This window comes from Phyllostomus discolor, chromosome 15 (assembly GCF_004126475.2).
Source record: "Phyllostomus discolor isolate MPI-MPIP mPhyDis1 chromosome 15, mPhyDis1.pri.v3, whole genome shotgun sequence".
Taxonomy (NCBI): domain Eukaryota; kingdom Metazoa; phylum Chordata; class Mammalia; order Chiroptera; family Phyllostomidae; genus Phyllostomus; species Phyllostomus discolor.
Genome location: NC_040917.2, coordinates 17,138,443 through 17,209,524, shown reverse-complemented (window position 1 = coordinate 17,209,524; position 71,082 = coordinate 17,138,443). Strand labels below are relative to the sequence as shown.

The following is a 71,082-nucleotide window of genomic DNA, read 5'->3' as shown; positions in this document are numbered from 1 at the left end:
TGTGGGTGGAAGTGGAGAGGGGAGTGGAAGTAAGCAACCGTTAGAGGAAAAATGTGATGACCCTTCGTACAGATGGCGAGGAAGACTTTATTCAAGAGGCCCACTGTGCTGGGCTGTGCAGCAGGGCGGGGAGACTGGGCTCAACTCCAGACACAACGAGGGCACCTGGGGGTTGCCAGCCAAGGAGCAGGGTGGAGGGCAGGGGATCATAGAAAATTACTGTGGAAACATCAAGGCCAGGGGCATCCTTGCTAGACAGACTGGACAGGATTCTTGCTGAACACAGAGCAGGATGGTAAGATTTCCAGGGTAGGGATGAGGGACTTGATCAGACACCAAGGATGGGGACTTAGGCTAAACGGACTCAGCAGAACTTTTGATCCAGCGGAGGCAGGAGCGGGCAGGTGAGCAGAGATGTGAATGAAGTAGGGGACGAGGCACAGGAAGACAAGGCGGGGGAGACGTGTCCAGTGGTGATTCAACAGGTACAGGGAGCCGGAAATGGGGAGGGGACAGGGGGAGGGGACAGGTTAAGTGTTCTTCCACCTTGACAGCTTGTTTCATAGCATTTGATCGTTTAGATCTCAACAACCCTGGCTCCCAGGAACCAGGAATTATCTCACAGGTGTTCCAGTGACTTCGGGGTTTCACAACCCACGTGTCTTTCAGGGAACTAAGATTCCCGGATTCAAAATTCAGCCACAGTCCAACTAGGCACTTGGGCTTTATACTCAGGTGAAAGGTCTTTCTGAACTATTTTAGTTTCAATAGAAAAAAAATGTGCTATTTGGGCATTTAGAAAGTCTGTGTGTGTGTGTGTGTGTGTGTGTGAGAGAGAGAGAGAGAGAGACAGAGAGACAGAGAGAGAGAGAGACAGAGAGAGAGAGACAGCAAGAGAGAAAGAGACAGAGAGAGAGAGAGAGAGAAAAGGGAGGGAGGAAGAGAAAGAGGAATGATGTAACTCCAGACCACAGAGGTTCTGCGTGTTACACATGAAGTCATTTGTTTATAGTTGTTCAGAAGAGATGTTTACCCAAGGACCCGATAGCAATGTTGAGACACCAGTCGGACACCCAGGTTACGTGTTTGTTTAGACAAGAACCAGCGGCCCGGCCGAGAAGGCACGGGAGAGCGAAGTCTACCGGCTTCTACTTGTCCAGATCCACCAGCCGACCCCAGACACCCCGCCCCTTCCCATGGCCGGCATTCCTGGGGCGTCTGGAAGGAGGAATGCAGGCAGTCCCCGGGCAGCACCAAGTCGAGGATGCAAGAGGCCAAGGGAGCAGAGGCTGGGGCCTCGAAGACCCAAGAGACGGCCTGGATTTTTATTTGAGGTTCACAGTGCTCTGGTTTTGAACATCATATACTTTCTCATATTTACTTGGGTCTATTTCTAGTCTGTTCTCTGGCTGTCTAGTCTTCTGCCTGTGCCTATTGTCTACATTATGGTGGCTACTTTACAACACATGTCACTACTAAGTAGAATGACTGCCTCTGCTCTGGAGTATTGGTGTTCATGTTAAGAATATGCAAAAACTCAGCCCTGGCTGGTATAGCTCAGTGAATTGAGCATGGGCTGCAAACTAAAGCATTGCAGGTTCAATTCCCAGTCAGGGCACATGCCTGGGTTGCAGGCCACGGCCCCCAGCAACCGCACATTGATGTTTCTCTCTGTTTCTCTCTTTCTCCCTCTCTTCCCTCTCTAAAAATAAATAAATAAAATCTTTAAAAAAAAAGAATATGCAAAAACTCAAAACCCCAGGACAACAACCATCCGAGGCCTAGCAAGCTGCGCGTATTCAGATATATTCTGTTAAAGCTGGATATTGACCTTATGGATATAATAACATAATATAACACAACATGAGCAGGTGTGTTTTGCTAAATTGACGAGCCATCACAAGTACACCTGGGTAGATTCAAGGATGTCGCGTTAGTTGGACGTTAAATAACAAGTGCTCATTCAACAGGATCATTTCAGTGAATGATGAAAGAAAAGGGCATTCAATTTAGTGCCACATCTATTCCAGGTTTTAAAAAAAATACCCTAGGAAACTGCCATGATCAAAGGTCCACATCTCCAACCAACAGCCAACGCACACCAGCCAGGGCGATGCGGCAAGAAGGAACTAACCGAATCACAGATATTGCAAAGAGAAAGAGAATACTCTCTGCAGACGATCTTACTCTATGCCCAGGAAATACAACAAAATAAACACAGAAGATACAAAACTGCTTTTTTAAAAAAGATACTATTGTTTTGGGTTTTCTGATTAATTTCTTTATATAGGTTTGTCCGTCTCTTCCTTTGGTCTACTTTAGATTTAACTTTTTACCTGTTTCAGACTTCTTAAATGAATCACTTTGCTTGCTCCTTTATTATTTTACAGTGTGAGTGTTTGAGCTCTGAATTTCCTATGAGAAAAGCTCTAGATGTTATGTGTGTTTGCCACAGCTAGTCAATTCTAACACATACTTTTTCCCTCACTTCGTAACGTCTCTGAGCAATTCATGTTCCATGGCATTTTACCATCCTGGTGGCCAGCAAGCAACTGTGACGTGGTTCTCACTGCCCGAACTTGACCACACGTGTTTGTATTTGTACCACTGCGCTTGAGAGCTGAGCATTGTTGGTAAATGCCATGTGAAATGTCTTCCAAATTTCCCCTATAATTTGGCAGTGAAAGAAAGTCCTTCTGCCTGGCTGGCGTAGCTCAGTAGATTGAGCTCGGACTGTGAACCAAAGCATTGCAGGTTCGATTCCCAGTCAGGGCACATGCCTGGGTTGCAGGCCACGGCCCCCAGCAACCGCACATTGATGTTTCTCTCTCTCTCTCTCTCTTTCCCCCTCCCTTCCCTCTCTAAAAAATAAATAAATAAAATCTTTTAAAAAAAGAAAGTTATTCTGGATGCAGAAATACATGGAAACAGACCAACAGGACACACGTGCATATTAGTAATATACATTTTGATGTGAGACAAACTACAGTTCTGTATTTTTTTTTACAAAGCAGCTACTAAATATTTTACTAGCCCTAAGGAAAAAAAAATACATCTCCAAATAGATGAAACTGTGCTGTGGTACATTTTGTTCCTGAGAGGCATGAGGAAGGATTGCCCATCAGACACTAAGCAAATCCACTGAAGCGAGGAACAGTTGCCAAGTCCCTTGGAACAGACAGAAGAAATTGCACAGCGACGAGAGCTGCTGCTGCGTCTCACACGTGAACCGTGCAGGCCCGTTGCCAAGGCCTCACCTACCGACTCGACCGAGACTTCCTGCTGATTCTGAGCCGAAACCGCTTCAGTTCCAGTTACGCAGATTCCATTGAGAAGAAGAATGAAAACTGTGGCCAAGTAAGAGATGCTGAGGAAGAAGCAGCCTTCTCCGTCGTGACTCTGAAGTGTTCTGAGAAGGCTAAAGGCAGTACGGACAGTGAGCTCCTGAGCACAGGCGACAGAAGCAGCCACCACTGCTTCAGGATGTTCTGCATCACTCTGATCCGCCGAAGGTTGCTGTGATACCTGTAGGTATAAACTGTAGAACCTCACCTGAGAAGGGGGTGGTCCTCAAAGACACTGTTGGGCAATGTGCATGGAAAACTGGGTGAGCCCCGTGGGTTGAGTGGATGGAGCACTGGCTAAATGCCATCTGGGAAAGACAGGCAGGTGCGTCCTCAGGGGTCAGTGGGGGTTCCCCAGGAGGACGAAACAGGGGAAGTCGTTACAGACCAGAGGAAGTGCACAACAAAGATGAGGAAGGACCTGAGCTCACGTGGAGAAAGCTTCGGTTTGGGAAGGAGCTTCGACGCAGCCGGGGACAGGTCTTCTTGGCTGAGTCTTTGCACGTCACGTAGAGATCCTGGTGGTGGGTGCCTGCTTCAGTCACACTCTTTGAGGTTCTGTCTACTTCCAGTTTATTTCTCTCGTTCTCCCCTGTGCCTGCCACACAGCCTATTGGGCATCGATCAAATGTTCTGGAGTTGAAAATACGATCTTTGCAGCTTCATTGTTGTCCTGCAGCATGCTGAGCACCAGCAAGGCCTCGGTGCATCTGCTAAGTGGTGGCCTTATTGGCCAAAACTGTCCCTGAGCTTGGTTGGCATGACTCGCTGCCAGACACCATCGGTACTAGGTTTCTTTCTTCTTCCTATGACTTGCTTCCCCCACCACAGAGACGTGCTCCCTCGGGTCCCTCTGTAGTGCTGTGCCTTCCCCCACATTCCGTGTCACCTTGGCCGCTGCTTGTCCCTGTCCCTTGCCATTTCATCCAAATCTACACAGCCACAAATAATCACAGTAGTATGGCCAAATGTGGTATAACGTTTCCTCAAAGCAACGGCTCTTGGGGAAGCAGCTCAACTCAGTTTAGGGGGAGAAATGATCCTATGTTTCATCTGTGTGAAATGAAACGGTATTGTCATTTGGTGGGATCCTATTTTAGGTCTCCTCACTCACTATTGGCAAAAGCCAAGGCAGTCACACCTTCTCCCCATCACCATCAAATAAATGAAAAGGAATAAACACAACGCAGCTCAGTCTTTGGCTCGGGGATTCAGGGGAAGCTTTCACATTAATAGGAAGGAAAACATCTGAGACGTGCATGACCACTATCCAAGAGTGGATGATTTACTTTTTTGAGTTGGGAGTTTTCGGTCTATCCAAGATGAGATTAAAGGTCCGTGGCTAGATGTGAGAGAGACGGGATGGAGAGAGCCAGACAGACAGATGGACAGGTGGGCATACAGACAGGCAGTAGCCACTTCATAAAACATATTCCTCTCAGTGGATTGAGCGCAGGCTGCGAACCAAAGTGTCGCAGGTTCGATTCCCAGTCAGGGCACATGCCTGGGTTGCAGGCCACGGCCCCCAGCAACCGCACATTGATGTTTCTCTCTCTCTCTCTCTTTCTCCCTCCCTTCCCTCTCTAAAAATAAATAAATAAAATCTTTAAAAAACATATTCTTGCTTTCATTTCAAACAGAAATCTTACTTATTTAACAGCAAGTGTAGGCCAAAAAATAATTTTCCATCTTTCTGGATTTATATCACTATCGAGATTGCCGGCGGTGCCTTTGTTTTAAGAGAATGCTCTGTTTCACAGAGTGAGAATTGATTACCGGCTTGCACCAGGTAAGGAGAGACACTGAATATTGTAACCCCAATTTACCATGTCACTAATTTGGCAACAGGGGTTGTTCTTAATGGGGTGAAAGGAAGACACAATTTTTCTTCTGGGTCTTTAGAGCCAACTTTTTTTTTTTTTTTGCTTCCTAAAAGAGAAACAATGTCACAAATTTCATTACTATTATATAGATTGTGAGAGCTGGCAGGGACATTAAAAGGTATCTCGTCCAATCCCCTCATTTTCCAGATGAGAAAAAAAAATAAATAACTGCCTCATTGCAGACTTTACAACAAGCTGGCGACAACGCCGGTGGGGAACCCGAGTTCTGACATTATGTAACCGCTCCACTCAGGACAGCTTCCGGACCAAGAGGTGGCCATCAGAGGCACCTGAGTCGCCCTTGCCACCGCAGCCTGGGCTGCCGTCAAGTTCAAGAATGCTTAGGGTTTCTGCAGGTTCATTGACTTAGGAAGTACAAATAAAAAATACCGAAGCAAGTGTTGTTTGGAGGGATTCATAATTAAATCTGAGAAATGGAAATTCTTATCACTACACAATAGCCATTGACACCATCGTTCTGAGAGAGGGGCAAATGCCTGCAGGCATCAGCGGGCTCCCCAGAAAGGGGAACTGGAACATGAGCATCATTACTATAATACAGATTGTGAGAGCTGGCAGGGACATTAAAAGGTATCTCGTCCAATCCCCTCATTTTCCAGATGAGAAAAAAAATAAATAACTGCCTCGTTCCAGACTTTGCAATAAACTGGCGACAACACCCGCGGGGAGCCCAAGCTGCCCATGGCTGGGCAGTGAAATCTGTGGCATTGTTTCAAAGTCCCCTAGCTGGAGAAGGAGCAGCTCTGGAGTTGAGGCATCGCCTTCCTGGGCTGCGTTCTGCAGCCGGAAGCCTGTGTAATTCTGCAGAGCGTCCGGGATTCAGTGAGAGCACAGGCCCGATCAATAAATAATACGGGGAGCGGAGGGACTGAGGTTTCTCGGCAGCTTTAGCAAGAGCTAGTGAAAGCGATTTCAGTCCCCTTTGAATTGCAGTCTTTTTGCTCCGAGCTCTGCCAGAGGTCTTTATTTTATTTGTTCTTGCATTTTGGATGGCCTCTCCGTTGGCTGTGGTCTGGATTTGATGATCTCATTTCACTTGGTCCTTTGCTGCCTGAGTCCGTGGTGGGAGTGGGCTGGAAATGGACGCCGAACTCGCTGCCTGAAAGTGAGGGAGGAGGACTCTCTCAACGGCCTCCACCCTGGTCTGCCCCCCTGGCCGAGGGGCCTGCATTTCCATTTCCCTCCACTGGGTGTAAAGGCATGAATCTTGTAATCCTATGAAAAAGCAACAATCATTAACTTTGCTGGGCATTATTCTTGAACAAAACAATATTTTTTATAGCTCGGGAGTTGGTGATTTTCTAGTTATTTATGGATTTTTTTCTCTTTATAGGGGAATTATTGTATCACCAAGGAGTGGCAGATTAGCATAAGTAAGAACCTCAGAGGGAGACACCTAGATGTGAAACCCAACTTGGCTAATGACCAGCTGTGAGACCCTGGGCAAGACACTGGTGTTGGGAACTGCCCTGCCTGGTTTCAGGAGCTGTAACCCCCCCCCCCGCCCGCCCATGGCTAAGGCTGAGTGAGCGGAGCGACCTTTGGACCAAAAGCCACTGAGGAGACAAAGCTTATCTCCCTTGCAGGGTTGCTGCCTCTGCTCCTTTTACTTCACCCTGCCTGGCCCCTAATGCTTGACCGGTTAGCCAATGACAGGTAAGATTCCCCAAGGGGGGAACGATCTAAGACAGGCATGATCACGTGGAGGCCCCAGGGAAGGACTTGGGGGCTATAGCAAAAGGGGGTGATGGCAGGACCCTCGCCCCTGGCTTTGACATAGCCTGAGTCCTCATTCTGTCTGCGAGAAGTCTCCTAATCTCCTGGCTGCCTCACTTCCCCTGCCTGACTTAGGCCTGAAACAATGCCGTAAGCCTGAAACAATGCTGGTGGTGGGTGCAGCCCTGTGCTGGAAAGGGCGGGTTTCCTAGGGCAATCAGGCCTAAGAAAGAATACGTAAAATCCTGTGAAACCTGCTTTGTTTAGAATGCTCTCAATTAAATGATAAGGGTCCAAGCAGGAAGTGAGTTTGTTCCCCAAAGTTTTATGGCCCTTTAGCTATCTGACCCTGACTCAAAATAGGCCTTCAGAGTTCTTTGTATGTTATCTGTTGTTTGATCCTTACTGCCTGATAATGGTTAATGAGCTTTACGTATGCACCCTGCATTCCTATGCAAATTGAGTCCAATAAAAGTCTGTACAGGCAAGGATAGGGGTGCTGTCCTCCGGAGAGGGTGGCCGAGGTGCTCCAAGGCTCGCTCTCCCCTTGAGAGAGAAGTCACGCCGTCCCTTTTCCTCCACAGGACTCGGTAGTCCGTGTGAATTTATTTCACCTCATCCACAACGCCACAGACACTGCAGGCCGGTGTCTGCGTCACACCAGCATTCTCATTCTCGGAGCCTGGACTTCCCAGACATGGAATCCTATACTTGCTTCATAGAGATGATGGGACATTCCACAAGATGACATGAAAAACACACTTGACACGTGGTTGTCGCTCAATAAATGTGAACAATATTATTATCTTGCTCTGTAGGAGTTTCCTCTGTGTGGGGGAGTCAGGGAAGAGACACTATATCACAATCTTCAATGACTATTTCTCTATTTTCTTTGACTTTCAAGTTTTGGTGCTAGTGAGTTCAAGTAACTATTGAATTTAATGCTGAAACTCTACAACCTGCACGTTCTCCAACAACCCCAACAAATGGTGAAGACACCAAGCCCAGGTCAAGCGAACACAGGCTTTGTGGGCTACGTAAACCCAAGGCCTAGAAACTTCAGGTACTTTAATACGGGCGCAAACCTGTCCGACTACTTGCCCCAAAGGAGTAACCAGCAGGACTAACTTATCAACTAGCTGAATGAGAGTTCTCTCATTAGGATGCTAATGATACTGTAACTGGAAAAAGAAAATAATAAAATGGAAATAAATTCTTCCCGAATAGTGGGCCTAATTTTGGTTCACAGAGACAAGGATTCACCAGAGCTATATCATCCCTACCTGCCTTAATGCAACCTGTCAGGTACCTGCACACCTGCTAAAGGGTCGATGAGACTGTCCCAGCCTGTGTTTCCGGACGGGCTCTTGTTTCCCGGTAACCCAAGGGAGCTCAGCAGGGACTCTGCCACACTCAGACAGTGATCAGAGAGCAGTGGCTGTCCATTCCAATCTTCCGGGGGAGCTTTTTAAAAATAGTGCTTCCTGGGCCTATTACATCAAAATGTCTAAAGAGGAGGCCTGAGCACTGATATTTCTAAGAAGCTCCCTCGATCATTCGGATGTACGGTCCGGAATGGAAATCAGTCTTTCAAAGGGAGAGAAAAAAAAAAGACCTGTCATTTGGCACCTTTTAAAAGACATAATATTCCCAGTGACATGGAACCATTTTTAAAAGAGCCGGAAACATGAGCTCTGTCTTGAGAAGGGGAAGAAGCACTTTAAAAATTAACCTAAAGAAATAAGGGTCTGCCCTGGCTGGCATAGCTCAGTGGATTGAGTGTGGGCTGCAAACCAAAGTGTTGCAGGTTCGATTCCCAGCCAGGGTACATGCCTGGGTTGCAGGCCACGGCCCCCAGCAACCGCACATTGATGTTTCTCTCTGTCTCTTTCTCCCTCCCTTCCCTCTCTAAAAATAAATAAATAAAATCTTTAAAAAAAAAGAAAAAAAGAAGTAAGGGTCTAAATCCGGGATTTCCTCTCCTAGTGTGACGGCACAGCCAGGCCGATGACCATGAAGAGCTCACACACCAGCCGACAAACACAGCCTCTGAGTGGCCGGCCAAGGGGGACGCATCCCTTGACCTGCCAGTGTTTCCCGCCCTGCGTCTTCACCTCCTGGAAGAGCGAGAGCCTGCTTCTCACTGCGAATTCCTTACATGGTTCCGCCTTCCAACCATCTTATTCCTTCTGGACTCTCCTATTTGCCCTGGTAAACAACCCATGTCCCTTCTTCCCTCAAAACTTGGTCTAAGCGCCTCCTCCAGGGAGCCCTCCCTGATGAACAAAATGCACACTTACACGTTGCCTGGAGCCTCACTGCTCCGTGTGTGCTCTGTGGAACAGCAACATCTATCAGCGTTATCCACCCAGGAGCCTGTGAAAGATGCAGATTCTCAGAGTTGGCATTGTGACAAGACTCCTCAGTGACCCAGGATCGCAGGACGTATCTTGGGTGAGGGCTGCCTTTTGTGAGACGTCCACTGCAGAGGTGACTTGTAAGTGCTCTTGGGTTCAAGTGGCAGTGAGCTGACATGTGGCTCCTGATTCTTGAGCTCTACTCCCTCCCCGCACCCAGGTGCTGGGGATGCTGAGAAGAAAAAGAAATACATTGCCTTCCCACATGCCCCCGTAAAGAAAGCAAGTCTTCTCCATATACGAGTCAAGGGAAAGGATGGGCAGTAACTTTTTAAAAACTGAGATCCCATTCACGCATCATAAGATTCGCCCTTTTCACATGCCCCAGTCCATGGTGTTCCGTGTGGTCTGTAAATCGTGCAACCAAAGCCGCTATTTAATTTCAAAACACTTTCACATTTTGAAAACGTGACACAAAACGAAAGCTCTTGCTAATGAGACCCAGACCCCGGCATCCAGGGTCTGATGTGTCTTTTGTCTCCGTGAACTCACCTGCTCTGAATATTTCATAGGAATGGAATCATACACGGCGGCTTGCAGGTCTGGCCTTCTTCCCTTAGTGAAACATTCTCCAGGTTCAGCTGGGCCTGTGCTGGTCCTGAGAAGGCCTCTCTGCTTGACCAGAGTCTGTTTGGGCTCCCCTGGCCTTTCCCACTAGGTCAGCTTCCCGACTTCTGTGTTTGTCCCTGCCCGGGCCAGTGCTGAGTGGTCGCTCGGCTCAGGCTCCTCCCCCTAGCTCGTCAGTTTCACTTCTCGGACAAATCGCACTTCCCTATTTCTCGCGGTCCAGTGTCTGAACACGTGGTATTCATCCACGCTCTTCCAAACTCCTTCACCCCCACCTTACTCTCCTGGGTTTTTGGGGGGTTTTTAAGTCTTTATTGGGATGTTAATACCAGGCACCATTAAAATATTTACATAAATATACTTTGTCACCCAATAGCAGAGGTGTTCAGAGAACGTGAACAAAATGAGAACTAAAATGTCCACAGATGTAGGCAAAGTTGGCAATAGTAATACTGGTTAGGGATATTGGAGAGCTACCCCAGGAAAGAAAACAATGTAAAGTTTGATTAGGCTGTATGCAAATGATGCTAATTATAGTTATTCACATAAACTGTTCTGCATGATTTTGAGGCAACGTTGGAATCCCGGTTGGACGGACTTGTGTGGGTTGGTGGGACTCTCAGTAACCTGACCCAGTGCTGCTCAGCCTTTGGGCGTGTTGCCCGGGGCACTCGGATGAGAAGACCCAGAAGCAGGGAGCACGCTCATTAGGTGAAGATGAACTCACTCTCATAGCCGGAAGAGAAACCATAAGGATTAACCTCTTTAGTCTCTGGTCTCCTTCACTTTTATCACTTTAAGATCTCATATCATGGTTAAAAAAGCAAGAGAAAACTCAAAACATAGGTCCTACAGCAAGACTATCCACAGAAGTATCCTTTGCTTTGAAATGAGGGTCCTTCCCCTGAGTTTCTGCCTGTCAGGCCCGTTGGCTTCTCTTTAACCGTCCGACCAGTTCCGCAGTTCCCGAGGCGTGTTTCCAACCATCCACTGGCCTTCAAGTGATGTTTTAGAAGACAGAAAGTCTCAAATAAAAGGAAAAAAGACCCAGAGGAAAATTGTGTTTCAAGAATTCATGTACCATTGCAAAGTGTTGGAAGCAAGAAATGTGTGTTGAATTACTTGCTCTCGGATAAAGAGCCTATTGAATTGCCCACTACATGCCCCATCTTGAGAGATTATACATGTAAACTTGCATACTGGGTGTATGTACCTAGACGTTGAGGCAGCACACTAAGGAAGGTTACTATGACATAGTGAAAAAGGACACCATGCAGAGTCACAGCTGGTAACATCACTGGAAATGCAACTGATGTTAGTGTTAGCCATCCAGTCACTAAGGAAACCATGACTTAGTTCCGCAGGGAGTTAAAAAGCTATGATACATCATTCCCTCCTGACTTCCTTATTGGCTCCTCTCCGTTCTCCTCCACGAGGAATTGTGAACCTCGAACTTCATGCATGGTAAGTGTCTTTGGTGGGCAGGACCTGGCAAAATTACAAGCATGTGCAGCCACACATGGACAGATGCCAGATGACATGACAGCAACTTTAGAGAGGAGAGCTGAGGGGCGTGGCAAAGGGGTCAGCTGAGAGCAGAGAGCCCGGCCCGCTCAGAAGCAACCAGCCTGCAGCCAGGACGAAGTGATGCAGAGGAGGTGGTAAGCACGGGCCGGTGCAAGAGAGGGAGAAGGTTATGCAGTCTGAGGAGAGAGCTGCCTCGGAGGTCATTACAAACATGCTGTGCTTTAACTTGACAGATACTGCTTAGGGATGTCCATCATTGTGAAAAGAAAAAAAAAACAGAAACACTCCTAATATTTAAAATATACCATATTTCAGTAAACATAACATATATTCCCAAGGTGGCATATGGTGTAATTATGAAAAATGATCAGTAAAACTAATAACTTAAGCTATACCTTTGATATCCCATTAAGCAACAACAGTAATTACGTAATTGTATGTCTAGCATAAGGACAAGAAATGTTGAGAAAACGTGTGTTAGGAAGGAAACTAAGATACTTCTACTAGAAATAAAAGGTTATTTTCTTAATTTTTCTATTTTCAAAATCATGTTAGTGAGCATATGTTATATGCATAATGAAAACTGTGGGTGAGCACCAGCTTCTCAAGAGAATGGGTCACTCGTACATTCTTCCCTCAGAAGCACATACCTGTCTAGGTCCCGTTGTCTGCACGTGTGGAGTTGGGTACCTGCCCATAACGCCCTCTCTGGAGCGCTGTCGGAGAGCACCGGGATGAGTCACAGATGACAGGCTCTCTCTCGTTCCCTCTAAAGGCTGAGAACTCGCTTCTGGCCACTCGTAACACGTGTTTGATTACCCTTGACCCTTCTGTTCTCTCGTGATGCACAGTAACTTTGGACACATACATTCTCATGGAATCAAGTTCAATCATTAGTAATTACAAGTACAGTGTACTTAATTCCCCTTCGACCTCCATGCTCTAAAATGAGGACTGAAGTATTAAGAATGGTTACAAGCCAAGTCCAAGACACTTAAACAGAGACAACCAGTGGCACAGCCTGACAGGGGAGCGAACAAACGTTACTAGGACATGGGACAATGGTGAATATACTTCTCAGAGGTCTGACGTTCAAGTTCCTTGGGATTACAAACAGTTTTGAGCCACTTTCCAAGTGATAACCTTCAAAGGTGTGAGTAACGCAGACCACTGGGGCCGAGGTTAAGCAATACGAGAGAAACAATAGTAATGCAAGGGTTCCACGGTAGCTCCGAGAAGCCCCGAACAACAAGCCAGCCCCGAGGAAAGAAATGGGGATCAGGAAGTAGTGAGACACCCAGGAGGTTATCTCCACTCGTCTGGCTCCGTTCTCCCAGAACATCTACTTTCATTATTTTTGTCGCCGGAGTCACAGGCACCACCGTCTCCTAAACTGACAGAGGACGTGTCTTTCTACCTACCCAGAGAGAAACCCGTTTCTCATCTCTTGCCTCATTCTGAATTCCTGGCGATGTGACTCAACACAGCCCGTCTTGCTGAAGTCCCCATTCCCGATCCAGGGACCAGGGACCTGAGGCATCATTACAAGCGCCAGGCAGCTCCTGGGCTCCCTGCACTCTCATGGGGGGGGGTTGGGAAAAGAGGCAGCCCCCCAGAAAACGGTGTGTGTGTAGCGAGGTGCCGCGATGGCCGAACCAACCCAATAAGAGACCACAGGGCTCTCAAAGAGGAGCTCACTATTTGTACCTGACACAGAGCTCTCCCCAGGGTGATGTACAAGCTAAACCTTGTTAACGCAGCGTTGGATCAGGGAGTCCTTGTCTGCTTTGCCCTCACTGGCTGCCACGATCTGAACTGCAGCTGCCAGGGGGTCCTCGTGGATCAGTTATGTCTCGCGTTGACACCCCTCAAATGTTCTCACTGTGCAGAGCTTTACGCCGGTCATGGAAGTGTAGGATAGAAATAACTACAAACACTATAAAAGGAGAATAGTGGGTAGGACAAAAAACTCATCTGGAGAATCTATAGAGACCACCCAGTAACAGCCTTCAGGCCCCACTCAAGCCATCCCCAAAAGATAATGAGCACCAGACAAGTTAAGTAAAAGCTTGACACTTAGTATGCAAATGCAGGTTCCAGTAAACGTCCCAGGCGCCCACCCTCATTTAGATTGCCAACATGACGTCTTCCTATATGTAACTTCTAGAGCCACCTCTGTGTACAAGTGACTCTAGGATAATTGCATTCACCCAATAACACTATAAATATCACTTTGATATTATTTTCCAATCGTATCTTGCTAAGGACCATGGGAAGATGTTCAGCAAGTTCCAGGAAGAAATCCTTTCCTGCTCTCACGCAGATGTTGCAGCTTCTAGGTTTTCCCTAACCCTTTCCTGGTACCGTTTCCTCCGTGCCTCCATGCAGAAGATCTTCATGCCTGTGTCCAATCCTCATGCTCAGGCTGCAAACTCCAAGTTGCCTTTGAGCAAACACACACAGAGAACTCCACCAAAGGCGCACTCAGGAAGGCTGGGGCTGGTTTCAATGGACTTGGCGAACCACGGGTGGCCAGGTCTTTCTCAGAAAGCCGTAGCTCTCTGTGTCTCCTTTCATTGCAAGTGTACTATTATTTTCATTATTTCTACTTGGTTGCCTCGATCTTTTGAAACTCGAGTGTCCGTAGAGATATTTTATCATGCCCCCTCTAATGCAGGGGCGTCCGACCTGCAGGCCACAGGCTGCACGCAGCTCAGGACGGCTGTGAATGTGATGCAACACAAAATCGTAAATTTACTTAAAACATGATGAGATTTTTTTTTTTTGTCGTTACACGTTGCAAGGTATTTAATGTGTGGCCCAAGACAACTCTTCTTCTTCCGGTGTGGCCCAGAGATGCCAAAAGGTTGGGCAGCCCTGCTCTACTGGGAAGAGAAACTCTCAGATTGTTAAAATCTCCCCACCCCTACCCTTGTGCAGGAACATGAATATTTTGAATTGTCCTGTGTCTTTCTATGGCACATGCCCTTTGCACTAGAGCAACCTGGTGGTTTATCCTGTCATCATTTCACGCCCATTCATGGGTGGCCTGTACCCACATTTTCTGTGGCACTTTTTTTTCTCTCTTTAAGCCGGAAGAACCCATTGGCAATCAAGTCACAGGTGACTGCCGATTAATTACAGTACTCGGGACAGTTATTGGCCGGAAGGAGGGATAGCGGATCCTTTGTCCCTTCCCTTCCTCAATCCCTCATGTTTCAGTCTGTCTGCATCTAGCCAACAGATTCCATCCTCGCTCCACAAACACCGAAGAGTTCAACCTGAAGGGAGAATGAAACAGGGCAACGTTCCTTGGGAAAGCGAGACGGCTTTTGACATCTCTCTCCCGAATGGCCCAAGCAAGGTCTTCTGGCAAAGGGTGTTTTGTCTTCAAAAACATTGGCACCGCGGGATCCTCGTCTGGGGTCCCAACAGTTGTCTGGAGCAGTCTCCCTGGCATCCTGTTGGGAACTGCTGGGAGATGCTGGTGACTTACTGATGGCCCCACTCTGCAGCCTGCTCCCAGACCACCGCTGGGAGTTCAAGGTTGGAACAATGGGGCCCGCCCACTGTCACATGTGTAGAAAAAGCTGGGTGGACTTGCAAGGAATAGATACTTGTTTCTGTTATCCTATGTTATCAGGAGAGTTGCTAGCAAGATGAGTGTGGGCACTCACCAGTGATAAGATCATCGACAATAACCCTTGAACTTTCTTGGTAAGAGGAGTTTAGCGTTATCACTTAGGGCTGATGCAAGCTTAGGGTGGGGAGGGAGGTTTGATAGGAGACCGAGGACAGAAGTGCCAGTGACAATGGCCTTCTCCTTCTCTCTCAGACAAACAACAGTTAAGAAATGTGAGACAAACCCAAGATCTAATGTGATGTCATGAATGACCCAACCAGCTATCTCTCCGGGGACAGAGGCAATTTGGTATATTCCTTGGCGATGGCTTTAGCAACTGCACCTTTTGCCTGGAACTGTAGGAGTACATGTGGGGATGGTGTGGGCTCTACTTGCTCCAGGGTGTCCCCTGTACAGAATCCACAGGTAGCTCAATCTTCCAAACTTGTCCTTTCCTCTGTAATGTGAAGAATACCTTATGGGTGTTCTGTGAAAACCAAATAAAAGTGTACACATACAGCTATATATCTGATATATTAATATGTGATACAATATTAATATACAGTATTATTTGTATATAAACATCTAAGAGTCCCTGGAACCTCACAGTTGCTCAACAAATCTTACTTATCACCCTCCTCTCTTCTACGTAACTCTTTCTGCTTTGCTGCTTCTGCATTGCGGAGGTAGTCGGTTATAAAAGGCAGCTGATTGGGTTTAACGGTCTGGAATTTGGGGGCAACCTGACTCCCAAATGACTAGCACATATGAGGGGCTTCCTGAATGGATGGGGAGGGAAAGGAGGAAGAAGGAGGGAGGGAGAGAGGAGAAGGAAGGAAATCTGGTCCAGGTAGTGCTTTAGGAACCCCATGCTCTCGAAGGATTATCTCCTTCTCCCCAAGGGAAAGGACAAACGAACTTTGCATTGTGAGATTAGGGTTGTTTTTTTCTTCTTATGGGCACTTTGCTGACTAGTGGTTCTTTAAGTGCATGGTCTTACCTAATCCATGCAACATGCCTGCAGTCACAGAGACCAAAATACCAATGCGTCTGATTCCAGAGTCTTCTCTTTTCACGGTATGGTCCTGCCTCCTAATTAAGAGGTTGTACTTTTCTAACAAGGAAACAAGTCTCTTCCAGAGCTAGCAGAGAAAAGATTCGCTTTTGTTGGTTTGTTTTGCTTTTGTGTCAGATCTACCATTTGCTAACCCTGTGACCCTGGGGTGCTCACAAACAGTTACTTGCTGAGCCTCAATTTCCTCTTGAGATAATGCCTGCCATTATCTCAACCCTGCTACCCTCCCAAGATTGATGGGAGGGTCTAACAGAATAGATTGTAAAGGAAAATAACCTTTGTAAATGGGAAAGCTTTAAACACATGAAAACCTGTCAGTGGCACATTTATACTAAGGTGTACATGACTGATATCAGATCCTGCACTGGGTAGAGGCAGAAAGGGCAGAGCAAGGAGAGTTAGACACAGTAAAATATTCACACGGAGAGGTAAAAAAGCAGAAGAACATGCTGGAAACATCTGAAGGACACATTTCAGCTACTCCATAGCTTTTTGGAACTAATCTTGCCCAGACCCGATGGGGTCTTCTTTACTCTTCCACATCCCGTTTCCATGTCAACCTAAGATTCCTGAGTCCTCGCCCCCAAACACACATACCCACCCCTGGGGAGGAGACCCTTCCCATGCCCCATAAATCCAAACCCAGCAGCCCCAACGCTGGCTGTGGGCTGGCTGAGTTCACGGCTATTGTGGGGCAGCCAAGTACGCCCGCCGATAGGGGAGGATTAATGAGACTGTCGGCTCATCCATGGCAATTAGAAACAACACCGGAACTATTCCGGGGCTATTTCTATGTGGGGAACTTGAACTGCTCACAGCCCTTCCCGCTCAAAGACCTGGGGGTAACGAGGGCCATGTTAAACATAGGAGAAGCGGCCGGGCGCAGCTGCCTGGGTGCCGGGCTGAGCATGCGCAGTTGAAGAGCAGTAAAAGGGGGACTTAGCTTGCACCTGGAGGATTTGGGTGTTGCTTCACTAAAGCTAAAATAAATGTCCCGGCCTTTTAGCCCCACATGAGCTGGCGGATCCAGCGCCGGGGTGAAAAACCGCACTGGCCCCAGGGAAGCTCCCTGACATTTATGAGCCTGGGTCTGAAGCCACAGGCTTGTCACCAGCCCATTGGAAAGGACAGCTCAGCTTAGGACAGGGGCAGTGCCATGAGCCTAAACTTTACATTTGACAAGAACAACGTAAAAAAAAAAAATTAAGTTTCTTTCCATGATATTGCTGAGTGGCTGAGGGGAAAAAAACGGGCATTTTCTCCATTTCACAGATTTTTTCGCCATCTGTACTTTCTAGGCATTGGCTGGGGAGTAACGGCGGACTACAGGGCAGAGCCCGCAGCAGGGCCCAGAAAGAGCTGTCCTGAGCAACCGTGGCCAACCGTCTCCCAGGTGATCAGCTCTCTGCAAAATGCAGCTTCCAAGGCCTCCAGCCCCAAGTGTGGAGCTCCGGGCAGCAGCTCTGCCCCCTGCCGGTGTGGCGGGAATGCAGACTCTGGGGCCTCCGATGTTCTGGACTAGAACCAGCCTTTGCACAAGGTCCCTGGGACCTCTGCACGAACATTCAAGTCTGAAAAACACCCTCCGGGAGGCTGCGGGCCTTGCCTCTGGGAGCGGAGCGAATAACAGTAAGCTTGCCCTGGCCGGGCGGCTCAGCTGAGTGGAGCACTGACCAGATGGGCCACGGCCGTGGGTTCCATCCCCAGTCCGGGCCTATGCAAGAGTCGACCAGTGAGTACATGAATGAATGGAACAACAAATAGATCTCTCCATCTCTCTCTCTCTTTCTCTTCCTCTCCCCCTTCCTCTCTCTCTAAAATCAATTAAAATATATCCTTGGGTGGGATTATAAAAGAAAGAAGAACCAACAGGCAAAGCGTGGGGTGATGCATGGGCTGGGATGATGTGACCTCCAAGGCGAAATTCCATTACTGCTACCGCAGAGGGGACAGAAGCATGGCGGAACCAAGGACGCCTCTTACATATTCACGTCCCTCCAGCCCAGTGGGTTAGAACGACAGAGTTTATTCTCCTACAGTGCGGAGGCTAGAAATCCCAGACCAAAGTGTTAGCCTTCCATGTGGGGGCTCAGAGGGAGACCCTGCTCCGTGCCTCTCTCCTGGCTTCTGCAGGCATCCAGCAGCCTTTGCTGTCCTTGGCCTGGGGCCGTGCCCCTCTGCTCTCTGCCCCCCACCCCTCAGCACATGGCCTTCATTTCTCTGTGTGTCCAGGTTTTCCTCCTCCTTTGAGAAAACCACCGATTGCATGAGGGCCTGTCCTACTCCAATGTGAGCTGTTTAAAACCTTATGGTATCTGCAAAAAATCCCGTCTCCAAACAAGATCACATTTACAAGGGCTGGGGTATACAATTTCAAAAACATCTTCTTTGGCAAACACAACGCAGTCTCTAATATCCTCATATTTCACGTACTTCAATTACAGGATATGGAAGGGAGAGCGGACCGCAACCCAAAGGGGAATGAAACCACCCAAGAGTGGATAATGTAGCAGCACCCGGGACTCTTGGAGAGAGTGTTAGTGCGTTTCAACCAGAGAAGTGATAGTTGCATCTTATTAGGTGCAAACATCATTTTCTAATGTCCATTTGGAAGTTATGTCCGGCTCCAAGGAGTGTAGCTAGATGCCAAATTGGCAAGGCTGCACTGTGGTGTCTGGTGTAGCACTGACTTAGCTAAATCAGAGAGTGCGTTTTGCAGAATTCCCCTTCCTGTCTCACCCTGGATCAAGGTTAGCCTGAGGAGAAACATGCGTGGAGGGGGAAGGTATACAGGAAGCAGCAGCCATTATACTCCGGACTGAGCACCAGGCGCTGCTGCAGCTAGTGCACCTGTGCACCGACCTGGCGGCTGACCTTGACCTAGGGCTACAGCAGTGAATGCAGCTCTTAGGGCTCCCTCTAGAACTCCTCCCTCGACTTTGCCAGTCCTGCACCAGGTCCATGTTCAGCTCCTCGGCAAAGGGCATGAGATCGTTCTCCAAAGTCACCCACATCGTGGAGGTCAGTACAAGGCAAGAGTGGATTCTAGCTTTTCCTCCTAATTCCATTCCTTCTCGCTCTCCTCTGCTTCATGCCCAGCTGTTCTCCCTGTTGGCCTTGCTGACCCCCAGAGACCAGCCCATCATCAGACACGGAGCCGACACACTTCCACAGACTTGTCCTCCAGATGCCTAGAACGAACCCCTCATTCTGCATCTCCGTGTTTCTCCTTCCTGTCAAACCCTGATACACGTGTTGTGCACCCGACAAAGGTGGTCACAGCGGAGGGAATCGGGGGCGTGGAAAGCACTGGCATTCATAAGCTATCACCTCCAGAAAGGCAGGAAGTCTTCTACAGACATTTAATTTTAAACAGCTTTTCTAAATACTGTATTATTGCCCATCCTTAATAGTTATCTTTGGCCCTCTCTTCCACACACATCCCCGAGTAGCAATGGTTTCCAATGAGAGCTTGAAAGCAAACACCGGCCCATCTTTCCTGAGATTAGATGTTCATGTTTAGGGAGTAACACCTGCATGTGGTGTGTTGTGGCTTACTTGTGAGAGTGTTCGCAGACAAGGTGGTCATCATATCGCTCGACACCTATTCAGTGTGGCCTGCCAGAGGCCTTAGCTTCCAGAAGATGGAGTTAGAGCAATAGCATTCTGTCACAGTCAACTTCTGAAGTGTGATTCAGGTCCTCGCTCAGATATAATTCTTTGTGTTTTACTACCAAATCCCATTTCCTCCTATTTCCCATGCTTTGTGTCCCTTTCAGAAGTTCGCCTTTCCTCGTTTTTCTGTCAGCAGAAACATGTGATTGCTGGGCCATGTGCGTGGCATTCCTTATGCATGCCCCCTCCCCTGCTCTGCCTCCCGCCCTTCCTGTCCTCACCCGAAAGCAGCGCAAGCTCTTTGGTGAAATGTGAACTCTGTATCCTCATTAACCTGCCTCCCTGCTATAAAGGTGTTAACTGTTGACATAAAGTTACATACAGAAGCCAGAGCTGCTGTTCTGTTCAACTTACGGTAACAGTGCCTTCTGGATCTGTTTCTATTCTAATTAGATATATTATAAATTTATTCTATGAAGTCATTAAATTCATTCCACATGAAACAAGCCTTGCTGGGTAGACTCTGAGAAGGAGGCACTCATTGGCTGGAGACTTTGCTTTCTCAGGAAGAAGACACTCAATTATTTCCCAGCTCAACCCTAAAGCTCCCAGGCACCCAGCAGGACCCAGAAGCCTGGGGAGTTTGATTTCTAGGGTGCTGTCTTGGTTAATGCGTATTATTTTCATGAAATGGTTAACATTCCTCACGGAAGAAATGGAGGCTAAGTGACTCACAACAGATTAGCAAAGAAGACCTGAGTCTCTCTCAGAATTCTTGGTATGCTGTCTGGCAGGATTCCTGTCTACTCCGGCACGGCCTCTCTCAAAATCGTGCAGCTCAGAAAACATAAATCCTACTCATGTATTTAAAGAAGAGAAATTGTATTCATTCTCCTCCTTGTGTGTTTGAAAAGAAAAAAATAAGGGAATACATCTCACATTCTATCAGAAATCTAATATTTAGACTCAGAATCCACAAACAGAAATGTGTAGTAAATTTTAAAAGAAATGTCTAGATATTTTTTTTTAAGATTTTTAATGTGTTGATGTTCTTTTTTATTTATTTATTTATTTATTTTTAGAGAGGGAAGGGAGGGAGGGAGGGTGGGAGAGAGAGAGAAAGAGAGAGAAACATCAATGTGCGGTTGCTGGGGGTTATGGCCTGCAACCCAGGAATGTACGCTGGCTGGGAATCGAACCTGGGACACTGAAATGTCTAGATATTTTAAATCACTAACTACAGATCCACCCAACTCCTTAAATATGCTCCACCACCAGCTATTAGTCTGAAGAATACCAAAGCACCGTAGGAGAGATTGACTTTTCACCAACACTGCGGTAAATGCAAATAATTCAGAACAGCCCTGAGTTCGTGCCTGTTCACTTCTGGCTCCACTTTTCCAGTAAGAGAAAAAGTCAAGTCGCTTCTGGTAGAAAAGCTATTTTAAAAAAAGTAAACATCAAAAGTATTTCATGATAACATTTGTAAGCAAACGGCCACAAAACCATGCCGAATGTATTGATACAGAACTGGGCACGCCAGAACCCTTCAACTGTGTTACCTTCCGCAAGTCTCAGTTTGCGGTGAGGCCAAGGTCCTCTAGACGGCTATTATCATGAGATGCAGAAAACGTTTGGACGGTATCCCTCTTCCATGCCCACCCCCACTCATCCAGGGATTGGAAGCCCACAGAATGCAAGCTACGGTACGTATTGACCCAGTGAGATCGGGAAGCTGTGCCCACTGAAGCTGACTTCTGTTTGCCGGCCAAAGAGTAGGACGTGGGTATTTGCTGTAGTGCACACTCCACCATTAATGTCACTAGAAATGTCAAGTGAGCAAGTGGCAAGAGAGGGATGGGGGCGACCTTAAGGAATCCCAAATGGCAGATTGTCACAGATATTTATCGAAGAGCCTCTGGGGAGAGCATGAGATTCTACCCACTCCATCAGTCACTGACCTGATTGATGATGAGCAAAGCTCGGAGGCTGGTGTAGAAACCCCTCATTCCTTAACGTGACTTACTTGACACTTCCCTACCTTGGAGGAATTGTACGTGCAGAGGTGACGGCGGGGCTGTGGGAAAAGGGGTGAGCCCTGGGAAGACACACACCGGAGCTATCCTGCTTCCTGATTCATTCTCTCTGCATCACACTGAGGACAGAGAACATTTCTGCCCCCACATCTCTCTTTCCCCTAGAAAAACGTGTGTTCCTCCCGAGTGATATCACGTGGACCAGTTACCAGAAGTCGGACATGCCTGACCCCAAGTTGAGGAAAAGAGGCGGAAACAAGAAACGTCCCAAGATGAGTTTCATTTATATAATGAAAATAAATTTTTACACAATCAACAGAAACACACCCAGTTTTCTTTTTTTTTTGCGAAAAATATTTTTAAATAAATTTTTGTCTTTTTTTTTTTACATTCTGATATACATATGTAACAAGGGTTATGGCACTGTAACCAGAATCAAATCCAAAAAAAAAAAAATTAAACAAAGGAAAAAGGTGGGGAGGAAAGTAATCAATTTTCATTCCTTTGTCTCTCCACGCTGGCACCTCTGCGCTATTGGCCTACCACGTGGCTGCCAGCCCTAACGCGTCCACTCAAAACACCCTCGTACTGCACGGGGAGGACGTAGGCTACAACGGTCAGTCCCTTGCTATTTCCAAAAATATCTCTTAAACCCGGAAAGGGAAAAATATAATAATTCAGAGTATGAAACACACAAAATCAACAGTATACTTTGTCTCTTTTGAGAATGTGAAGGGTTCTCAGACCACACAAGCTGGCCCGGTTCTGCGCGCCATGCGTGAGCAGCACAGGGCTCGTTTGGTTGGGTTTCTGTTTTCTGCACGAGTGGCCCACGGAATCCCGGGTCTTCGTGATTCAATGTCTTTTCTACTGACTTTTGGTTTCTTCACATTGGTTTAGAGTGTAGTATATTCGGTCTATGAACCTGCACAGACTATATAATCATAAACGCTACAAATGGCTTCAAAGGAAAAGGGGGAGAAATGAGTTTTATTATATGTTTATTGTTGGCTTAAAAAAAAAAAGGACTTCATTAGCCTCCCTCCTTTATCAGTTCTTGGGAGGGAAATCTCAATGGGCATCAAAAATTAAATTCTTCTCACACTTGTTAAAAATAAAGTTTTTAAACCAGTTTGTCTCCATTCACAAACTGTATCCCCACCTAAAAAAAAAGAAAGGAAGAAGAAAGAAAAAGCCAAGACAGACTCCGTTCTCCTTCCTCTTCATCTTGTCTCCCGATGGGGACCAGGAGCCCCTCCCGTCCAGGCATCCAGGCCGCCGCTGTCACACGACCGTCTCCACGCCCATCAGCTTTGGTGTGAGGATGCGCGGCGTGACCCCGTTGTTCAGGTCTTCCTCAAACTCCAGCAACTGCCCCATGAAGTTGAGGTTCGGGGAAATAATTGGTCGTTTGCCTTTGACAAATTTATAAGCGTCAGTCATGGTCATCCGAGTGTGCTTCATCAAGTACGCGATGACGATGGTGGCAGAGCGGGACACGCCGGCCTGGCAGTGGATGAGGAGCCCCTTCCCGCACTGGTGAGCTTCCTCTGCGGAAAGGGAGAGAGGCGAGAGGTGAGGGGAAGGAGGCAGCGACGGGAAGAGTGAGTTACCTTTCATCTGGCCTCGGCCCTGCCATGGTTTGCAGAGAAAGAATACATTAAAACGGTCTTCAACCCAAGCATAATTTGATGGTTCACTGTGTATGTTTATGTCACAACCTCCAGAACTGGCTAAAAGCAGTCTTGGCATAAATCAGATGCTGCATTTCTGCATTTAAAGAGAAGAGTAGGCGAGGGAATTATTCATAGTAACCGTTTACTTCACGGGGGATAGCAGCTGACCGAAGCACAAGCCACAATGACAATTAATTGCCGTATTAAACAAGCTACTCAGTAGACCCCTCTGATTAAGGATCTTCATTCCAATTGCCAAACTGTGACTTGTCAGAACTGGAGGTACTAACAACATCTCTCCTACCTGTGATAGAGGAAAAAAAAACCCAGTTCTTTCCTTTTGCTATCGAACCGCTCTGCACAGGAACTGGTACTGAATAAATGAGAAGTTTAGTCTTGCTAAACTGAGACCGAGGTTAAAGGAACAAAGTCCACTAGAAAGTTACTGTGTTCAGCCACTTACAGGAAAACCCTGCTGTAAGGTTCGCTAAGGACTGTGGTCCTCGGGCACAGGGGCCACCTATGTCTGAACCATTAACCCCTCACCCATGGGAGCCTGTGGCACATGGCAACAACTTAGAAGCTGGAGGCATTTCAGCAATGGATCAGAACCCAGAGCAACGGGAAAGGGCCAGACTTCGTACGTTTCAGATACACTCAAAGCTAACAGTTCAGGAGAACAGCCTGCGGGCACTGCCTGAATGGATTCTTAATGGCGCGTCTAGACTAAAAGGCATCTCCAAGGAAGTGTCCCTGAAGGGGTTGGTACCAGTTAGGTGCAGAGCTGGGAAGAACAGCAGGGTAAGTAGAGTCATGATTTAACTTAAACCATCAGAAAATGAAACGCTGTGCAAATTTCCATCTTAAAAACCTGTAGATCGGGCTTACTTCTCAGAGAAAAAGTACTCGGAGAAAGTAGGTCCCTCTTTCTGTGTCTTGTTCTTGGCACACACTAGGTACCAAGCGCCACACGGAGGCCGGCAGGCATGGCGGTGAGGAGAGGAGCTCCTGGGCGTTAGGGTTGATCCCTGGGCCCCCTACACACTGAGCAGGGGATCCTGTGGCAGCCACGTGACTCCCCCGAGCCTCAAACCTTCTGTCTGCATAATGGGAATAACACCAACTCACCAGTCTCGGGGAACGTGGGAATAGTATCACCCAACTCAGAGAGAAAGAAACGGCATAATTAAACCCCGAACCTGGACTCCATGCAGTTAGTCTACTTAGACCCTCAGTGAACGGGATTATGTTCATAACATGTGCCATGTTTGTCCAAAAAGCAAGACTAGAGGATTTCGGTCTACCCAAGGATGGAACAATGAAAATAAAATCTGGCCGGTGCAGGCCACCAGCCGGAATTGCCTTTCAAGTTCAAGGCCGTTTGGTACTGGTTGTTCTCCATCTGAAAAAGCAGCTAAGCCTGAATACCCCAAGGAATGGGGGATGGCTTTGCAGGCGGTCCTCTTAGAGGAAGCACATCTCATGCTGCTCGCCGAAGAGAAACAATTTCCTAACTTCCCCCAACTGGAATTAGGTCAGAAGAATTGCATCCATAACATCGTGTACCAACCAGGGAGTTCCTCATCTATGTGATGGCAACAAACATTTCTTCCTTGGGGCTCAAGGCTTGCTTCAGAAGCTGTTAACAAAGAATGCAAGCGACCTTCATGTCCACGTCTGTTGCCAGTCAGGAATGAACGGGGCATCATCAACCTGGCCCCCTAGCTTATTGCGGAAGGGCCCTGGCCTTGGAGCCAAGGGCCCTGAGTTCTGGTCCCGTCTCTGACACTAAAACTCCTATGACCTTGGGGAAGTCACTTGCCTTGTCTGAGTTTGGGGACCACTCACAACTTCCTTCTGGACTCAGTGCTCCATGGTCCTGTGCTGAAGGCACAATTAGCAAGCACAGCAGCGGGACAAGGTGGCCAGAGCTGTCAGATCAGCAGCAAAGCCGCCAGACCCAGTGGCTGCTAAACCCAAGGCGTTTTTCTAACAGGGGCACCAAACGTGAGTACATTCTGCCCGGGACACAGGCCAGTAACAGGTGCTGCCACAGTTAGGAAAAGTACTGGGTCATTTCTTTGTGCTAACAAAGGTAGGGTCACTTGAAAAAAACTGTCAAGGATCTGCTAGATGCCGGGTGTTCCCCAGGTGATCCTCTGAGCCTTACCACAGTTTTATTGCTACAGAAGCAATAAAAGTTAAAGTTAGGATTAAGGTTCCTTCTGGAGATGAAAGCCTGCTGTTGCTAGAATGATCCTCCTTGGGGACCACTCAGGCCATACCACCTGACCTTGCCTACTTCGGTGACTCTGGAGGAAACTGTCTCAGGAAGTGCAGTAGCATCTCGCTGGTGCTCACATGCAGGCCGTTGCCTGCCCCATGTTTAAGAACCGAGACAGAGCAGGTAGCGGGGAAAACAACTCATTTCCCTCCCCACCTCCGGTCCTCCATCTCCTCCGCCCTGATGTGTCGGACAATAAAGTTCGCTACAGCATTTTGCTTCTTGAGTGACACTGATTCTTCAGAAGCAACCCTTCAGCAGTGCTCCGTTTGCCTCAACCTCATGTACAGAGGCTATCCCAGCTGCAAGTTCACTGAACTCAAGGGAAGGGGCTGTGGTGAGCTTGGAGGAAGGTAAAATGTACTCAGTACATTTTATTTCCTGCATGGGGCTGAGGTAGACCAGAAAGCCGCAGTACCAGCTCTGGTCTCTAAGTTCTTACTTTCTATCAGTTGTTTCACAGAAATTATGTTCTGGAACACACCCCTGCCAACCCCCACCACTTTTTCATTGAGGACTTCTAGTTGAACGGATCCCAACCAAATGGAATTACTGTTCTTTTATACTCATCCTCATGGATCCACTACACTCGATGGGCTATGACTTAGGAGAAGACTTTAGGGGCACCAGGCAGCAGAGCTGCGGGAAAACCCCCCAGGTGAGCTTTTTCACTCGAAACCCAGACATTCAATCTTGAACTTGACCTCAAAGCAAAAGCCAGAGGGGAAACGAAGGTGGACGCCCGAATGCTCCACCGGAGATAGTTACCAATGAACTCGAAAGCCTCTTCGAAGTACTGCCGCAGGTTCTGCTTGTTGCTGTCGGTGGCCGGCAGCCGCTTGTAGTTGAACAGGCCTTTCTCGTAGTGGTAGAGGGGCAGGTGCGTGGTGACGTTGATGACGTAGCCGATGTTCAGCCGCTGCATGGCGTCCAGGTCCTGCGCGTCCTGCTCGTTGCCCAGGAACAGGAAGGGCAGGATGGGCGTCAGCTCGGCGTTCTCGATGTCGGGGGTGGTGGGCACCACGGACTGAGGTAGCACGCCGGGGGCCGCGGACGCGCCGCCGCCGCCCGCCTCCCGGCACTCCTGGAGCTGGAGGGAGTTGTCACAGAGGTTCTCATGGTTCTGCTTGAAACTGCTGAGCCCGCCTGCAACACAAACACAGCGAGCGTGACGACCCCCGGCTCGGCCCGCCGTGCGTGGGAAGGAGTGCGCACCGCTGCTGCTGCTGCTGCTGCTGCTGGCACAGCCAATAAAATGAAACGGAAGTCCGTTTGGAGGCTCGGGAGGGGCTCCAGGGGATTTCACTGCACCTGAACTTGGGAGATGTGCTCCGTGTGCATGCTGGGCCCCTGGAAAGAGCCCATGTGGCCTCGGACGCCTTCCGCAGCCTGACTTCCGAATCCGACCTGCCTCGAAGGGCCACGGCTCAGCGGCCTGTGCACAGCCGGGCCCCCTGGAGCGGGAGCGGGAGTGGAGCGAGGTGAGGTGACCGGGCGGGGAACGTGGGCCAGCACCTGGGCCCTGCAGGCAGGAGGCTTGCACCCTTCCTGCGCTCACCTCACCCCGGACAAAGCGTTGCTGCCAACGCAGCAGAGTGATCACGAGCAGAGACCTTGGAAGAGCCCGTGCATCGTGGCTGGAACCCTAGCTCCACCCCTTCCTGGCTCTGTCCCGGGCAGACGTTAATTTCTCTGTGTCTCAGGTCCCCTGCCTGTAAAAGGGGGGTCCTGGCATCTACCCCTTAGTGTGACTGGGGTCTGGGATGCATGAAGGCATGTAAGGTACTCAGCACATTGCCTGGTACACAGTGTCGCTCAGCAGGAGTTTGCTGGTTTTATACTGGTAATATGTATATGGTTGCCCATGGTTCAAGCAGCAGAGAAATGGTTGGAAAAGACAAAAAACACAAAAGGAGCTGCGAGGGGAGCTTTCCTTATGATCTCTTATTTGATATTCTCCATGTAGATCACTGACAGTTTTCCACCCCGATTTCCAGCAGGGCTCCGTGTGACGGCAGCCCAGACCCCCGCCCTCGCCTTTCCCGGCTTGGGTGGCCACACGCCCATCAGGAAACCGCCAACGATCCGTGAACACACACCGCTGAGCTAACTGAAGGCTTATCCTGCCTCCTAAATGTTACGGGTCCAGTGGAAAAGGCTGAAAACTGTACCATTTTTAAAATGCCGACCTCCCCTGCAACAGGGGTAGCATTACTTATGAGAATCTGTCTTAAGGAAATCAGCTGGTTACCTAAGACATTCACTACAGCATTATCTGTTTTATAGCAAAGGCCAAGTTTAAAAAAAAATTGAGGGGGAAAGTTAATATAGTCATTCAATGGAACATTATGTAGCCATTCGAGGCTGTGAAAAAATATGAAAGCAAAGAGAATGTTTCTGTTCAATACTCAATGAAAAGAGCCAATTCAAAAATATCCACCATGCACGCGATCAAAAGTTGAGGGACTACACAAAAGAGAACAATTTGTGTAAGTTGGGAAATTTATGGATCATGGTTTGCTGAAATTTTTCCTTTAATATTTGTTAGATGCACCACACACCTGGCTAAGCCTGAAAGATTATCACGAGGGTCGAATTATTCAATATACAAGCAAGGGCTATGCAATCAGACATTATTGCCACCCAATTAGCTCTAATTCAAGCCAAACAGAAATAGATACACTGTGGCCGTCCCTTTGAAAAGAGGAGGAAGCTGAAAAGCTGAAAGCTCCCAGAACACAACATTCACGCCCCTAGAGAGATGCCTTCCATCGCCGCTTCTCCACCGTTTCAGGAGGTGAGTCAGGAAACGAACGCGTGAACAGGATGTGGCTGTGTTGAAACAAGGACAGGAAGTCTATCTGTCCCCGAGCTTCTGAACTTAACACGTGTCCTTCAAGTATCATCTGGAGCAAACACGGCAGGAAGCTCCGGACTGCAACCCGGACCACGCGTCTGGGCTGTTTACGGCCAGCGCACGCAGAGCAGGTCATGGAAACCAGGGAAGTCATATTTTTAGGTCCGGCTATGACCCCGAGATTATGCCAAAGGGTGATATTAGGATCATATCACTCATCTGTAAGTGTCAAAACCTACCGTTTCTTTCTTTCTTTTTTTTTCACCCTCACCCGTAGATATGTTTATTGATTTCAGAGAGAGAGGAAGGGAGAGAGAAACATCAGTGTGAGAGAGAGACATTGATTGGCGGCCTCCCGTACAACCTGACCTGGGGTGGAACCGGCAACCTAGATATGGACCCTGACTGGGAATCGAACCTGTGACCTTTTGTTGCACGGGATGATACTTGAAACAAATGAGCCACCCAGTCAGCGCTTCCTTCTTCTTTTTGAAAAGAAAAACAAAAACTATAAATTCACTTTAATTGATTTCTAGAATTCACCTTTGCCCTTAAATATTATTCGTTTATTCTGCTATGAAATCATGGCAAAAGAAAAAAAAAAGTTTGGGCTCAAGAGGTCATTTTTAAAGTCTCAGAAGAAAGGGAAAACCTGAAAAACTTCACTAGGGAAAACATTGAAATGAATTGAAGTTACCCACTGTCCCCGACACAAGCTCCACAAAAGAGACGAAAGGGTTATTTTAAAATCTGCCCAGCACGGCCTCTAGAAAGTCCGAGTAAACAGTCCCGCACGGATTCTGTGATGGGAACCCTAATTCACTTTTTCTTTTCCCAGAGAAAAAGGCAGTTGTTACACTTCTCCATATAAGATGAGAGGAAAGAACAACAAAACGAACTCAAAAGAACTTTCTAAGCGGGTAGGGAGAGGGGAAAAAAAAAAAAGAACTTTTCTCTGTTCTTATTTAGGGTCCACAAGCTGTAATTTGTCTTAAAAACAGCTCGTTTTTTTTTTTTTAATGCACGCCAGTAAAACCCCCCACGCAGCAACAAGCGGCATCCAGCTTTTTAAAATTCTGCCTCTACACCTCCTTACCATTGCAATGACATCAGCTGGAGGCTCCCCACCTGCCCAGTTGCCATAGCAGTTACACAAAGACATACAATGACATCAGTTGGCATGATATCAGCTCTTTGAGTGCAAACAATACAAGAAGAAGTACTTTGTTTAAGGCCTTTGGTGCAACTGTGTTCTGGGGGGGCAGTGATGTAATGTGCTAACAGGTGGCATGGCCCTTCCATTTGCCTAATGGGGAGAAAACTGCAGGGGGCGGGGGCGGGGGCGAATTTGAGACAGACACACATGGAAAGATCTGAACCCCGGGGGGTGTTCAAGTGCGAAACTCGGGGTATATTGTACGTTTAAGCCATGTGGGAACTCGGCTCGGAGGATGTTTAGAGATGGAGTGGGCCGAGAAGGAAACAGCGTACTTCAAACACATTAGCTGGACAAGAAAATTCTCAGTGAAGGGTGTGAAGAAGCAGCCTCCTGTTGGAGCGCCAGTCTGATGATTAGCTCCGGCAAGGGCCCTCAGGAATGGCTACGCACATTACTACAGGCACGGTGGTGGTTTTTAGAGTCGTGTCCGTAGGGAGAAGTGCTTTCCCCTCTTGCGGGGTGGAGCTGGAAGCTGGGAATGGGGGAGGGGAAGGAGGGGGGCTCATAAGATTTCCTCTTCCATAGTCTCTCCCCCATCTGACCCCATCTTACTCCACTAGAGGCCGAACTGACCGCCCCCTGGCTGAGGAGCTGTGATGATTCTGATTCCGTGGAAAGCTAGGGTGATTCCGTGGTTGTTACTAGCCCTGAAAATGTAACAATACGACAACCAGCAACTGAAGCAGCGGCAGTGTGGCGTGCTGTTTGGGGGCAGGGGTTAGAGGCGGACAGACAGTCCCAGGCTGCTGCTGTGACTCTGCCTCAAACGAGCTGACGGACCTGGTGCAAATTGCTTTCCCTCCTTAAGCCTCACTTTACTGATCTGTACAGTGGACATAATATCACCTACCCCCAGAGCACAGGAAACCTATGGAAATACCTTGATATGTAACCAGATGCTTGATAAATAAGGTCTTATTACCCTGATGTCACCCCGGTGGTCCCACCTCCAGCTTACCCAGCCACACGGCAGTCCTCAGGGTGGTGACTCTGAGCTGGGCCCTGACCCTGCACAAGGGTCTCACCTTTTGGTTCCTGAGTTTCCCCATACATAAAACAGGGGTTAAACTGGTTAATAAAAATACGGTCCTTCAGAACACTATCTAACACATAGTAAAGCACATGTTTTAATACTTGGGGAAATTGCCCTTTTAAAAATCTTTAAAGATTCTGCTCCATATAAAGACTCCAATGGTAAGTAAGCAAATGTTTCTGAGTTCTTCCTCTTAAAATGCTCATAAAGAAAGCAACAGCTTCCTGTCCTTCCTGAATGAATATATCGAACTTCATGGTTTTTTTTTTAATCAAAACTTCCCCAAACCAGGCCGTGTGTGTTTGGATTCCCGTTTTTTTCCAGTGGGGTACTGAGTGTTTAATTCAGCTTTTTAACCTTCCTTTTTATTTTTCAGTTACCCTTTACACTCAATGTTCTCGAGTCTTAGTTTCAGGTTACGGCATCGTGGTTGGATAATCATATAAAATTGATTGAATAAAACGGCTCCCCTCCCCTGTCTTCCGAGTCCCCCCCCAACCCCACCCCAACCCCCACCCCCACCTTGCAGGAGTAATCTCCTGAGGCACAACTGCTTATACTTATCAATGCAAGCATTCCCCAGGCCCAGCGACAATAATAGAGGCAACGCATTTTCAACCCTTATCCCCAAACTAGGTTCTCTGCCAGAATGAGTCCAGTCAGCCCGTGGACGCTGAACAGCACCCTTCAAGAGAATAATACGGAGACCAGGAGCTCGCCCCGGGGGTCAGCGAGATGTCAGCCCCGCGGAAGCCTGGGATCCACCTTCGGGTGGGAAGGCTCCCTGGGTGGGTGCTTTTCGGCTCGTGTTGCCGTTTGGGCTACCGCGGTCCTGGAAACAGAGGCGCCTGTGCGGCGTGATTCAGGGGCAGTGCTCCGCGTGGCAAATCAAAGAAACCTCAGCCAAACGCAGAATTCATAAGGGAGACATTTCCATATTCTAGCGACGGACGGCGCTTTTGCGCACGAGCATTTGGGTTTCACGCTACGCTGGGGAGGGAGCGCTTTCCAGAATTTTAACGAAAACTCTCAGGGAAGGTCGGCAGATGGAATTAACCCCCGAGACACGTGAAGGGGGAGTAAGAGGCAACTCCTCTGGAAGCTTGCTGCCGGCGTATGGATCGCCGCTTTCTGTCGCCTCGATTTTCCTGACGGGGTGACTAGTCTTTTAAAGGAAAACGGGACATGGATGGAAGCGGTTAGGAACACACAGGCCGCAGCCAGGTTGCTTGAGCTGAAAATCCAGGCCCCTGTCACTAACCAGCTGTGTTTCCTGGGGCAAGTTCTTTACCACCTCCACACCTCAGTCTCCACATCTGCAGTATGGAGATGGCAGAAGTCTCGAACTCTATGAGGCCCTTAATATGGACAGAAAGCTCCATGAGGCAGATGTAACCACTATACATGGGGATGATACCGGTGTAAAACGGAGCCCTGATGGACCCCCCGGCCCCCGCCCCCCGTGGGTCCTCCATGGAAACGGGAGCACATCAAAGCAGCCTGCCCAGAGGCTGTTTGCACAAGGGCCCTTGTGGAGCAAACAAAGTTTCAGATAAACAGATAAACTAAAGCTGATACCCGGCGTCCAGAGCTGAAACTCTCGGGGAGAGAGAGAGAGTCAGAGTCACTTCATACTTTTGGGGGGCAGAAAACCGCCCACTTTAACAAGAGAAATACTTGGGATGCCAGCTAGAGCCACCAAGATCCCTTCTGCTTTCTGTTTTCCACCAAACCGTCTCTCTAGTCCATGAAACGGCGGGGCCTTTTACAGTTGCAGTGATTTCAAGTTCATTACCAGGTGGGATCATCTAAACTGTTTCATGATCCCGTCCCCACGAGACTGTATTTCTTTCCTAAGGAGGATGGAGAGGGCCCGCACTGAAGAAAGAGAGTAATCCCAGTGACGGTACCGTGTCCCTAGGTGTCAGGTGAGAAACGAAAGGACAAAGAGACCTGTATTGCTCCCAGGGCAGAGAGAAACTTGGAGCGCTGTGTGGTGGGCAGTTTTGATGGTGGGGACCGTGAGTCGGAAAGGAGTAGCCCTCCGACCATCTCACCTCACTGCTCTCGAGCAAAATGACCAATATTTGAAAAGACGTAAGCAAGGAGGGAAGGTAATGCTTCAAACTGGAACGAAACAAACCCTCGTTTATCTGGAATCCAGCCGAGCACACGTGGATTATCTGGGCAAAGACCGTTAGGTCTGCAGGAAGGTTTGTCTGTACGTCAGTCCCTCACCTCGTGGGCTTCCGACTGTCGGGTCTCTGCGGTAGAAGATGTGAGTTATTTACGGATCTATTTGAAAAAGCAACTTTGGAAGGCAGTCCATGAAACAGGAGGCAGCGGGGGAAGAGTGTCGCCTTGAACTTGGGAGGACGGATGGCTCTGCCCCATGCCAACGGTGTGACTTTGCGAAAGCTGCTGGGTCTTTCGGAACTCGCTTGCCTTAACCACAAAGTGGGGACGCAGTAAGTAGTCACTGGACATCATAAATGGGTTCTGAGAGTTAAGGACAGCGCTGACGGTGTTACACAGGCTGACCGATGGCAATAAGAGTTCAGCTCCTCGGGCACCTCCTCAAAGATAGAGTGAAATGAGTTGACCTAAATGACAACCCTCATTTGAGGACCTGCCATCCTAACTAGCAGGTGCGCTGTGATGATGTGCTGTGATGACCCAGTGAGACTGGGCATACGGTACCCTCCCTGGCACCTGGAAGACAGCAAACAAACCTGGTGGCTATTTGGACACCAGTGGGCCATGGAGTGGCCCGGATAGCAAGAGCTCCCGGCGGTCAGAGGCAAGAGGAGTACCCGAGGCCTCCTGGTCAAAGCGGGTTTTGTGACAGCCTGTAGGACGGCACAGTCGGTTCAGGGAACCGGGGAAAAGGAGACCGTCTGCCAGAGCCCGTCCCCAGCAAGGGACAGGACGCCACAGCGGCGGCCACAGGGCACCTGCCTGCAGCGCTGCTCTGGTGAAGACCGCATTCAGTGTTGGGGGTCCCAGGGCAGACGCGACAGCACGGGGGGGATCGACACGAAGAACGGGCTTGGGTCTGCGCTTGGTGCTTCTCCCTGGAAACCTTATTGTGTTTATTGTTTGTGTCCTAAGGTTTCGATAGAATTGCAGAGAAAAGGACATCGAGGCTTGTTAAACAGCCGTCAATGCATCCCTAGCAAATGTTCTGGAAATGTCTAGAACCTTTAGAAACACGTGGACATTGCATCAGCGCTGTACCTCAGGTTATCCCACCTGGCTTTGCTTCCCTCAGGTCATCTGTCCTCCCCGACACCCCAACAATGTGGTAGATTACAAGGATCTAGCATTCAAGAAATAAGCTCACACGTGACTGTAATATACACCCAACGCCAAACACAGTCATTTTGCTCCTTCCCAATTTTCGTCTAAAATGCAATATGGTTTCAGCCACATTTTTGGTTCTGTATACTTCTATAACTATTTTCAATTATTAACTTGCTTTGAAGAAGCACTCTTATTTCTTGTATTTTCAAATAGATTGCTTCCTTCTTTGATACGTAAAATCTTTGTAATGTACTCTATACAAGTAATTAAAAAGAAAATCCTGTCTAGCCCTGGCTGGCGTAGCTCAGTGGATTGAGCGCAGACTGCTAACCAAAGCATCACAGGTTCGATTCCCAGTCAGGGCACATGCCTGGGTTGCAGGCCACAGCCCCCAGCAACCGCACATTAATGTTTTTTTCTCTCTCTCTTCCTCCCTCCCTTCCCTCTCTAAAAATAAATAAATAAAACCTTTAAAAAAATCCTGTCTAAATATTTCTCTCAAAAAAAGGTGAACGGAGTCAGAAAGATCTAATGATGTAGAAACCGTGATAGACTATGAGGAAGCTTTAATTGTATACCTTCCAGGAAAAGCTGACCCTGCTTGTTTTTATCCGGTTTAAAACACTCTCCCTGTGCCCACCTCACCCCACCCACCCTCCCAGCTCAGAAGGCGCCTTGGATGCACACAGGGGCCCCACTGCCGAGCTGGTGCAGACGAGGGCTGGGGACCCAAGGTCAGCCGCACAAAGAAGGCAGCTCCGAGCCCTGACCCCGGGAAGGGAGTTGCACCTCAGCACCCTCTTCCTGTGCTCCCCTCCTTAAGGCCTTAATGAGTACCCAGTGTTTGGGATACCACAAGTTCAATTTGTGTGTATTTGACTAACACGGGCAGATTGTTGGAGAGGCTGCTCCGCAAGTATGTAAATACAGCCTGTTCCTTTAAATCTGTTACCTCATTTATTTACATTAGAACAGAAAGCACTGCCAGAAGCAACAGCTGATGACAGTCGTGTAATTTTCCACAAGGACAACAATCAGAAAGCGTTGTGTTATTTTAACGAACAGATGACTTTTCTGTGAGCGGGACTTGGAGGGTGAGATCCGTGAGTTCCCACAGCCAGGAACTCCCCCCGGCTGCACAGAAGTCGCTATGGCTTGAAGGAAGAGCCCCCTTTGTCCCCTCTTCACTGGGGTCGGCTGGTGTCCCTCCTGTTCAGTTCCTCCCTCCCTCTCCGGTCTCCTGAACTCTTCAGAAGCAGAAGGCAGAGAGTGAGAGCAAGCTCCTGGGCGGGGGAGGTGGCAGGGATGCTATCAGGAATAGAGCTGATGCTTGAACTTCCAGTGAATCCACAGACCCTCTTTTAAACCCATTTTTAAAGGGTGGAGGGGGGTTGAGGGAGAGTGGTCGAGCCCCCTCTGCCTCCCCCAACCGCAGGGATGGGCCCGTTAGTGCTGAGAACCCCCTCTGCACATGCACCTGCCCCGTGGTTCAAGCTCAGAAGGGTTTCACTAAGAACCACCCCCCCACCGAAGGCAGGGGCTGGCAGAACTGACTTCGCCCCACCGCTCCCTGGGTCTGCACTGGTCAGGGCACTTTCCGGTAGGTACGTCCAGTTGTCCTCTTCACCCCCAGCTCCTGCTGGAAGGTCTATCCGCAGGTGCCTTTGTCACCGGGAGTCCCTCTGCCTCCGAGCTGAGCTGCACTCTCACTAACAGACAGGCCCATGGCAGAAAGTGGAAAGGTTGCATATCTCCGACGGGGCTCGGGGGGTCATCGGGTGAACAGCTGCCCATGAAGAGGCAAGCCCATCAGAATACCGGCTGGGTGTGCGGTGGGAAGAGGGCTGCCGGCACAGCCAAGTTCGAGCCCCGTCCCTGGAAAACATGCAAGCTCATGTCTCCTCCTGCTTTCCCTAAGCCTCCCTGCGGAAGCTTCGCCGGCGTCAGCACCAGCCGGTTCCCGGGGACGGCACCCCTCCATAAACACTCAGCTCAAGCCTCCGGATTCTCCTAACAGACACACCAGTTGTAGTGACATTTTGAAAGTGAAAACTTTTAGAATCTCATTTATCTAAGAGCAAGGCCTCCAACGTTTTGGGGTTTGGCAGCTGCCCTTTCCCCTCCCCTCCTCACCCTGTCCCCACTGGTCAGGGTCCAACGGGAGGAGACGGATGATAAACATGTAAGCCTACAAATAAAAAGGTAATAATTAATTTTAAGAGCCGTGAGGTCCCCTCCCATTCCTGGGTGTGTGGGAGGGAACTAATTAGATTGGACTGACGGCTGTGGAAGGGGCTGAGGGGAGGGAGGCCGGGAGAACAGGCAGGGCCCAGAGAACCACCCTGTGGTGCAGGCAGGACACTTGGAAGGCCTGGGGTGATTCAAAGTGCGCTCCTGTGACCCTCGAGGCCCAGTGAGCGCGCAGGGAGATATGACCTCCTCGGGAGCCTACAGAAGGCCTCGTAGGCACATTTTGCAGTCAGGGTTTTACTCTAAATTCAGTGGGAGCTCCCGAAGGTTCAGAAGTCCATAAAAGGTGATTGATACATGTTTGAAAGAAAAAGGGAGAGGCAGGGAGAGAAAAGGGTATTCGTTTATCAGCTGGTGCAGCGCGCCTGCACTCCAGCACCTGGGCAGATTCCTATGCTGTCTTTCTCTGAAGGCAGCTTTCATAGCTGTGATGGACTCATTCATGCACCCTCCCGTTCGTATGTGAAGTCCCAACCCCCAGTGTGATGGCATTTGGAGACGGGGCCTTTGAGACATAATTAGGTTAAGATGAAGTCATGAGGGTGGGGCCCTCAGGATGAGATCAGTGCCCTTAGAAGAAGAGACCCCCAAAAGTTTCCTGTCTCTCTCCCCACTCCCGCACTGAAGGGCACAAAGAGAGGGCGGCCATCCGCGAGCCGGGAAGCGAGGCCTCATCAGACCTAACCATGGAGGCAGCCTGATCCTGGCCTTCCAACCCCCAGACCTAACAGGGTACCACTTTTAGTTCTGATTGCCAGTAGAGCTTACTTGTTAGAAATATCCATTGTAATTCTTGACTTTCAAAGGACTGCACCGAAACCTGTGGACTGGCTGAGAATCTGGCCCCTGGGAGCCAACCCAAGTTGGTGTCACATCCTAAAGTCAAGCTGGGAAGGGTCCAAGGTCGGGATGGGACTGCAGCCTAAAGGAGCCGCATGCCCATGAGAGACAAGACAAGAGAGCCTTCCAGAACCTTCGTGCTACTAGCCACCTCCAAACAGAGAAGCCCACTCCTTTTCCAAAGACCCTTACCTCCCCCGTAGGTATTCCTTCCTTGTGAATCAGTGCCGGCCCCTGCCCTCCCTGCGGCATCTATCCGGGCCGAAGTATCTTTTAGCTGGAGGCTTTCTGTGTATTTGGGAGGCAACTCTATACCTTTCCTGTCCACTAAAAAGCTCCATACTGGTTAACCCATCAAGACGGATTAAGGGAAGCGGGGAGAAAAGCCATGAGCTCATACTGGAAGGCTGCAGGGGAAGAATGTTAACAGGAGAGCGCAATAAAACACAAAACTATATGTTTCCCAAGAGCTCAACCACTCTCCATCATTGTTTAATTCTCCGAAGAGAGGGAAAACATTCTTTGCTTTTCGGTGCAGAAGTTTAAATAATGAAGCATTACTAAACAAACAAACAGAGGAGAGCCCAGAAAAAGCTATTCATTACACAGACCCACTGTACAAAAGGAAGACTGTTGCGTCACCACCCACCTCCCCGGAGGACCGACATTTATCTTAGACCCCAAATTAAACACATCACAGCTTCATAGCAAAACTATGTTGCCCAGTGGGATTTAAGTAGAGTCCAATTAAATAAATCTCTGGAACTATCAAGAGCAAGCCTCGAGGGAGAGCATAGTTCCGCTGTGAAGCCTTCCCAGTGGAAATTACATTCACAGAAGGTCATCCAGAAACATCCATGGCAAGAGGAAAGGGGGACAGGCAGGAGGCAAGGGGCGGTTACACCGGCCACGCTCAGGGGTTCCATCGCTCGGTTGTGTGTGAGAGTGCATGGCCGACAGTGCACCGTGCATCTCAGCTTGCTCTGGGTGAAACCCCCAAGTCCGAAATGACGGCTTTCACAGTGATGTGCCTTAGTCTGACCCGGAGGTCAAAGGGTGGTGGCGTAGGGAATTCAGAAAGTGGTAGGGGAAGGGATCGAGTGTCATCCCGAAAACTGGAGCTGTTTTTACTGAACCAATGTTTTCAGTTCACAAAAACGCCAAGGGACAACTTCCTCAAGCTGCTGAGCTGAGTTCTATATTTGGCAAGAAGACTAAGATTACCGACCGACTGCCAGAAAGAGCAGGCATGAGCTCTCCTTGGACAAGGACTTGCCCCGCTTGCCATGCCCCACGGTCACGCCGCCCCACACGGGCTGATCTTGGAAAGGTCAGCCCGAAGGCAGGCGAGGAGGCCTCCGTGCACCGGGAGAACCCGGAGGTTGCATCGTCTCAGAGGCTAGCATGTCCGCACATAGTACATCGCCTCCTGAGATTAAGGAGGAAACAATCAAAAGGCCGGGGCATCTCTGAGGAGATGGGCTACGATTCTATACTGCCAACGTGAACTTGAGATTTCGTGGAGGGCCAGACAAGTAACGGTCAGTTCAATCTGGGACACGTGCAGTGGAGAGATGACCCGGGATGTCCCCCACATCTGACACCATCGGCTTTCCCAACCACATCCCCTTGCAGTCCTGCCTAACACTGCTCTAGGTGACAGAGGTCCTGACCACAAGGACTTGGAGCACAGCCCTCTTTCCACATGGAAGTGACACTGGGTCCCAGCTCTGGGACCTCCATTGCCACTTCTCTGAAATCAGGAGTTTGGGCAATCTGTATGTTTCTCCCAATTCTAGCATCCTACGATGTCAACGCGGCTTTGATAACCTGATGTTGATAAATAATGGCAAGGATGAGCCCAGCATTGTAGGGTGTGTGAGGCCTGGGCGATCGGCTTCTCACCACAGGGCCTTTGCACTTGCTGTTCCCTGGAGCTCCCTGGAGCTCTCTTCCCCTTATTCATCACACGGGTGATTCTGACCGCAGGTCAAGTATGATTCCCTCATAAAGGTCTCCCCTAACGGCTGGTTCACAGCTGCCCTCCCATAGCTCTGTTTGATTATATCATGAAGCTTTGAAGTTTTATAACCTTCAAAGCACTCTCTGAAATTACTTGTTTATTTCTTCACTTGTTTATTGTTTTTATTATTAAATGGTGGACCCCAAGAATGCCGAGCTGTTTGCCTTAGAGGAAACGGATCATCACAGCTCACAAAAGAGGGGGTCAGGCTGCCCCCACATGACAGCTGGATGATCTCTGCCAGTTGCTTAGCCTTTTTGTACCCCCGTTTCCTCATTTGCAAAATGGAGCGAATAATGGTTCCAAGAGGCAACAACAGAGTTATTGTGCAAACTTAATGAGCTAATACTGGTAGTTATTAATAGAAATGGAAAGTATTCACGGGTTAGCACCTGGAGCAATACAGTAAGCCCTCACTTAACATTCTTCATAGGTCCTGCGACTTTAAGCAAGATGACACATCACAAAACCAATTTCACCATAAGCTGATTGATATAAACAAGAGTTCTGTTCCCATGGTATCTCATCGACGTTATAACAAAATGATGTCAAACGAAACGACATTGTTCAAGGACCTGCTGTGAGTGATTTGTGTAGTAGCTGCTCATTAAATATTTCTACGTTAAATGAGATGAGAAAGTCCGGTTGGTTGTAAAGCGCCTACTATGTGCTGTTTAGCATAATGCCAGGGACTTGGGGGATTAAAACAATAAAATGTATGTATTCCCTGAAGATAGGTACTGCCTTCCAGGGTGGCCCCAATATGCTCTTGTGAAGTCCACTTTCTAGGAGGCGGTGACATGAGAGACCTTTGCTGGACAACGGCCAGGACTGAGCGTGAACAGAAGGGTCATGGTTAACACGGCCACAGGCAAGAGACAGTGTCTATTTTAAGGAGGGAAGGAGCAGCCGAACCAAAAAAGAAAAAGAAAACACATGCGATCATGGTTTAAAAATCCAAACAAAAGCTCCCCAAGAAAAGACAACAATTGATTTGAACCCAGTGCTGATGAAATGCAACAGGACACGCGCTTCAAAAGTATGATTCTAGCCCTGGCTGGAGTAGCTCAGTGGATTGAGCACGGGCTGCAAACCAAAGTGTCACAGGTTCGATTCCCAGTAAGGGTACATGCCTGGGTTGCAGGCCATGACCCCCAGCAACCGCACATTGATGTTTCTCTCTCTCTCTCTTTCTCCCTCCCTTCCCTAAAAGTGAATAAATAAAAAATCTTTAAAAAAAAAGTATGACTCTAGTCTGTGCGAACTATTGAAAAACAGAACACCATGAACACTCCGCAATCATATGATCGCCCTCCAGCAGTTTCCTACAAGGAACTCAATCCCAACATCAATAATTAAGAATCTGGTAGCAAAGAGGTGTCAGTACACTTGGATGTCACTGCCACTCTCATGGCACTGCCTGGGGAGGGGACCCCAAGTGTTACAGGCTGGAAGGGGACTGGGCAGGGTGGTGTCAGAGGCTCCCTGTCTCCGGGCTGAGGCTAGTAGTCAAAAGCAGTTGCAGGAAGACTGGGTCATTTTACAAGTCTAGAGTCTAACTGGCCATCATCGTCTGAGACATGGGGTTCAAGAGGCAAGCAAGGGGAGCCACGGTGCTTAATCTTCCTCATCACCACACCCGGCGTCTTTCCAGACGGAAGGAAGTCGGCTGCAGAGCAAGTCTGACCCCTGCGACAGTCACACAGAGTCCACCAGTGAAGAGCTCAGTCCCCAGTGAGCTGACCCCACTTCAGGGATCCCCAGGCCATCAACAACTCCGACGAATGGGCTAAAGGTTCTGGGATTCCACTCCCTCCCCGCATTTGGATAATTTACTAGAAGAACTCAGAGGCCTCAGGCACACACTACACTTACTATCACGGTTTTATGATCAAGGATACAAATCAGGATGAGCCGAAGGAAGGGACACGCAGCCGGAGGTCTGGGAGGGTCGAGAACCCCTGGGTGCCCATCACCCTCCCCCCGCATGTCCATGTGCTCAGTAATCAGGGCGCTCAGCTGATCTCGGGTGTCCAGAGGTTTTTTGGGGGTTTCCTTATACAGGCATAACTGATTGGACCATTGGTCACGTGAACGCAATCTCCACCCACTTCTTCCCAGGCGGAGCTCAGGCTAACACAAGCCCCCACCTTCCAATGACATCGTTGGTCTTTCTGACGGCCCACCCCTGTTCTGCATCGTCTCACGAGCTTGAGCTCAGGTGTGACGGAAGGTGACCTCCCAGGGTCCAAGGGCAAAAGCCAGACAGATTCTCTATTTTACACCAATTCTATAATGGTGCTGAACGCCTTCTACAGAATCGGGCAGCTCTCAGCCTGGCTTTCTGCTGTGTGACTCTGGGCAGTTTACCTAACGTCTCTCAGCCTCCGTTTCCTCATCTGACACGTCGGATTAACAGTACTGTTGTGACCACACAGAGGTCAGCACCACTCAGTAGAAATGTAATGCCAGCTACCACGGGACAAACTTGTTTTCCGGTGGCTGCACTCTAACAAGTAAAATGAAGCCGGTAAAGTTCATATTAATAATATAGTTTACTTCACAAGTCCAAAATAGCATCATTTCAACATGGAATCGAGTAAAGTAACTACTAATGAAATATCTCACAGGTTTTCATACAACGTCTTGGAGCTCCAGTAGGTGTTTTACCCATGAAGCACCTTTCCATTTGGACCAGCCCCACTGCACGCGCTCAGTAGCAGCTGTGACTCAGGTTTCCACCGTGGACACCATCGTGGACGGCGCAGATAGAGATCCTGACTGTCGTTATCCCCATTCCATGAGTCAGCACACGGTGCCGTTTCATCCCCATTTACAAGTGGGAACTAAGGCGTGTGTGCATGCGTGTGTGAGCACGCATTGACCAACGCCTACCATCGAAGGGGCAGCAAGCCACCTGGCGTCGGTCAGCTCCCACCAAACCTCAAACAGCCGCTCTCCTCTCGGGAAAGAAACACTCCGCTTGGAGCAGAGGCTCACGGACGGACTGTCCAGAGCGTGCTCCCTTGTTCCCACACTCCCACATCGCCCCAACACACATTCGAATACTGGCAAACTGCCGTGGCCACACGCGGAAGCTCTCAGTGGGGAAAGATGTCCTTCCAGTACCATGCCGTTGGGGGGGAAGCCTCAGAGAGGTCTGCATGGCTGGGGACGGGGGAGGAAGAAAAAGTGCAGGGAGCAGTGTGTCCAGGCCCTTTCGGGCCCCCACCGAGAGTCACGGCTCAGCCACCGGCTCAGGGGACCAAGCCAATGACCCTGGTCTTCACTCACTCCCTGGAAAAAGCTTCGCATTATAAACCCAGAAGAATGTCAAGTCACTAGTAGGAGACTGATTTCAAGGTAATTATTTAGGCAGCTTTGTAGCATCTGATTCTCAGTCCCCAAAGCATTCTCAAAGGTTTCTAAAATGAGGCCGATGTTAACATGAAAGCTCTGTCTCTTTAAAAGGTGTGTCCCGCCCTGGCTGGCGTGGCTCAGTGGATTGAGCACGGGCTGCGAACCAAAGCATCGCAGGTTCGATTCCCAGTCAGGGCACATGCCTGGGTTGCAGGCCACAGCCCCCAGCAACCGCACATTGATGTCTCTCTCTCTTCCTCCCTTCCCTCTCTAAAAATAAATAGATAAAATTGTAAAAAAAGGTGTGTCCCATGTTCAGCTTCTCCCAAGTTTTGTAAGGGGGAGCTGCCTGTCACCCTATCATTCATTCAGTTCGTACATTCTCAGTGGGGGGTGAGGGTCAGCTTCCCAGCCACCCTCAAGACGGGGAAAAAAGAGGTTCACCTAAATAAGGGCAGACGACTGCATTTTTACATAATATGTAAGATTCATTATAATGAATCCAACCCAACTCACACACTTTATCAAGGAAGACAAGCTAATTATCTGTTGGGGAATTAGCATCTATTTAAAGGGCATTTTACCTCAATTTAGCAAAAAGAACTAATGGGAACCGTCTCTCCATTCTGAGACACTTTTCTGGCTGCGTTTGCTTAAGCACTCTGAAGACTTCGGCCCCTTCTTAAAACCCCCACATTTAAAAATAAATAAATGGGAGCGGGGGAGGCTGAAAGACCCAAACACAGATCACGCAGCATCTCGCAGCCTCCTGCTGCTGTGAGTGTGATGATGTTCCTTTCAAAGTGTCGAAGTGTCTCATCGACGGCGCGGACCGGGAGTGACTCATGTTTACGACACGCTGTGGGGTTGGACGCGCCGTACCCTTCACTTTCACAAGAGCTTCTGCTTTTGAAGAGCGCTGAGCGGGGCCCCCCGCACTTCCTCACTCTGCCCACCAAAGCAGAAGCCCGGGGCTGGCGACGCTCTCCTTATGAGGGTCCGGGTGCTGTGCACACAACTGGAATCTGCACAAAGCCCTGCGGTCAAGGACCAAGACTTCCCTTAAAACCAATCACTTCCACAGGCCGTTGGCGCTTGTGTTCTGAAGAGGAAAGCAGGCATGCAAAAGTGAGGGAAGTGAGTGATGTGCTACATCCATCAAAGAAGACGTTCTAACACAGCAAGGATATCTGGGATGGTCACACAGGAAGCCAGGGTACAGGCACTACCAAGTGAAAATGCATTTCAGTTTCTATATGAGAAGCTCTGCAAAATATGCACATATATGGGTAAAGAATGAGGAGAGCATGTGAAAATGAAACTAGGCCAGTCAGGGGGATTCATAGATCATCTGGTTCCTTTCTTTCTCAAACTTTCTTAATATTCCAACAGTGGGTCTACGATTGAGTCTTTGCAAAGACTTAATTCTATAAGATTCCCTTGCTGAGAAATAGTACAGAATTTTCCAGTATGGTACTGATTCAGAAAAAGTTCTGATGTAGTTATCCATCCCCCACCCGCACCAGAAACACTGGGTTTTCCCAAACCTTTAAAGAAAATGATTTATGGGGCATCAAAGAGGTCCCATTTATACTGCACCAATGGCAATATCAAATCGTTGGACTGAATTACATCAGCCATATATCCCTGGGACGTAAGTAGACACTGGTAAATTATTATTGTAGCTATCCGATATTATAATCATGGTAAATTTTTAATAAAGGTTAGCTTTTAAGTGCCTGGCATTGTTCAAAGCGCTTGCACATATATTATCTAAAGTAATTATCCATCAGTCCCGTGAGAAAAGTATCATTCATTACCCTCCCCATTTTGTGGGTGAGAAAACAGAGGCACGCCCGATTTCGTTTGCTCAAGTTCATGCCTCGAATATGTGGCCAGGTCAGAATTCAAGCTCAGCAGTCTGGCCGTGAACCTGGGCCGTGAGCATCTGTACTCGGCTCCCTCCTCTAGGAAAGACGGGCATTCTTAGCAAGGAGCTGAGCACAAACACAGAACAGCAGGCTGATTCACTGGGAAGCCACTTACTGAGCTCGTTACAAAGGGAAAGGAAAAGAAAACACGGAGTGACCTGGCCCAACACGTGGACCCACTGGAATCTCTGATTTAATAACAAATCAGATGCAAACTGAAGGGTTAGACTCCCGCTGGGAGCTTTACAAAGCGATTGCACTGAGAGTTAGGAAACGTGGATTCCACGCCAGCTCCGCTACCAGCTCCGCGCATGCTGTTGGGTGAGTCATCAGCTCCACGTCCGTGGAATGGGACAGTGAGACAGATGCTCTCAGTGACCTGCCCGAGTGGATGCCGGCCCCCTGGCATGGGCTTCCCAGGGGCCGGCCTGCCACCCTTCCAGGGGGTCTCCTATGCTCTTTCCAGGGCCTGGCCCTGCCACACTCCCAGGTCACCTGAGCTGTCTTTGGCTCAGCCTGCACGAGGGAAGGAGAAAACTAAGGAAGGAGAGAAAAGCAGAAGAGAACAACAATAAATAGCAAAGAGTTCGGTAAAATCCTCCTTCCCTCATCTCAGAGAATTAACTTTCCCAGAGGGTAACGATAACCTAACTAGAGATTCTTCCTTGACACCCTTGAGGGTCAAGAAAATCTGTAGCTAATATTATTATCCACACTGACAGCACGAATAATGAACATAAAACACACGCGACCAAACACCTTTGGGTGTTAGCGTCTTTGGGACATAGTCCCACGTGATCGCCATCCCTTCCGTCTTACCCACCACATCTAACCTTGCGTCTGTCTTTCTCCTCACTCCTCTGCTTCCCGCTCTCAAAAGCGAATGAGAGTATCAGTATTGAGAGTATTAGTGTGTACAGAGGAGGGAAGCAGCACGCTCATGTCCACAGGCTACCGGAGAATGCATTCTCACGTTCTCCCCATTGATGACTCGGGGAGCAAAAGCCTGCCAGCACTGGGCCCGGGCTCTACCAGGCACCAGCTGCGTGACCTTGGACGGTGCCTGGGCCTCTCTGGGCCTCGGTCACTCATACAAAAATGGGAGCGCCCCTTTATCACAAGATAAAGGGCCCCAAGCACGGGGTCTGGTGTATAACAAGCATTTCGTGAGTGTTAGAGATCATGATTGTAGCTTTCACGTGTTTCTTTCATCGATGTGTTACACCTTAGCAGCCTCGACCATAACCCCAAAATGGGAAGGTTCCTGGGATGTGAATCAGGGTGAGGTCACCGAAAAGTCACCTCTGCTCTGAGGACACAGAGTAGGCCACACTTCTTGGCACTGACTTTTCCGTGGAGGTGATAGCAGAAGAGGGAGGAAGGGAGAAAGTATTATAAGGTAGGGCACCTCGGGGGTCAAGCACAGGGGAGAGGAGTCGTTAGGAACGGGATCTGCAAGTCACGGGAATCAGTAAGCAGCACGGGGCCAGCCCAGAGAGAACTTGGGCTTTGAGACTGTGAAACCTGGGTTTCAGTTCTCTTTCTCCAGCACACTGGTGACTAACGTGGGGGCAATTATTGAAGCTGTTCCTCAGATTCCCACCCAAACAACTGGAGATTTGAAACCTGTCTCAAGAAGCTGAGCGGAGAACTGAGTAAGACACACGGATGACAACTTTGTGCTTAGCGCATAGTATGCATTCACAAGCTATTAATGTTTTTTTTTTCCCAAATGATCTGGATAATAATTTTCTAATTTCAAGGACGATAGGCTGGTCAGACCCAGAGTAGTTACATGGGTTAAGCGGTATTCGGCCGTCAGATTAAAATACCATTGCATGAGAATCATAAGCCCGTGCTTATAAAGTGTCATCATCAAAATGCGCTATTTTAATAAAACTAGAAATATAAGACTCAAGACATGTCCCCTGTTGTTTCAAGGAAGGTCCTCTCACAAGTCTGCATCTAGTCTTCTTGTTTTCAGAGAGGAGCGGACCCTCCGTGATGACGGAACCTGGGCCCCCAGCCCCGGAGCAGGAAGACACTGTCCCTGTCACCCGGATAGAGCCCTCTGCCCTCACACTGTCCTGTTCTCACTGCTCCCCTGTCCTTCCTCCCTCTGCTCCCAGTTTGGTTTCTCTTCTCCCCTGCCAGTAGTAACAGCTGGTAACAGTTAGCCCAGTGGTAGCAGACCTCAGGGCTGTGATTCAAAGAATGTGGGACTGTTTCTTCCACTGAATACACATACAAGGACTAACGAACCAGACAGGGATGTTCTGACCCGTGGTGGTGACTGCCTCCTCACCTGGGGACACTAAGAAGACCATCTGAGCCGACATTATAACATGAGAGGTTTACGCTCCTCCTCGAGGGGAGCACCAGGCCAACGGGGCCCCTGGGTCTGACCACCTCATCTGCTGCTCCCTTCAGGGAGAAACCGGGGCGACAGATGCCTGCCAGGGGGTCCCAGCTTAGCAGGGAGACAAAGAAACCGAAACCATTTGCTGAAGCGCTGGGGAAGAGTTGGGCTTTGTTTTGTTTTTCATGAAATTTGAGTCTTGCGGGGGAGGGGAGTAAAAAAAGTGCCACGGAGGCCTTTACCACAAATAAAACCCGAAGGGCAATGCAGGCAATTGGATGAATCCGCAAGCCCCAAGCTTCCTGCTGGTGACCGTCCACTCCACCAGACACAGCATCATCGGGGACAGCCTTTCTCTTATGAATGGGCAAGGCGCATGCTCATTCCTCCTCCCAGAGCACAGGCTCCCAGTTCCTTGCCTTCAAGGTACATGAAGTCGAGGTCTTGCCGGGTGAGGGAGTGGAATATACATATTCCCTCCACCCCAACTTTTAAGCAATAATAGATGATACAGACATAAGCTGGGACAAAAAAAAAAAGATGCTAACCTCATTCTCTTGACTTATGGATAAGAACTCCTCAAGAGCCAAAGACTTCACAACTCGAAAGGCCGCTACTACACCAACTTGAATTGAACAGGTCTATTTTTTCATGTTCTACAATAAAATTCAGGCCATGGCTGATACTCATCCTTTTCTCTTCCAATGTTTTCTGAATTAGCACGGTTATGCGACATGAATGTAGCGCATACGGTATGGAAACAGAGCCAATAAAAAATTGTCCAAGGAGGACACAGCGCAGCTTTGAAATGGCAGGCTGGTGGCAGCCCTGTCCCCGAGGCTGGTTTTTAATTGTACTTGCAAACTTTATTTTTTTCCCTAAGTAGGCCAAAACCTTGTTTTTGAAATGTCGTTTACAATGCGTGCTTGCTTAACATGCCCTCTGTTCATAGACAGCATGCAGCAAAAATAAACACAGGCCTCGCTCCTATCGGCAGCACGTCCAGAATTAGTGAGGTCCAAATTACAAAGTTCCGCTCCAGCGCCCAGAGCGGGGCCCTGTCAGCCCCGCGCTCCTGAGGCAGAGAGAGAACATATATTCCCGTTCCTATTAAAAACCAACAAAATGAAAAAAGCAGAAGAATGTGGGAAGACATTCTGCTGGCCCAGGAAGACGTGTGCAGACAAGGCCAGACTCCATCCCGTAAGGGGACCAGAGAAGACAGGACGGCCACGTCCCACACAGCCGTGCACTTCCCAGGAGGATGACGCTTGCTGAATGAAGGTGACCGCCCCTTGGCAGGGGGGTGTGGCAGAAGGCGACAGAGACTGCCAGCGGGCCTGTGCCCATCGCAGTGGGAAGGACTGGGCGTACTGGGCTGGCGTGCAGATGCTTCCTTCCAAGGGTTACGAGGGCACCTTCCCCGTCCGGAAGGTGAGTCCCGGGCGCCTCTGCTTTAGTGATACTTGCTGAATGGCTCTCTTTTGCTCAGAAGGCCCTGCATACACAGAGACTAATCTACCCAAAAGTTTCCAGAAATCTGAGACCCTTGGGCCCTAGGGTGCATTTTGATGCATGTTTTCCGGTCCTTCCTGGAACCAGTCAACTCCCTAGAAGATGGGGTGAGGTCAGCGTTTATACATGACCCGTATTTCTAAGACTCGGGTCGACAGGAGGATCATGAATTGCTGGCTTTGAAGTCCTTCTAGTTCTGGACTGAAATCTGAAAAGTCCACAGAAAAGATCAACACGCAAAGTGACTGACTCCATACATTATCTCCTTTGCTAGCTGCACGCGGTGCAGGAGATGCCGTTATCATTGGGTCCTAGTAATGCACATCAGTCTGTCGACCTGGCGGACCTGTTTCAGCAGTAAGGGCCAAGGCTGTAAAATTAATTATGCATGTGACCTTGAACAAGTGATAAACTTCTCTAGGCTCCATTTCCGCAACTGAATAATGAGAAGACCGGACTAGGTCAATGGCTTTCAAACCGTGTTGCATGTTACAATCGCCCGGAGAGCCTTCAAACGCCCGATGCGCAGGCTGTCCGCCGACCAGTTTGATCAGAATCTCTGGAGGTGGGAACTGAGCACCAAAGGTTTTAACTTGTCCCAGTTCATCCCCGTGAGCGGCCTAGGGGGAAAACAACTGAACCAGGGGACCGCTGAGCATCCTTCCTGTTCTCAAACCTGGGCTTCGTGGGTTTGCAAAAGGCGAGATGATCCCCCTACCCCTTGGGATTAGACTTCCTGCCCTGAGTGGGTAGTGAGTCCTTATCAGCTCACTCGAATTAAACTGCATATGTACTGCAAATCTACACGTTTGTAGGCCCAGACCATTCCCCAGCAATGCTGGGCCAGGGGGACTCCGGCTGCTCAGGACACTGAGCCTCAGGAAGCAGGGTGGCTCCTGGTGGCAAGCTCCCACCCAGCTCCTTTGGGTGGCGTGTGAGCCACGAGACTGTGATGAAACATTTTTCTGTTCCTGTGATTTAGTCCAGTCTCCCTTCCTTGACCCTGCTTTATCCAGTCTAAAAACCACTGGCTACCCCTGCCAGCAGAGGAGTTTCTTGAACTTGGCCTTGACAAGCCAGACGTGTAACTGAACTGACCTGAAACGGTAAGGCCACATGGTTCATCCTTAACACGCTCTCACAGTATTGTACTGAGAGCAAGTTGTCGACAGCCCCCTGCCAAAAAAACAAAAACAACAAAAAAACCCCACACTCAATGTCTAATGTAAGAGGTTTGAAAGGGCATGGGGGTTGGGAGGCAGGGCCCAGGGGCCTGACTTACTGAGAGCCGTCTATGTGCCAGGCACTTGATTTACGTCATCTCAGTGTGCCCTGCGATGTTGAAATTATTCCTACTTTACAGTGGAAAAAAACCGGGGATCCGAGAGGTAACCCGAGCGGCCTAAGGACACCTACAGTTGCACAGTGGAAAGGCCTAGATTGGGAGCCAGGTGCACCTGAGCTCAGCGCCACTCTGCTGAGCTCGCAGTGACCGAGGGGCAGACGGAGTCCGGGCAGAGATGGAGCCCGGGCTTCCTTATCTCTTTTTTAAAAATTACATTTTAATTGGGGAGGAGGGGAGTGGGTCCGAGGGCTCAGGGAGAGTGCAGGCCATGGTGGACCAGTTCCGGGAAAAGGTTCAGGATGCACGAGAAGAAGCCGGCAGGCCTCTCAATGACTTCCCTCCCTTTCCCTTCACACGCCATCGCATCCCGACTCCAAGCTTCCAGACGAAGCGCACGGCCCCCCTCCTGGCGCCTCCCCTTTTATAGTCAGACTACAATCCCTAGTCCAAAAATAAATCGGCCTGATAAGAGGCCAGGAAAAGCAAAGCTTAATAGTTTTATGCTTTCACTACTGAGTTATGGGACATTCGTTGGACAAATTTATCATCACATTTTCACAAATTCCCCTACAAATGAATAATTCCAGGATAGGCCCAAATGACTCTGGCCTCTTGACCCGACATGTTTTTGTAATTACTTGGCACTCCGACTGTATGGTACTTAAACTAGGGAGCAGTCACCAAGTTATTTTTAGGCTATAGCAACACACACACATGAGCACACGCACACACACACACACACGGCTGTGCCTAGCCTGTTATTTGTACTCCTTTGGGAAAGGAGCCCGAACTGCCTTTTTCACCAGCATCACCGGTCCTGTTCCACCAACAGTTATCACAAGATCGAGCTGCATTTCTGAGTGCTCACCATGCATGAAGGACTGTTTGTATACTCCGCACACATTAGTTCTTTGTGTTCCTAAACCGACCCCATGAGACGGCTCCTGTTAGGTCCTCTTTTCATAAATGAGGAAACGAAGAAAACGAGGGATTATGTAATGTGTCCAGTGAGTGGCGGGGTGGGGGGCAGGGCAACCGAGATGAGTGCTCAGACTGAATCCCAAGTCCACCACGCGCTACAGGGCTAATGTCTGGCATGCCTGGGCACTCAGCAGAGGTCCGGAATAACAACAGTTACGTTTGTGAACACAGACACATGCTCATCACATCCCTGAGAGACAAGAGGCAAACGTGTGCCTCCCACAAAACAAAGCAGAAAGAGAAGCAATATTTTCACGGGGTCTCTGATTTCTGAGCGTAGGCATTCATTCTGTGATCAGACTCAGTACTGCCTGCATTTACTTCACAGCCCTCGTTGACTACGGAAGAAGGTGTCGCCTATGTTGCTCATTTCTCAGGAGTTACGATGGGAAGTTTTATGGTATTGAAGGGCAGCTCCCCACATTATTCAACCTTCGCTATGTATCAGCCTCCTGAAGTGACTTACGCTCTTTCTCCTCCCCCTGCTCCCAACAGACACCTCTGGTCCAGAGGCAGGGCCATCGGGCTCAGTTGGGGGACAGCCCAGAGCAAGCAGGTGCACGGACCCTGATACGCCTGTGCAGAACGAGGGCTAGGGACCCCGGCTGCCACCCAGAGCCTCCCACTTACAGGAAAGGCTGCTTCTCCGCAGGCCTGACCGACCGGGAGTCACAGCAGAGCTCGGAGTTTGCAAAGGTCTCAAAAACGGTCCCGTGACACTGTTCATCCTGTACTATAAAATCTCCCCAGCCTCATTCATTTTGAAACATCAAGTTTAAGCACAAAACACATTTAAACACATTAAAATACTGTCTATAAAATTTTTCAACTGAAACAGGAAGATAGGGAAAACAGTAATAATTGTTGAATCTGGTGACAGGTATGTGGGTACTCATTATACTCTTTCCTCCTTTTCTATATATTGGGACATTTTTATAATAAAACTTTTAAAGGCATAGACTGTCTTTAAGAAGGAGGTGGCAGGAGCTTATCCTTTTCTTCCTCAGGTAAATGATACATGATTTCCCTGAACCCAACCGTGGGAGCCTTGTAAACGTCATAGCAAAGGTGGTAGCTTTCCTTCTGGAAGGCCCAGCGTTGTCCAGCCTTCTCATTCAGTGTGGTGAGAAATCATACGAAGAATCGAGTTTCAATGAAACAGATTATAATGCCTTCAGACATTTTGCCAGTCCCTACATATGCATTCACTTCTCCAGGTTGGGTAGAAGCACAGGTCTGATGCCATTTCTGTCCTCGGAAGCTGAGACCGACCCGTGGATTCAGACACAGGCCACAACGGGGAGGGGACTGTCAATCAGAGCAGTAACTTAATCTCAGGGGCTCCCGCACCTCTGGGCACCCTCCTCCCAACCTGACACAGCATTGCTAAAACGGTCCCTGAGCAGCCGCTCGGCTTGACAGGCAGCACCAAACATGGAGAGTGTGGCATTGCAACGGGGACATTCAACTTGGACAGGGAGGGTAGCAACCAGTGTTTACCAACACACACAAGGGCAGCAGGTGGGCCGGCCATAAATTACCCGAGATTAGACTGAAATCTCTGAAAATAAATCAATGAGGCCTTCGAAGTTGCTACCTCAGCAGATTCTCACTACTCCCCCCGCCACCATGTCCGCCTGACACAAAGCACTCATTCCAAGATGGTACCACGACCACTCTTGTTAAAATAAAGTCTGACATCACCAGGGGCTGGGGTGAGTAATACACCCCAGCAGAGAAGCCAGACCAGAATGGCCACTTGCCCCACTCAAGAGCCCAGAAGAAGTCGCTGGCCCTGCCTTCTGAGAGGTGCCCACCCACTCCTCCTTCGATGGGGCTATGGCGTGACCTTTGGTTCACCCGGGTGAGAGGGCAGCTGGGGCATCCGGGTATCGCTCTCTCTTCTTTCCCATCATGGTCCCAGTTCTAGGCCGTACCCCCCAGAGTCCAAAATTGGAACAACGATAACAATAAATAAAGTAGATTACAGACCCTTTTGGCCCGAAAATACATATTTTTTAACCAAATTCTTAAAGAGTCGAAGAAAACCCCCCAAAGCTACAAATAATCCAACCTCTATGACCAGCGCGTCTTCCAGGCCGACCGCCGCCGTGTCTCACCGACCCGAAAATGACGAGCCCTCCCAGTGGCCGCCCCGGGCGCCCAGCAGTGAGGTCAGCAGCATGTCCGGCCCCGCCCCGCAGAGGCAACCTCACTCGCTGACACTGAGGAGCAAGCCCAGCTGCCTCCACCGGAAAGTGGGGAGGAACCCCACTTTTGTCAGTAGCAGCCAGGAGACTCATTTCTCAGGGGTCCACAAGTCACCCCCATACACCACAGTGCCTGCTGCCAAGCTGAAGGTAAGATCTACAGCTCCTCCTGATCACCCATGGGTTCAAGTCCAGGGTCGTCTGAGAGCATATATTGTTTGACGCCTACTCTCAGATGGCACAGGCACGAAAGGGCTGCCTTTCCTCGACAGCGTCTACTCTGCGTGAACAGGGTGAGCACAATTCAGACCATCGGCTACCCCGCTGTCTGTCTTCCAATACAAACTCTCACAAATGGAAACGTGTAGGTTGTCCTTTCTCATCCCCAAAAAAGCCAAGCCAAGCCAAGAGCATGGGAAGAAAACACTAGCTGGGTAGACTTACTAGGAATCAGTCAAAGTCAGCTGAAGAGCAATAAAATACAGAGCTACATGGGAGAAGTCTGAACGTACCTATCAGCAAAAGGAAACCCAGGAAGAGCACCAAAATAATAACTGGACGCTGCTGGAACTCTCTGGATACAACCTCCCTGAGGCCATTCTTCCCATCAGAACCCATCAGCCCTAAGGAAAGCTGTGCCTTTGTGGTAGTTGGGTCCAATTAGAGCAAGTTCAAGGGCAGTGGGTGGGTGGGGCAGAGGGCTTAGAGCAAAGGAATTCAGACCCATATTTCCAAGAATGCTACTTAACAAAAGGCAGCTGCATCTTTGGGAAGACCCGAGGGAGAAGGCAGAGATGTTTTCATGAAGACAAAACAACTCCCTTGCTCACCTCAATGCCTGCTGCAATCTAAGTACATTTTAAGATGCTCAGAGGAAGCCTTTGGTCCATGCAGGTCAGGAGAGTGGAGGTGATGTGGCCCAGGCTGTGCCCCTTGGCTCAAATGAACAGAAGAGAAGAGAAGAGAGATGACTATCTCTCAGGACCACCACCGCCAGATGGAAGACACCAAAGAGGAAGAATGGGGAGTGGTGCCCAAAGGGATGGTATTTGAGGGCAAGGAGGCAAAACCAGGGATGGACACAGGACAAGGGCTGCCCTACTAGGCTAGGGCAGGAAGGGGCGCATAGGACAGTGGGTAATTCATTCCTCCTGCCAGGGCTCCTCGACCATGAGCTCAGAGTCACTCTGCATGGAGTGTCCTAAGGCAAGTGACACCCCGCCCCACCTTGGGAGGGGCCGTGATGCCAGCAGTGGTCAGGTGCAGCCAGAGGGAACAGTGTCTTGGGGACTGGGGCAGAAGAATGACCCTGTCCCCTTAGAGCTGTGGCAGAGGAACGGATATACTGTGGGGCGTTATAATAATAAGGGTCTCTGTCCCTCTATCGGTCACTTTATAAGTCACATGAAATGCAAGCTGGCCAGAGAGGTGAGAGAGAGGAAGATTCTCCCACCACAAGGACGGGTACCTGCAAGTTTACCTGTAGCCTACCACGGTGGCCACTTCCTCAGTTCGGTCAACCTGGGTTAAGCCTGAGAGACACCTTTCCAAGCAATGATTGACTGAAACAGGGCCACCAGCCCAGGCATGACCTGAGACACCATCTGGTGCTCTAACAGCCCCCTTTTTAAAATGATGAGAAAGGCCTCAGAGAGGCGAAGTGACTTGCACCATGCAAATTAGAAGGCGAAGCGAGACCAGAACCCAAATCTTCTAATGGGGTTTCTTTCTCTGAACGAAAACAATGAACGAGGGGCCTCGGAAGACAGACAAGAAGAAGGCCTGTTTTGGTCTTTTGTAGGTAGGGGTCAGGAGAGTGCTGGCGCTTCTAAGAGGAAACCGTGAGCGACCCCAGGCCCCCGCCTGGGGGGTAGGGGGCAGGCGCGAGCTGGGGGGGAGGGGGGGTTACCTTTCAACACCAGGGGTTCCTTGCCCTCCCTCTTCAGGGACTCGAGGACTATGTGCAGCGGCTGCGAAGGCATCACTCGGCTCGGCTCATTGGTATTCTCGTCATAAACTATAATTTCTTTGGAAAAGATCCTCTTGAAAGAGTCCTTGCCTTCCCTACAGGAAATCAAGTCTAAGACGGTGATTTTGCCCTGCTGCAGTCTCCGCCGGCTGATCTTGTCGGCACAGTTGATGTGCACGGCTCCCTGGATGTGGCTCTTGTTGTACTCCATGAAGGGCCTGCAGTCGATGATGACGGGGCCCTGGCTCGGCAGGTGGCTCTTGCTGCACCTGGTCATCTTCTTTGCCAGGTCATTGGGGTAGATGATCTTGATGCTGGCCAGCTGCTTGGGGGTCCCCGACACGGGGCTGCCCACCCCACCTGATGGACTTAGGGAGCCTGCGTTCTCATTGTTGTTGACCATCTGGGTGGCGGGGCAGGGGCTCGAGGTTCCGATGGCAGTGGCGGCGGAGCCAGCGGCAATGGCTTGGGTGTGGGCCTGATTGTCCTTGTCGTAGGTTGCCACAGTGCAGCAGCTGGCACTGCTGCATCCACAATTGAGGGAGCGGGCAGAGCCGCTGGATGAGGGCATATACGTCAGATTCGCAGCCTTGAGGGACACAACGGCAGCGGCGATGACGGGAGGGTGGCTGCTACTGCCTGGCACGGCAGAGCCCAGGTAGCTGGAGTCTAAGCGGAGGTTGAGATCCTGAGGCCGGACGGGCCTGGAGAGTGCCACTACTACCCTGTCGTCTAAAGGAGACGGAGGCATGAGGAGGCTGAGCGCTGGCAATTCGAGAAGAACTGGAGACAGTCTGCAAAGAAGGGGAGGGGGAGAGACAGCGTGAAGTCACGTGACACAGCAGGCAGTCTCATCCAGTCCCTAGGAGAGGCCCCTGCATCCCGTCCCTCTGGGCAGAGTCGTCCTGCCGCCCTTTATCCTGCTGCCCTTGCGGCTTGAAACTCATTTTCCGGATTCCAAGAGGATGTCAGCCCGAGGACCCTCATCTATTCCATCGCTACATCGAAAGTCAACGATGTATATAGTCTGCGCATATGGCGATGAACCACCTTTCTCGGACCCACATCAGAGTTCAGCCTTGGAGAAGGTAAAAGCACAAAGAATGAGAGACTCCGAAGGCTCTGAAGAAGGAACTATTCTGGGCCTCCTCTCCTGGGCAGGAGTCGAGGGCGACTATCTGAGAAAGACCCATGTGTCCACCCCTGCATACTTTCCGTGTCACTCCTCACCCACCGCGAAGGCAAAGGAATGACCGAGAGCGCGGGCATGGCGCGCGGAAACACACAGCAGCGAAATATACATCCGCGCGGACGTCAACTTTCTGCCCCTCAGAATGAAAGTATCCCCCTCGGTGAATCTCTTCGGCTGGGAGCTATTCTTGCTTTCCATCCGGCTGAGCCCTCTGAAAAGCACACACAGTCATACTAAAACCTCCCCTCTTTCCTCTTAGCCTCTTATTAATTAATCTGCATTTCCCCCTGGCATTGCAAACCGGTATTACCTGAAACGGAGCTTCAAGCCAAGGAGCCAGGTCTGGGGACCCCAACCCCGGGGGGACCTCTCAGCCCTCTCTCGCCGGCCCCCACCCCTGCCTTGAAGAGAAGGACCGAGTTGACTCTCCTCTCTCCATGTCCCCACAGGCACAGAGCCTCTCTCAACAGGAGGCAGGCGCCGCCGTGGGTGATGTCTCAACCCCACACCGATAGCCCCCTCTCCGAGGGAATGAATTCCAGAAGGATGACTTCCCAGTTAGCCGGTCCCTGTTAAAGCAGGCCGAGAAGTATTGCCCTCCGGGTCTACCTCCTGTCTCGAGAGGGCGCCTGTCAAGAAAGGGACAGTTCCTTCCTCCCTGTAGGCACAGGGGCACCCTACGACGGGGGGCCCTGCTGGCTCCCCTCCTCCTGCTAGCCGTGCACACCGCCAAGAGACCAAACCCCATGCAAGAGTCACTCACCTAAACGAACTTCAAGAGATGTCTGGGAAAAATGTCATCTACCATCCGTCTACACCCGGCCGTCACCATTTTCTGACACAGAGCCCAAGTGTCACAGGCAGAATCCACACACGCGCGCGCACACACCCGGGCACGCACCCTTCACATCTGCAGGTCCCCACGGCTCAGCTTTCTCTCACCCACCTCTGGATGGGAGCGAAGGACCCAACGCCTCCCCTCCCGCCGTCCCTCGCCGCCTTCTCCTCTCCCTTGCGTAGTATTTTTTTGAAGAGCAAGTACTATTCCAGAAGCTATAACTGTTTCCCAGCTGGAGCAAGCGGGGGTGAAAGTCTTTTCTATTGTGTTTCCTAGTAAGGCGCGTCCCAGAATCGGCAGTCCGCTTCCTCGGAGAGGGACGCGGGAGCGTGTTCACGGGGACACAGCCCGGGACCCCCGCCTCCCCACGGCGAGCGCGGCTCACACATGCACGGGGCGTATAAAGAGACCTGCATCCCTGCAGCAGACAGAGGGTCGGGCGTGTATATCGCCCGGGGAAACCTCCCGGAGAGGCTGGAGAGAAAATTAAGCGGCGAGAGAACGCTCCGTCCCCACTCCCGGGGCGCCTAACACCCCCCTTCGCAGCGCAGCGCACTAACAAGCCCCAGGCATTTAAAACTGCCGCAAAGCATCCCGACCAACCTCATTTTGTTCTTCGCCCAAACCCAAATGGACTGCGGAGCGAGCACACGCACAGGGCGGCGTGAGCCAACAGCCGGAACCCTATTAACCTCACCTGCTGTGCTGCCCCGTGCGCATCGCCACACACACACACACGCACACACACGCATTCACACTCACACTCACGCCGCCTACCACTCCCGGGCTCCGGGAGTAGCCGCGGTGACTTCCACTTACTTCATAAATAAGTGTAGCCCTCCACCATCTGGCGCTCCGCTTCAGTGTGGAGTCGCACATTCAGCCCCCATTCACTTGGCTTCATTGATCTCCAGCAACAACATAGTTACTTTCTCTTTTGCTAGACTGTAAATGTAAGGTTCTGGGGGGGCGGGCCGGCTGCCGACCGACGGCGCTCTGGACCAATGGGAATCCGGAGAGAACTGACCGTTACCTCACAGCAGCCCGCGGCCAATGGGCGGCCTGGGGGAGGAGCTAGGGGGCGTGGCCTCGTCTCTTTAAGGAGGGTAGCTCCTACGCCGCTTCGGATCCACGGTGTTAGAACACGGGCGGTGATGTCATTGGCAACCAATCAAAAACTTAAAAAGGGCCAGCCGGGGCCCGCGCGGAGCAGCTGCTCTTTATTTACATGTAAACCGAACCAGCAGGATGCAATTAACCCTTTCCGGGGCTGAATTGTCAATTGGCTGGACTGGCCGCTCGGGCTCCAACGGGCTCTGCCCACTTGACGGGATCCTACGGAACCCCGTCACGCGGGACGGACCACGCTGTCTCTTTTGTATGCCTTCTTACTCAGGGCGGATGATCGAAAGTGTCGGAGTAACTTTCTAAAAGCAAGAGACAACGAGAACTGTCACTGTCCCCAGTGGGGACACTGGGCTCTTCGAGTGGCTCGAGGTGACTTGACAAGCCCTGACCCAAGATTCACGGACGTCGCCGAGCCGCGGGCGCTGGGACGGTCTCGCGCGCACAGCCAGGGGCATCGTTTCTGTTCCGGCCCGCGTCCCGGGCCATTGGTTGGGGGCTTGGGCTTGGGCTCGGACGCAGCCGACCAGTGGGCCGGCCGGCCCTAGGCAGTGAGGCCGGGCCAGCTCGCCGCGGCCCGGGTCCAGGGGGCCGCCCCGCTGGGCCTCACGCCGCAGGGAAGCGTCGGCCGCCCGCCCGCATAAGTCGCTGCCCCTCTGGCTTCCCTACAGCTACCCCGCGCGGCGGTGGCGCGGCGCCTTCTGGCTCGCGGTTATCTGAGCCCCGGTCGTGCCCCCGCCTCCTCCGCTTACTTGCCAGGGCTCCAGCCGGAGCACCAAGGCGGCGGCGCGGAGGGCTGCTCGGAGGTGGCTGCCTGGGCTCGGGCCGGAAGCTACAGGAGGCGCACCCGGAGCAGCAGCAAGGACGCCCCCTGCCTAGGCCGGGCGTCCGAGAGCTCCTGGTACGCCCGCCACGCCCCTCGGCGCAGGCACCAACCGCCCGCGTCCCTTCTCCCGCCAGGCGCGCAGGGTGCTGGCGCTGCACCCTCCTTCCCAGCGAGACTGGGCAGTCGCCCGCCACTCCGCAGGGCCCCTGGCAAGCCGAGGACTGCCAGGCCCGAGCTTCTGCAGCAGTCTCGCTGGCGGAAAGCAGCCAGCACTCGGTGTAAACCACCAGAGTTGCGAACCCGAGGGGTCGCTGGCCAAGGCGCACGTCTGGAGGAGTGGGGCCTGCCAGCCAGCAACGCGTCTGGAAAATCTCAGGGAAACTGAGGGAAAATTGTCTTGCGGTAGGAACAGGAGTGGAAATGCGGAGATGGACTGCAGAGTGTCTGCATCAAAGAATCCTGAAGAAGTCGAGCTGTTTCCTTCATCCCTCTCCTGGCTGGGAGAGGCGGAGGTGAAGGAGTGAAATGATTATGGTGCAGTAAGACACTGTGAGCATGAGAGAATATTTGGCTACGATTTTTCTCTCACCAGCCTGAAGGTGTTTGGAGACATACTTCAGGCTCCAGGCCTGATAAGTCAGCTAAGTGGTAGCGACATATGCATGTAATTGCTTGAAGTGCAGATCTGAAATCAGAAGATGCCAGACCGTGGCCTGCTGGCCAGCTCTGCTCAGTGCGCTGCTCAGAGAAATCCCCCTGGGTATCTGGGGCGGGAGGGGGGTGCATATGCGTATACTCACAGTCTAGCTTCCACGCCAGCGTTTCAGATGGAAGTAAGCGCATACGATCATCTTAAACTGGAAAGGAGTCTTGTAGCCCCTGACTCCACTCACACACCAACACACACACACACGTCGGTTGGGACACACCAGTTGGTTCTCACACCCTTGGGGATCAACAGGTCCTGGCCAGGAACGTTGGGGGCGGGGGCACTTTCCATAGAAATCAGAAAAGAACTCCCCAGAGGGTCTACCCTGGTGCTCCAAGAGCTAAGGACTCTCTCACCAGAGATAATTACCAGGAAGAAAACAGTTCCCTAACTGGGAGGCTGGAGAGCTCTGGAGGTCAGTCCAGATTTTGACTCTCACGGGTTGTGTCTGTTCATCTAGAGTCACTGCATTCACGCCTTCATCTGTGAAATGGGAATACCCCGATTAAGAAAAAAAAGGCAAAAATTCAGGTGCAAGTGCTCAGGGGGGAAAAAAAGGGTTACTGATAAAAGGCATTCAGGGGAAAAGCACCGTCCTTGCTTCAGGAAATGGGGTGCTCTGTGTAAGGGGACTTATGAGCTGTAAACTATAAATCCATTGCTAACACCTCGAAGTCGAAGCCTGGGTGAGGCAGGGACTTAGACAATTGCGGGAGAGTTCTTAGCAGCTTTTCCTCTAGGCCCAGAAAGGGAAAGTAACTTCAAGAAGAAATGTAATGCATTTAATGACATGATGATTTTATTATAGTTTCAACCTAGTGATTATAACGTAGTTGACTAAAAATGGAAGCCATCCAGGCTGAACAGTGGGGAAATGATGGCAACATTTCTCCTTATTTGTCAAACCTGAAACATGGAATAAATATGTCATTAACATACACAATGATGTAATTATTGTTTTAATTAGGCATCTCGAAGTGTATAGTTTATATTCAAATTATAAAGTGGTAAAAAATCAGATTAGAGATGCATATCTTTCCAGCTGCTACTCTTCTAAGCTTCTTTCCTACAAAAAAGAGAGGTGCTGTGCCTATTTTTTGAGTCATAAATGTGAAAATGCTATCTGAAATAGTGCCCTTAGATTTAAACTTGTAATATCAGCCAGCCAATGGCTATGAACCTGAACTGTAAACAAATGGCCAGCAAAGCCTTTATGTTCAATTTTAGTCCCAAAGAAACAGCAAAGCATCTCCGTTGTATTTTAGTGTTCTAACATTATATTCAGCCACTTCTTTGTCCCTACAAACAAGCATCATAAAAAAATACGGTCTCTTTCAGTGCAAAGTACTGTGTGTTATACCCAAAGATGAAGATAACTTAGGCCGACGTAGAAGATATACATGGGTCACGTGGAACAAGCGTAGTCATTAAGTGACATTGTACTGGAGTGGTACCTGTGGGGAGGATGGCAGAAGGTAGGGGCTGGGTGAGAATTAGGCTTTCCAAATAATCTTCAAGGTCAAGGTGGGTCCCTGGAGATTCTAGAATTAAGGCAGAGGGAGGCTTAGAGAAAAGTTGGAAATAATACATCCCAGAATAAAGGTGATGTTAAAGCATCAATAAGTGAGGCATGGAAAAGCCAAGTGACAAAAGCAGTTGAGGTCACTGAGGCCAACCTGGTGAAACATCCCGTGACACCCTCCAGGCCTAGAGAAGGACCGATAAGCAGTCTCCCCCCTCCCCCACCGCCCCCACAAGAGGTGGCCACTGCAGTGTTTGATGGGGTGATGGAAATAGCAGTGGGCCCGTCTGCTTTCTCAGTATCCGTGAGTGTGGACACAGGAGGACACAGGTCTTGCCCTCTGAACTCGTGGGTTGGCTGCCCCTATAGCCCAGGGAGAGGCTCGGACCCACTAAAGGTTCCATATTTGTGTTTGCCAGTGTGGTAGCCCCTGGCCACATGTCACTATTGCACACTTGAAACGTGGCAAAGATGAGCTGCAATGTGCTCTGAGTTTAAAATGCACGCTGGATTCTGAAAACATAGAAAATGTAAATCATCTCCATCATTTTTACGGCAGTCGCATGTCACATTGTTTGGATATGCCAGTGTGAATAAAGTGTTAATGAAACGAATTTTACCAGTTTGTTTCTACTTTTTAGAATATGGCTAGCGTGCAGTTTGAAATGGCTTCTGCAGTTTACATGTTTTTATTGGCAAGGCTGTTCTAGAACCCATCACTGCTCCTTTGATTTGAGGTCACGCTGGTGCCAAAGGCAACAGAACCACAGAACGGCGCGCCTGGAAGGGACTTCGGAGCTTATCTAGGCCAGTGGCTCTCAAATTGTGTTAGGCTGCGCCGGAGGAGCAGGGGGCGCTGGGTGCACGGTGATCGACGTGGGAGCAGCCAGGAGCTGGTGCAGCTCTGAGACCTGGCTCCTGCCCCACCCTGAACACTTGGTGGGTGGGTTGTTTGTTTGTTTGTTTGTTTAATTCCTGAGCCCCAAAGTAACATATCACTTGAAGAAAGGATTCTGGTTGGTTTCTTGTTCTATTTTTCTTGTTCTATTTTGTTTTGTTTTTTTAATCCTGGCCCATCATTTTTTTTCCCCTTTAAGACGTGAAGCAATTGAGATAGTGTGAGGCCAAGATAATGGAGGTGGCATGGGCAAAGGTAGGCTTGACCTCCGACCTCCTGTCAAAGTCCAGCATGGCCACTGCTGGACGCGGGAGAGGAGGTGACCGATCAGCCGGGGGACCTGGAAAAGTCCCTGTCGCAGCTGACACTAAGCACTTTCCCTTCCCAAGCAGTCATGTTTCCTCCCCCCCCCACCCCCAAGGCCTGCTGCTCCTTGTCAAAAGACAGTGCTGGCTGGGCCCACGTGTGTGCATCATTGACTCGAACGCATTTCCTCCATGAAAATAACACAGACAAAGCTCACTGCTGGCCACAGGTCTCCAGCGTGCCTTGCTCCGAGAGGGACGGCCTAGTATGATGATGTGTTGCGACATCAAAGGCAACATCTTCCCGCTGGCCAAGATGAGCAACCATTTTCTCATTAGGGAATACGATCCAACCCATGGCCCCTGCGTCTGCCTGCGTTGCAGAGGGGTGTTCTGGGATGGCGACCCCCCTCAGGCCCTGCAGAATCCGTGGAACCTTCTCAGCATTTCTGCCTAGGTGCACACTGAACTGCCCTCTGGGTATAATAACGAGATCCTTCGGCTCGCCAAGTGGGGTGCAATCTTCCTGGCTTATCTGTACAATGAAACATTGAACGGATTCTAAATATCTAGCATTTGGAAAGATTTTAACAGGTAACACGGCTGAGTGTTTTGCTCTGTGCCAAGTGCTGTTACAAGTGGTCTACGCGCATTAACTTGAATAAATCCTCATGTTCACGTCGAAGCTATAAGGAGGTACTCTCGTTAGCCTTGAAAGATGGGGAAACACACACAGAGAGGTGAAGTAATCCGCCCGAGGACACACAGCTAGAAAGCAGCAGAGGTGACATTTGAACCCAGACGGCCTGACGCCAGAGCAGCTGCTTGTGCCTAGGATGGTATTCGTTCTCTTTCTGGATTTTATCAACTTCTATCCCATCCCCCGCAGCCTTCAGACTGCCAGGATACTTTTGATGGCCTCTTCAGAAGAATTCGCAATTTTTCCTCTGCTGTCTCCCGAATGGTTCAGAATCCATTATACCATCCTCACCTGTCTCACTCTCACGACGCATCCCCCTCCCGTTTGGCGTTTGCTAAAACCTCTACGTTGTTTCCAGAATCCTCCCAATAGTGCGTCTCCACTCCTCGGGGTTTCGATGGCTGCTGCCAGCTGGACTGACGGATTCAAAGAAGAGCCTGTCACACATCTCCCGCCCAGATCTCGTCTTGTGTGCCGCCCCACCCCCGCACCTGGCACAGGAGCTAGCTAGCGCGCATGGGGGGAGCTCCGTGGGTTTCTGTTGAATCAACGAATGAATGAATGAATGACCGAATGGTCAATGAATCAATGAATCGGCGGCATTTTTACAACACACCCCTGAACGGTTTCCTCCTAGGTGCGTGCCCTGGGTCATCTGATACCTTTGCAGCTGTTGGTTTGGGTCATCTGCAACAGCAAATGGTTTAGCGACCTCCAAAGCCCCTAAATTCAATTCTCTTCTGAATTGTAAATGCAGATATGAATCAAGTGTCCATCTCTGGTGAACCCCACTGTGTACACATAACTCTGGCTGTTTGTGTCTACTGTGTCCTCTCGTTCATAGTTTCACTCTGACTCCTGTCTCCCTGGCTTCTGCAGGAACATCAGCATCTTGCCCGCCCGCCCCTCCTCCTCGTGAGCCACACCTGCTCGTGTCTTTGCAGGTCTCAGCACCTTTTGTATTGCGATCACCTCCGGTGCTGAGGAAAGTGTCCCTTCCGTGCTCACTGAGTTTCAGCAGGCTGACAGTATCTTACATTTTCTTTCCAGCACCTTCCCAGTGACAGCACCCAGGGCATCTGTTTCCTTTGACGGTGGCTGCGCCAATCTTGACTGAGGCCCACAAATTGCTTTTTTCCCCAAAAAAGGCCTTTCATCAAGCACCTGCGCCTGGAAGCCACCAAGTCCAAGTCCCTGGGAGTTGGCAATGTGCTCTGGAAGGAATTGCTGCCTCCCATTCTGGGCTGGATGGGGAGCAGCGACCCGAGGAGTCCTGTTTCTAGGGTTCTGTGAAGCGGACGCACATGCCCCGTCCAACACGTCCCACCCAGGGGGACTCATCGGTGTCGGCCCTGATTTACGTGGTGAATACGGCCACCACAACTGCTGGCCTGCAAGGGCCAGGAATGTCCAAACGGGTGGCCGAGTCCCTTTCCAGGGGGATTTAAGTGTCCACTGTGTGCTGAGCACTGAGCCCCCAGGACCCCTCCCAGCACACAGTAGGTGCTCACACGAATTCAAGGCAGGCCGGGTCAAGTCAAGTGGTTCACAGGGTAAGAGAACAACCCCTATTGCAAGTGGTGACATTTTTAGTTCAGGTAGGAATCTTGGAGAACGAGGAAATGTCACTGGCTCCATAAACAAACATTTCGAGTGTAAAGAAGATAAACAGATTGGATCCGAGAGGGGCCAGCCAAAATGCTGGGCTGCATTTCATTCATCCGCGGATGCCCAGGGCCCGGGATACGGCATGAGTGGGTGACAGAGAAAATGTGTCACCTTCCCACAGGAACGCACGAAGACGTATATAATTCCCAGGGAGTCCCTAGCCACCCTCGTGCTGGGGAAACCGATGCTACTTGGTAACCTGCTCTTCTGAACTTGACATTGAACTCATGACAGCAGCCAGTCCAGTGAAGTGTTTTCTCTGCACGCCTCCAAGAGCAGAAACGCCAGCGGACTCCGCCTTCCATTTCAAGCCTCCCGTCATAGGGCAGTTTTCCAGAAGACAGACCAGAGAAGCCAGAGACTTCAGGCAGCGAAGTCTCGAGACTTACGCATCGAGATCAGGCAGCATGCTCCCCCGATGGCGGCTTCTAGCCCACCGAGCACTTGTGACTGCTTTTTCTGCAGGTCACACTCCTCCTTGCCCGCTTCCCACCCTCCAGTCATCAAAATCACGTGTGCGGGGAAGAAGGCGAATCCAAAGAAGGAAGGAAAGGAGGCAAAAGAGCCAGAGATGGCTGGGGATTTTTTGTTTTCTTAATACTTTTTGCTCGTTGTTTTTTTATATATTTTAAAGGTACTAACTCTATTGAATTTGTTGCACGCGGTTTCCTTATTTATATAGTTTAAATTTGTATTGAATTTACCGGGGTGATGTTGGTCAATAAAATGATATAGGGTTCGCGTGTAGAGTTCGATACTACATCTTCTCTACGTTGCACTGTGTGTTTGCTACCCCAAGTCAGGCCTCCTTCCATTCCCCTCTTGTTTATATGTTTGACTTCCAGGTTGGGAAGGGTATATTTGGGCAGAGAGAGAGAGAGGGCAAGGAGTGGACATGGAGAGGGAAGGTGGGCAACTGTAGACATTTTTTTTTGTTTGTTTTCACAAGCGAAGTAGGCTGGGACACACTCTGGCCACAGAAAAAGGCTGTTGAATGCTTTGCAGCCAAGACATGCGACAGCACTGAAGCCCAGCGTGGTTGTCCCCAGCGGTCCCTGGGCCACACCCCTGAGATGTCTGAGTCACAGCTGCCCCTTAGAGAGATGCACCAAGACCGACAGCAACCGACAGCCCCTCTGCGGGGGGCTGGGGGCCTCCGAGATGAAAGAAGCCAGTCCCCGCCCCTCCGGGGAAGCTCAGAGAAAGGGCGTGTGGGGATGTTCACGTGCACATCCACAGTCACTGTATTCGGGCCTCGGGGAACCGGAAAGGCAGGTTTCTCTGGTCCCACAGTAAAAGGAGCAGAATGTGCCTCCTTCCTGTGAAGACACAGAGGTTTTCCTCCTGTATGTTCCAGCTACTGTGATCTCCATCTGTGGCCATTTGGCCATGCTGTCTAGATGGTTGGTCAAATGTTATTCTGGGCATTTCGGTGAGGGCTGTTTTTTGGATAAGACTGATGTTTAAGTCCATGGACTCTGAGTAAAGCAGATTACCCTCCATATCGTGGGTGGGCCTCACCCAACCAGTTGAAGGCCTCAATAGAACAAAGACTGACTTCTCCCGAGCAGGAAAGATTTTTACTGGCACATGACCTTCAGACTTCCATTGCAACATCAGCTCTTCCTAGGTCTCCAGCCTGCCAACCAATGCCCTGCAGTTTTTGGACTTGCCAGCCTCCGTAATCACATCAACTCCTAAACTACGTTTCTCTCTTTATATGCATACATCAGGTTGGTTCTGTTTCTCTGGGGAACGCTGAGTAATGATACATCTTTATTTCCTTCTGTGGACAGAGCAGGGGAAAGCCTGGGAGATGAGAATTGTGTCAAACACCAACACACCTCCCTTCCTGTCCTGTGTCACTAAAGACACTACTCTGAAAAGGTAATGAGGGTACACTGAATAAATCGAAGATGGCAAAACATTTTGATTAAAAAATCTAACCTAAAATTATTGATACAAACGAAAAAATCCCCTCCCACCCCCAATTTATCAGGAAAAAAATAGAAAATTGCAAATGAGCCTCCTGGCTTTGGAATTCTAAAGCAATCTAGAGGTTGGAAGGATAAAAATGAGCCTTCAATATGTTTCTGAGCCTCCGATTTGTGTCCATTCAGCCCGAAGGAGAAAAGAGATGAATATTTTTGCTTTCCTCTCAATGCATGTTTACTCTTTATCTCAACATCCTGAATTCCGAGGCCGTCAGTTTTCATGGTAAGTACAGATTGCCTTCCCAATCTTCTATTGTGTGTTAAGAAAGCCACTTTAAGTCCCAGAATTAATGCGGACATCTTGTTGCCGTTATTTATTTCTGGCTACTTTTGCTTTTCCAAGTTAATCGACATATGGTTGAGTTATTATATGATCTCAGCCTAAGGGCTTAAGGAGAGCAATTCTCGAAATGAAGAGGTCACAGTCCACAAAACCCCATCGGGGGCAAAAATGTACTCTATTTTCTGCAGCTGCCTGATGTTGTCAGTTTTTCTGCCTCTTATCAGGAGTGTGTGCCGTGCTCGACGGTGAAGATCCTACTCGGCTTCTTCCTCCCTGGCTCCTGGTCCACTGGAAGTGTCCTGCCTGTCATCTTCCCCCACTCTGAGGACGCACCCCGGGGCACCTTGTTAAGAGTGCTGGTTCTGCCCTGGCTGGCATAGCTCAGTGGATTGAGCGTGGACTGCGAACCAAAGCGTCGCAGGTTCGATTCCCAGTCAGGGCACATGCCTAGGTTGCAGGCCACAGCCCTCAGCAACTGCACATTGATGTTTCTCTCTCTCTCTCTTTCTCTCTCCCCCTCCCTTTCCTCTCTAAAAATAAATAAATAAAATCTTTTTTTAAAAAAAAGAGTGCTGGTTCTGATCCAGCAGGTCAGGGCTGGGACTGGGGGTTCTGCATTTCCTAACACGCTTTCCGGTGGCTTTGATGCGCCCGGTGCACGGAGCACACTTGGCGCATCTAGACGCACACCAGGCAAGATGGTAGCCAGCAGCCCCACGTGGGAGCTGAGGGGAGCGCCGGAACTGTGCGAGTCACAGGGACTCTGAGTGCAAAGCACATGCCGGATTGTGAAGATCCCATGGGAAAGACGGGACAAAATATCTCATCGATAATGTCAGATTACGGTAAACCCTCCAAGTCATTGATAGGTTCCACAGCTTGAAGCAAGACAATATATAATGACACCGATTCTACACAATTCAGATTGATCTAAACAAGAGTTAGTTTCCCACGGCATCTCATCAATGTTGCAACAAAATGACTTGAACGAAATGACACGACTTGAGGACTTGCTGTACTTCAGCCCGGACGCTCCTGAACCTCTAACCTAGACTCGGGCTTCCCACGGACCTGCGGGCCATCCCAGGCTGACTGTTCCTGGTCTGAACGCAGGGGAGGAGTTTGCATCAGAATGAAGCACGCGTTACCAAGCACGCTGTCCGTCTCAGCTGACTTTTCCCGCTCTCTTTGAAAGGAGCAGCACATGAGTTTACCCTCTCGTCATGCACAGAGCAGTGCTTTGGGGTAACACGTTCTCCCCACTACAGTTCAGCCTCAATGCCCGTAGGCATGTCTCCGCTCCTAAACTTCCTCCTGCTCCGTCACTGTCTTCCTCTATGCGTTGGTGCCTCCCTGCACCAGGTCTCCAAGCCAGAAACACAGAGGGGGGTGGGGGGGGGGGGGGGGAGTTTATCCTACATCTTCACCTTCCTTGACCGGAGGTCTCAAAGCCACTCTCTTCTCTTCACCCTCCTCATCACTGTTCAATCTATGCTACCACAGTCTTGCTTCGATATTGCCACAGGGCACAAGCAAGTCATGCTCCACGCTGCTGCCTCAGCTAAAATCTAAACCCTCCACTCCTCGGGTTAACCCTTCAGGGGCTCCTCATCGTCCAGGTGAATGCCCTGGAATGGCCTTTGGTCCCTTCCTTGCAGCCCAGTGTTCTGAACCACCAGCACTCGACCTTCCTTTGACCTCCGAGACTCCATGCATGTCGCTCCCTTCAGAAGTGACTTTTGGTTTATAAGTCTGTCGCCTCGGTGCCTTACCCCTTGGAAAAGAGTCTCTGTGTAAGACCAACATCTAGCACAGTGCCTGGGACATAATAGGCGCCCATTACCTGGTTGTTGAGTGAATAAAGGAAGTCGAGGCAGAAAGGGGTCATGAAATGCTGCTTGTGGCCATGTCGGTCTCAGCGCCTGGGCTGGGCTGAGCCTGTGGGTGAAGTCACAGAACTCCAGGGACAGAGATGGAGGCTGTGGGGCTGGGAGGCAGGGGAGCCATTACTGGGGTGCTTCCACTGGGGCTGCTGTGGCTGAATCTGGTACAGTCTGAAAGCTCTCCTGGACCACATCAAGAGCAGTCATGGCTGAGACCCTCTTTCAGAATAAAAGCCCTACCTCCTGAGTACTCTGTCAGCTAGTTTTCATTTCCAGGCTCCCCTGGTTCCTTTCTCTTCCGACCCAAGTCTCTTTCCAACTCCTTCCAGCAACACTACTATTTTGGCTTCTGCCCTTGCCTTAGACCCTGTTTACTTACCATTCCCTTTCTGCCTTTGCATTCCTTTCAGATATGACTCGCAAAATCTGGCCCCGGACTCAGCACAGCTATAGACCCTCTGCCCTGGTCATTAGGACTTCATTTACTATGTTGTCACCTCACACCCAAAGAATGACAGGTCGGACAGAGGAGAGAGGAGGTGGGGGAAATCTAGCACAATCGTTTGGAGACAAATAATAGATTATGGCTGGAAACTCCCGTCTTGATTTGGCTCAAGGGCCACAGTTATATTTGGCTGCCCCCTGATTGACATAATTATTATTGCCAGAAATTAATTTTAGAAAGAACTTAAAAGGAGGACATGGGTGATTAAAGCTCTAATAATAACATTTCTGAAAAGTCTGGGTTAATGAATCTGTAACTCAGGTAAAAGAAAAAGAGGCTTCAGGTGGTCAGGGATTCGTACCTGGAATGGAGCTCGGGGAAAAAAAATTTCTACTGGGGAGTCAAGTAGGGCAGGGACAGATCACGTGCCCCTAAGAAATCCTGGGGAAATAGAAAGACACGTTTTTTTGATGCTTGTTTTTGCATCAAAATTTCCTCTAAAAATGTTGTGAGTAAAATAAAGTTTCCCAAAGCAGATAATGTCTTAAAGTCATTCACTGAGCATACCTTAAACTCAAGGCACCTGATTGGTCCCTTTGGAAGATGCCATGCTGTGGGCGGGGCCCATCAGAGCCCTGCTTGAGGCATTCTGGCCACTCATAAGCCAGCATCCGCTTTGATTAGACCAACCTGATTGGCTGATACCCTGCCACTTGTTAAATATTTTGAGTATCACGCTTGGATGTAAGGCAAACTTTCTGTCCTAAAATAGCTCTCAGTTTAGAGGTTGAGATAAGCCCCCACGAAACTATAATGCCATGCTGTGCCCTGCTAATGGTTACTATTGTGTTTTACCTTGTCCTTTACACAATGCTTTCATAACTTCATTGCATTTGAACTTCACCTCTGCTGTGCGGTGCGTGTCCGTATTCTCATTTTGCTGATAAGGAAGCAGGAAGTTCACAGAGGGAAGCATTCTCTCACACTTCATGGAGCAAGAACCTGTCCTGATGGACAATATCTGATTTTCCATCCAGTGCTCACTCACAGTGTCCAGCGCCTCCCTATCTGAAATAGGAGATTCCTTCGAGCAAACAACTGTGTACTGCATGAATTAATTCTCCATTTCTAAATACAGATTTTCATACCCAAGTAGCTGTGTGAAGATCATCCTCCTAGCCCTGTAGCCCTGAGAGAAAGTTTCAAAAGCTCATTCTGGGAAACGAGCTGTTAAAAAGCTCAGGCGACACATTTGGGGGAAGCGTGGAGTGGCCTTCAGGCCCTCGGCTAGGCAGTGAGGTGTACAACAGGCAAGCAGGTGGGGAACCAAACAGCAAGGGCAACAAGAGAGTGGATGGCAAGGGGAGAAAGAGAGGAAGGAGGGAAGGGAGGGAGGGAAGGAGAGAGAAAGAGAGAGAGGGAGGGAGGGAGAGAGAGAGGGAGGGCGGGGGGGCGGGAGGAGGGGGGGCAAGGAGGGAGGGGGAGAAAGGGAGAGAGGGAGGGAGGGAGGGGAGACAGGAGAGAGAGAGGGAGAAGGAGAGAGAGAGAGAGGGAGGGAGAGAGAGAGGGAGGGAAGAAGAGAGGGAGGGAGAGCGAGGGAGGGAGGAAGGAAGGAAGGAGGGGAAAGAAAGGAAGAAGAGGAAACAAAAGCTACATGATAAAATGTGCCCAGCGAGCTAGGGTCAGACACACCGGGAAACTCGGTCGGATGCTGGT

At 49.9% G+C, this 71,082-nt stretch overlaps 1 protein-coding gene and 1 long non-coding RNA gene across 3 annotated transcripts in view; one reads left to right on the top strand and one right to left on the bottom strand.

Annotated features, from left to right (window-relative positions):
• The window catches only part of LOC118498289, a 19,531-nt gene extending 5,069 nt beyond the window's left edge, over positions 1–14,462 (top strand). Inside the window, exons 2-3 of the long non-coding RNA XR_004900809.1 lie at positions 3,613–3,620; positions 14,177–14,462. This is a non-coding gene — a long non-coding RNA (uncharacterized LOC118498289). The remainder of the gene's footprint in view (positions 1–3,612; positions 3,621–14,176) is intronic.
• A 7,737-nt stretch (positions 14,463–22,199) lies between these two features.
• On the bottom strand, positions 22,200–57,968 carry DUSP10 (dual specificity phosphatase 10). Of its 2 annotated transcripts, none has more exons than XM_028531428.2 (4): positions 57,828–57,968; positions 54,919–55,772; positions 26,552–26,929; positions 22,200–23,373 (listed from the first exon to the last, which is right to left on the bottom strand). In XM_028531428.2, the coding sequence occupies exons 1-4, from the start codon at positions 57,830–57,832 to the stop codon at positions 23,108–23,110; spliced, it is 1,503 nt and encodes a 500-aa protein (XP_028387229.1). In that variant the 5' UTR covers positions 57,833–57,968; the 3' UTR covers positions 22,200–23,107. The 2 variants fall into 2 exon arrangements, with proteins under 2 accessions (XP_028387229.1, XP_035872092.1); XM_036016199.1 differs by lacking the exon at positions 57,828–57,968 and adding an exon at positions 56,934–57,147.
• Positions 57,969–71,082: the final 13,114 nt, after the last annotated feature.

What these genes read in the sequence shown, in the direction of transcription:
- DUSP10 (XM_028531428.2), bottom strand. An exon ending in GGAACCCCTGGTGTTGAAAG is followed by an intron (nt 26,930 to 54,918) that starts GTAACCCCCCCT and finishes TTTGTGTTGCAG; the next exon opens with GCGGGCTCAGCAGTTTCAAG. An exon ending in AGAGGCTTTCGAGTTCATTG is followed by an intron (nt 23,374 to 26,551) that starts GTAACTATCTCC and finishes CCCTTTCCGCAG; the next exon opens with AGGAAGCTCACCAGTGCGGG.